The sequence below is a fragment of the Neoarius graeffei genome, chromosome 18 (assembly GCF_027579695.1).
Source record: "Neoarius graeffei isolate fNeoGra1 chromosome 18, fNeoGra1.pri, whole genome shotgun sequence".
Taxonomy (NCBI): Eukaryota; Metazoa; Chordata; class Actinopteri; order Siluriformes; family Ariidae; genus Neoarius; species Neoarius graeffei.
The window spans coordinates 33,878,571-33,950,659 of NC_083586.1; the positions used below are offsets into that span (position 1 = coordinate 33,878,571).

The 72,089-nt window shown below is 41.7% G+C and overlaps 1 protein-coding gene across 4 annotated transcripts; it reads right to left on the minus strand.

The window, feature by feature from the left end:
• Positions 1-550: 550 nt before the first annotated feature.
• On the minus strand, positions 551-32,402 carry LOC132866134 (ETS-related transcription factor Elf-1-like). Of its 4 annotated transcripts, none has more exons than XM_060898723.1 (8): positions 32,309-32,402; positions 25,610-25,898; positions 25,178-25,322; positions 12,555-12,668; positions 2,936-3,067; positions 2,776-2,850; positions 2,471-2,663; positions 551-2,321 (listed from the first exon to the last, which is right to left on the minus strand). In XM_060898723.1, the coding sequence occupies exons 2-8, from the start codon at positions 25,679-25,681 to the stop codon at positions 1,271-1,273; spliced, it is 1,782 nt and encodes a 593-aa protein (XP_060754706.1). In that variant the 5' UTR covers positions 25,682-25,898; positions 32,309-32,402; the 3' UTR covers positions 551-1,270. The 4 variants fall into 4 exon arrangements, with proteins under 4 accessions (XP_060754706.1, XP_060754708.1, XP_060754707.1 ...); XM_060898725.1 differs by lacking the exon at positions 32,309-32,402 and adding an exon at positions 26,794-27,015; XM_060898724.1 differs by lacking the exon at positions 32,309-32,402 and adding an exon at positions 26,092-26,215.
• Between the last annotated feature and the right edge of the window lie 39,687 nt (positions 32,403-72,089).

The window sequence follows — 72,089 nt, forward strand, 5'->3', positions numbered from 1 at the left end:
GGCATATACAGAGATATAGAGAGAGATGACCCAATATTATTAGGTAACGTTTAAATACGTCTTTTTAGACACTGGGTTCATTGATCGGCTTGCGAAATCTAAAATTCTTTAAATTACAGCATTACATGTCTTGAGTTTTGATCTTTTTTTTTTTTTTTTAAACATGCAGTCAATGCAATCAAATGCTTGGAAGGAACAAAAGACAAATGTTGAGTACCTCGTAAAACTTTTGACATGTGCATGGACAAACACGTCTGTACTTCCAGAGTGTTCCAGATCAAGTTCCTCGTTTTTGAAATCTAAATAGTGAACCCCAAATTTTCAAATTCCAAGTGGGTTTTTTTTTTCTTTCTACATTTAACCTAAAACTGAGTTAACATAAACTCGTGTCAAACTATACTGCAGCATCTTGTCTTAAGGAATGTTTGCGGATCAGTACTCCATCTTTCATCTCAAACCCGGCTGCATTAGCAACTTCTTCTAAACACAACATACATATTTAGGGAGTACAGTAACCTGAACCGATTGTCACGTTGATGCAACACCTGAATTTTAGATTCCTTGTGGTCACGTATATATTTATTTCTCAAACAACATTAACATCAATACAGTCAACAGCACAGGATCAGCTTTTAAAACAAACATATAGCTTTTTAGCAACAAAATTTATTTGGTCAATAAAAAATACAGCATCTTTTGTTAACATATAGCCAACTCACACATTTGATCCGGGTATGAATAAGGTTATTTATGAATGAAGGATGCTTGTAAAATACCGATTTAATGGTGGTCATAAGACCACCGTCATTTACTACATCTACCCTTGTGCATCTTGACCAAGGAGACAGGCATCACATACAGTATCACTAATTGATTTGACCATCACCATCCATGAGATATCACTAAGTCCTTCCTATCTCTCCTGTGAATGATAAAAAGTGGTTGCAGTTGGCTTTCCATTACATGGCGACATTATTGACACATGACCGGTTGTGTCCGAGAAGAACCCTGAGGAACAACATTGCAGTACGTGATTTAGGGCACTTAAGTAAGGAAAATAGTATTTAAGGTCAGAATAAGCTGCATAAGAATCATTGGTCCTCCTAAAAAATAATCTTTGCATAGCATAACATAGCAAGGCAAAGCTGGTGCAAACAAATAAGAGATAAAGAAAGAAGAAGGAGTGCTTGTAAATTCCAGTGCATGTGCAAGTCCCAAAGGAATGTGATGAGTAAGGCTTTAATGGCATTGGACAAAATAAGGTTTCAGTCTAGCCTGATAACTCTGTGGTTTCGTTGGAAGTGTAACCCACCCACGAGTCATTAAGGATGACCACGCTTAACGGCTCCACCTTTATTTCTGAGATGTTCTTCGTATCCATGTCTGGACTTTGTGGGACATCGTGGAAGCTTCCAGGAGCTTCACAGACCTCTCTGGGGTCTGGGTCACTTATTTGACCTGAGATCTTTGGTTCCGTTGCAGTGACTACAGAATGGATAACAGTACCAGAAGGTTGAGAAACCAACTGCTGCCCTCCAGCAAATGTCACTACTGAGGCACTACTTGATGCAGAACTAGAGATGGCGGTTTCTTCGCTTTCTTTCTTGACAACTTCTTGGCAAGGATCAGAAGCAGCCCTGTCCAAGGTGACATCCTGTACTACGAGGGTTACCTCGTCTGGCATGGTCTCTGGAATAGCTTGCATGATGAACTGAGAAGATACAGATCCATCCATTCCTTCTTCAGTGGAAGACACGGGTACCAGTTGGAGCGTGACGATATGAGGTGCCTGGCCCTCTGGATGAACCTCCAACTGCTCCTGCCTGACCTCGGTGGTCTCTTGCTGGTCACGAAGGCTTTCTAATAGCTGAGCCGTGCGGAAAACCGACCCGTGCTGGCCTGGCTGGATGGACTGGACATTCTGAAGCGTTTTAATCATCTCTGCAGAAACAATGGGTAGATGCTGTTGCTGGATCAGACCTAACGATCGAGATGGTTTGGTGGCTCCGGTAACCTCAACACTGGGGTTGTTAACTGGCTTACGCTGACCTCCATTGACAGCTCTACGGACTTTGGTGCTCATAGGAAGCGTTTTGGAAGGGAACGATTTGGATTGGGGGGGAGGGGTGAAGTTTAAGGATGTTAGTTCATTGATGGATGCCTCACTGGAGTGATCATCATCCTCGTTTGAAATGATATTATTGCCACCAGGGCCGTCATTATCGTCACCGATGTAGACAATGTTTTTTGGCATCTCTGCAAACTGATACACCAGTCTCTGACCCTCAACTTTATTCAGGATACCACGCTGATAGTAGTATCTGTTAGAAAGGACAATTAGGCAAGTCATGAACACATATTATATATATATATATATATAAAATTTTTTTACATAATCAGCAAGGTTTTAGACTAGTAAGCTGATGTTTTTTCACTCGAGAAGAGACCGAAGTATTGCAAGAAAACCTACCGAAGTGCTCTTCCCATTGTTTCATAGTTCATGTCCGGTTTGTTTTTGTGCTTGCCCCATAACTGTGACACAGCTTTGGAGTCTACAAGCTTGAATATGCCCTTTTCCCAATTGGTCCACTTGATGTATCTGGGACAAGCGTTCTTGTCCTGCAGCAAAGCAATCAAAAACTCCCAAAGGTACAATGTATTTCCTGCAGGCAAGTGAAACGTAACATCCACATAAGCGAGGATGATTACTGTCATGTGTTCAACCATTTACAAAAATGGGAAAAAAAAAAAGAAAAAGAAATCAAATCCTCTCACCTTTGCTGTCCTTGCTCTTCTTAATAGTTATGTCAGGCATTGGAGAATGTGCTCTTGGTCGTTTAGGCCTTCTACCTGAGAGGCATTTAAAAAAAAAAAATTTAATATCCAGTTCTGCACAAAAATTCATTCTGTATTAAACGTTAGCTGTTGTAGTCACCCTTTTTAGCCTTTGGTTTGTCTTCTGGTAGAGACCCTTTTTGAAGGTGGAGCCACTGTTGCTGTCCGACAACACCATCCGTTAAAAACTGGTTACCTTCTACCAGAGACGACGTCAAAAACAACATTTGAGCTATGTGATTGGAGGGAAAACAAAAACAAACAAAAATAAATAAATCAAAGATGACTTGGAAGCACTGACTTGTCATGCAAGCATTTAAAAATAAAAAAATAAAAAAAAGGTCACAGCTTTCAGAAAGAAGACAAGCTGAACATTGAGGGGAAATTAAAAATAAAAAAAAAGACTCAGCCTGTTATGGTTTCACAGTTAGTTAGTCATGGTGTGTGATTGGGCGTTCACGTCAACACTGAATTTTTCACAATACTGATTAACATGCGGGCGGCACGGTGGTGTAGTGGTTAGCGCTGTCGCCTCACAGCAAGAAGGTCCTGGGTTCGAGCCCCGTTGCCGGCGAGGGTCTTTCTGTGTGGAGTTTGCATGTTCTCCCCGTGTCCGCGTGGGTTTCCTCCGGGTGCTCCGGTTTCCCCCACAGTCCAAAGACATGCAGGTTAGGTTAACTGGTGACTCTAAATTGACCGTAGGTGTGAATGTGAGTGTGAATGGTTGTCTGTGTCTATGTGTCAGCCCTGTGATGACCTGGCGACTTGTCCAGGGTGTACCCCGCCTTTCGCCCATAGTCAGCTGGGATAGGCTCCAGCATGCCTGCGACCCTGTAGAAGGATAAAGCGGCTAGAGATAATGAGATGAGATGATTAACATGCATTTCTCACCATCTACACTTTTTTTTTTTTTACTACACTTCTGATTCTCATCCTTTTTGTGTCTGGCAGCAAGTTCCATAAATAAATATATATGAAAGAAGGATTTCATAACCTCCTCCATCCTGACTGTCTCCAAATTGCATTACAGCAACCTTCGTTTCTCAGCGCAGGGAGACAGATTGAACTGAAGACCCGTCGGCTGTCCGAGTCGCACTGTTTTTACAACATTACATCGCTACTTCTGCTGCCACTAATAGCACGCTCGCATGCAACTTTAGCAGACACACTGGCTATCAAACACGCAGGCGAACATGACATTGCTGACCAGAACTAAATGAAACGATCTATTTTTGGCTCGGCAGCGCTGCACACTGCCCCACCTGACACTCCCACTATACCGCATCTCTCTGTCAGCAGTGTGATAAAGCCTGACTGTGGAAGAGATTTTATAGGGGAAAAAAAAAAATCAAAAGAACAAAAAGCAAAGAAGGGTTTTAATTTTGTTTCCCATACGATAATGTCCAAAAGTTTGTGGACACCTGACCATCACACCCGTATGAGCTTTTTGAACACTTTACAGTTATAATAATCTCCACTCTTCTGGGAAGGCTTTGCACTAGATTTTGGAGCATGACGGACTGTGAGGATTTGCCCATTCAGCCACAAGAGCGTGACTGAGGTCAGGTACTGAGGAGACTGGGGTGCAGCCTAGGGCTGGGCAGAATATCAAAAAATATTGACATATTCGAGACGATTTGACAAGAAATGACCATATTAGCTCATTATCTCCAGCCGCTTCATCCTTCTACAGGGTCGCAGGCAAGCTGGAGCCTATCCCAGCTGACTATGGGCGAAAGGCAGGGTACACCCTGGACAAGTCGCCAGGTCATCACAGGGCTGACACATAGACACAGACAACCATTCACACCTACGGTCAATTTAGAGTCACCAGTTAACCTAACCTGCATGTCTTTGGACTGTGGGGGAAACCGGAGCACCCGGAGGAAACCCACGCGGACACGGGGAGAACATGCAAACTCTGCACAGAAAGGCCCTCGCCGGCCACGGGGCTCGAACCCAGGACCTTCTTGCTGTGAGGCGACAGCGCTAACCACTACACCACCGTGCCGCCATGACCATATTTGTAATATCAAATGTGCTGAATATTAGTTACGCATGTTACCATCGACATGCAGTTTAAACTGACCGCATTTTAACAAGAAAGGCCTCGTCACCCTTAAGGCCTCTGCATGCTCTTGCGACAAGGCTTTCGCAGATAGCTTTTCGCAGACAGTTGTAATTTATCGTTGAGCGGAGAGTAATAGGTGTGCGCGATGTTATTCACCGCCACAACGTAAGGGGGCGCAAAGTCGCGAAATCGCTAGGAGTAGTTGGTGGGTGTGGTTAGTGGAGTGTTTATCCTCCGGTTACTTATAATGACTAGAACTGGAGTTGTATAGATGTACGTGCTTCTTCGATCAACCGCTCTTCGTGCTGCTCCATCTTTGCTCGTGTTTTTAAAAATGGCGGTCGTGAAAACAAACCAAACCGGGAAAGTAGGGAAGTGGAAGTGCGTGTACGGCGGATGTAGAGTGGACCAATCAGAGCCCTCTTGTCTGCAAGGCTGTCTGCGGTGGTCACAATTTTTGGGAGGTGTGCGCAGACGCCGTCTGCGACGCCTTCTGCGAGGACTGGGTTGTCAGCATAAATTGGCCCTTACTCGGAATGAGCAGGAATCAAGCAGAACCAGACGGAATGAAAAATTTTTAAAAATTCGTGCCACGTTCAGGCGGGAATTTCAAACTGACCAACATTCTTACAGCTTTGTAAGAATGCCGTTCAAATGCTTAGAATGCGCTTCGAATGATTCTTGCACATTCCGGGGTCCGGTTTCATTAAAGTAGTTTAGACTGGTCTATGGGTTAAGATTGGTCTTAAGTTTCTTTATAGACCAGTCTAAATGCAAGTAAGACAGTTTCACAAAAGTTAAGACTAATTTTTTAAGTCTAATTTTAGGCTTAAAAAGTAAGACACCCTCCCCCCAGTCTAATATGGGTCTAAGGGCTATAAAATTTAATTTAAAAAAAAAAAAAAAAAAAACAGTCAAGCCATAAGTGCCATCAATGTCAATAACTACAAGAAAGCTTGAAATGTTAAGGCAGTGAAGTACATCGCAAGTATGTAATACACAAATTTAGGCTATTATAATCTAGCTATAAAGTATTCAATAAAGAACAAACAGTGTAATGCCAGCTTATTCATTTTATTACTTATAAATATACACTCACCGGCCACTTTATTAGGTACACCTGTCCAACTGCTCGTTAACACTTAATTTCTAATCAGCCAATCACATGGTGGCAACTCAGTGCATTTAGGCATGTAGACATGGTCAAGACAATCTCCTGCAGTTCAAACCGAGCATCAGTATGGGGAAGAAAGGTGATTTGAGTGACTTTGAACGTGGCATGGTTGTTGGTGCCAGAAGGGCTGGTCTGAGTATTTCAGAAACTGCTGATCTACTGGGATTTTCACGCACAACCATCGCTAGGGTTTACAGAGAATGGTCCGAAAAAGAAAAAATATCCAGTGAGCGGCAGTTCTGTGGGCGGAAATGCCTTGTTGATGCCAGAGGTCAGAGGAGAATGGCCAGACTGGTTCGAGCTGATAGAAAGGCAACAGTGACTCAAATAACCACCCGTTACAACCAAGGTAGGCAGAAGAGCATCTCTGAACGCACAGTACGTCGAACTTTGAGGCAGATGGGCTACAGCAGCAGAAGACCACGCCGGGTGCCACTCCTTTCAGCTAAGAACAGGAAACTGAGGCTACAATTTGCACAAGCTCATCGAAATTGGACAATAGAAGATTGGAAAAACATTGCCTGGTCTGATGAGTCTCGATTTCTGCTGCGACATTCGAATGGTAGGGTCAGAATTTGGCATCAACAACATGAAAGCATGGATCCATCCTGCCTTGTATCAACGGTTCAGGCTGGTGGTGGTGGTGTAATGGTGTGGGAAATATTTTCTTGGCACTCTTTGGGCCCCTTGGTACCAATTGAGCATCGTTGCAACGCCACAGCCTACCTGAGTATTGTTGCTGACCATGTCCATCCCTTTATGACCACAATGTACCCAACTTCTGATGGCTACTTTCAGCAGGATCATGCGCCATGTCATAAAGCTGGAATCATCTCAGACTGGTTTCTTGAACATGACAATGAGTTCACTGTACTCAAATGGCCTCCACAGTCACCAGATCTCAATCCAATAGAGCATCTTTGGGATGTGGTGGAACGGGAGATTCGCATCATGGATGTGCAACCGACAAATCTGCGCCAACTGTGTGATGCCATCATGTCAATATGGACCAAACTCTCTGAGGAATGCTTCCAGCACCTTGTTGAATCTATGCCACGAAGAATTGAGGCAGTTCTGAAGGCAAAAGGGGGTCCAACCCATTACTAGCATGGTGTACCTAATAAAGTGGCCGGTGAGTGTATATAAATATCAATTCATTTATGCATATAATTACATCACCACTCATCGCTTATCTCTCTCTCTCATACACTCTCACACACACATTACTACATCACTCCTCCATCTGCGCGAGTCTCTTCAATTTAAGTTGCAGTCTTTCCTTTTGGTAGGCTCTTCGTGTAGTGTCACATCCACGCAGGTACTGGGTGATGACAACTCCGAGGGTGAAGGAGCCTCAGCTTCAACGTTGCTAGCAATGTTGCTAAGGGAGTTGCTGCTGGGTCTGGCGAAGCCGGTTACTCCGCTCTCCTTTCACTCCCCAGAATAAGGGCGACTCGTCGCCATAAACGTTGATGACCATTTCGGTGGTTACTTTTAGTTTCTTCAAACCCCCTCCTCCAGTGGGGGTGTTTTTACGCACGGCAGCAACATCTCTTCAGGCAGATGGATTAACGCTATTCACAGACGACATTATTTTTGCCCACACTTCATGTTTTTTCTTATTGCTACATTCTTCGCTGAATTTGCCTAATAAAACGTTTTTGTAGGAATTAAATTCCTCTAATATAGCCAGATTTTCCGAGTGGCTAAACGGCACTGAATGACCACTGTCCGCCATTTTTTTTGTTTTGAAAAGAGTCTTAAAATACCCACAATCCTTTGCAGCATAGTACGACTTAAGATAGTCAGAGTCTTAACTGCTTTGTGCAACAGTATTTGTTAGATGTCTATGCTAAGCCCAACTATACCCGCTGTCTAATGCCGCTTTTCCACTACCAGCGCGGCTGAGTTGGGCTGAGCCGTGCCGTGCTGAGTTGGGCTGAGTTGGGCTGAGCGGGGCTGTTGGAGTTGCATTTTGACTACAACCGCGCTGAACCGTGCTGGCTGGAAGTGGGTGGACACATTGGGTGGAGTTAGCGAAAGTGGGTGGACGTCACGTGATGTCGTTAAGCAGCGCAAACAGTGACATCAGTGACCTTTTAAGCGGTAGTCTCACGACCCGGATAGTAAACAATAAACATGGAGGACATGGAGTCGTTAGTGTTGCTGGTCTTGGTGCTGTGGCTTGTTGTCACCGACAACACCAACAGATACTGGCAAGAGCGTATAGATGAGGCGAGGCGCATAAGGCTTCAGAAATTCTCGTAATTCATAATTCTTCTTCTTCCGGGTTTACGGTGTTTACAGATCCCAGCGTGCTCGCGGGGCGTGTGTGGGCATGTGAGGACACTCCTCCTCACCAATCAGTGCACAGGGGAGTGTCTGCTCACGCCCCTAGCCCCACTCGGCTCGCTTTGGCTCGCTTCAGCCCTACTCCAAAACCGTGCGAGTTTTGGGGGCTGAAGCGAGCTGAGTCGTGCTGCTCTAAGGTAGTCGAAACGCGAGCCGTGTCGGGCTGAAGTGAGCTGAAAAAGGGTAGTGGAAAAGGGCCATAAGTTAAAGTCATAGTGAAACTGGCTGCGGGTGTATTAGCTTTCGAATGCAGTTGGAACACAGTAGGAATACCGAGAATGCTGTTAGAATGCAGTAAGAATATTAAGAATGCACTTTGAATGCCGTACGAGTGCGGCTCGATTGCTGCCCGAATACCACCCGAAGTCTGGTCGGAAGGTGCCTCGAATGCTGTACGAATTCACCTCAAAAGCAGTCAGAATGCTCCCGGAATAGCCGCCGAATATGTTTCGAACATCTAAGAATTCAAAGAGAATGCAGCTCGGATACTTAGAATGTACTTAGAATATCCCGGAACACACAAAGAATTTTCATTCGAGGCACATTCTGGCAGGATTTGAAGTGGCTTGCCATTTCGATTTTTCCCCTCGAACACAATCAGAATGTTTCGAATGCAGTCAGAATATTTAGAATGCAGTCAGAATACACTTCGAATGCCGTTCGATATTTCTCCTCTTCGAATGTTTTGAGCATGAGCAAAACATTCGGGCCGGCCACAAGAATGGGTCCGAATGTTTGGAATGCACTCAGAATTTTTAAGAATGCACTTAGAATATCCCAGAATATACAAAGAATTTTCATTCCGATGGCATTCTGGTTCATTCAGCCTTTAGTGGGACTACCCTAGAAAGAATGGTGAGAATCTCTGTCTCTCTCACTAATTGATGTATACAAATGCACCACTTTCAACGAGCCTGCCTTTGTCGGCATGTATCGCTGTTGCAATTGCCCCCACTTTCCCCAGAGTCAGTCAACAACGGAGGGAAATAAAGCCACAGTTGTGTGGAAATGGTTCGGTTTCCAGATGCTGACACTCAGTCTTGTGCAAAGTACGCCATAGAAACATCACAACTAAATGTAGCAGCATGATGAATTTATTTCACCACCTCAAGCAACATCATCCAGTGTAGTCTGCTGAGTCAGTGAAATACTGCGACGAAACAGAGCCCTCTTCCACAACGGGTAAAATCTCTCGGTCTGTCAGAAAGCAAATAACTCTGGAAGCTTCGTTTTCAGGTGTTGCGCCAGATTACAAGAATATATATATACATTATATATATATATATATATATATATATATATATATATATATATATATATATATATATATATATATATATATATTTTTTTTTAAAGTATGCTCTGTGTGTGTATGAGAGAGAGAGAAATGTATTATTATTTTTTTAAACACTATAATACTACAAGGGAAGACATGACTTAATGGTTAAAGAACCATTAAGTTAGAGACCCTTTGGGAACAAAAGGTCGCCGGTTCAATTCCCTGGACCAACAAGAATGGCTGATTTTTCCTTGAGCAAGGCGCCTAGCTCCGAATATGAGCATCTGTGAAATGTCGTTAATGTAATAATATTCTGATAAATATACAGTTAGATTTTTACTATTTCGATATATAGTATAGGGTGGCACGGTGGTGTAGTGGTTAGCACTGTCGCCTTACAGCAAGAAGGTTCTGGGTTCGAGCCCAGGGGCCTTTCTGTGTGGGGTTTGCATGTTCTCCCCGTGTCCGCGTGGGTTTCCTCCGGGTGCTCCGGTTTCCCCTACAGTCCAAAGACATGCAGGTTAGGCTAATTGGCAGCTCTAAATTGACCGTAGGTGTGAACAGATGTTTGTCTCTGCGTGTCAGCCCTGCGATGGCCTGGCGACTTGTCCAGGGTGTACCCTGCCTCTCACCCATAGTCAGCTGGGATAGGCTCCAGCTTGCCTGTAGAACAGTTTAGTTTATTTAACAGGGGCCATGTACAGAACAAGTCCCATACCAGAGTTAGCGATACAGCTAATTTTCATCTGTGGTCCCTGGGCAGGGGGCTTAAAACAAACAAACAATATGGACAATACATACACTACTATTGCCATTACGACTAGATATACACTAAAAACAGCAACATCATACGAGGGCAACACAACATCACAACATGTAACGATGGCACAAGGACAACACACCTACACAGGACACTACCATCAATACACAAATGATAACACATAAGGCAGCACACATCACAAAATAATAAATTAGTGATCACATCTTTGATAAGCCTTCAGCCATATCTTCAAGGATTTTTTTTAAATTGGCTGAAACTTGTACAGTCTCTAATATGAGCTGGAATTGAGTTCCACTTTTCTACTGCACTGACAGAGAACGCTGATCGGCCAAACGAAGTCTTCCTGAAACTCCCATAACAATCACCTCTCACTGAAGACCTAGAGACCCTTAATTTATCTCTGCAAAGTGATATGTATTGCTTGAGAGGTGGCGGTGCAAGATCATGGATAAGTTTATACATCAAGCACATATCAGCAAAACAGATAAAACTCTCAACGGTTAGTAAGCTGTGTTTTGTTATGATGGCACAATGATGGTAATTTCTTCGTTTTTTTTTATCAAGAACTTTTACAGCCTGTTTGGATAAGCAGCTACAGATAATAGATGGATATACAGCATACTAATATTTTATACTTTGTTCATGTTTTCATTGCTGTTTCTCTTAAGCATACTGAAATGTGATTTTTTTTTTTTTAAGCCACATCGCCCAGCCCTGGCGCAGTCAGCGTTCCAGCTCATCCCGGGGTTGAGATCAGAGCTCTCTGCAGGCCATTCGAGTTCTTTCATGCCAACCATGTCATCATGGAGCTTATTTTATGCATCATGCTGGAACAGGTTTGATCCCTATAGCTCAAGTTAAGTGAAAAAGTAATGCTATAGCATGCAAGGACATCTTATCTTATCCAAAACGTGTGGTAACAGTTTGTGGAAGAAACCGCACATCAACAATGTTTTCTTGCCATCGCATCTCGAACAGTGTGTATAACTTGAACCGAAACAGGCATTCCATACCATACAATGCAAACGCTTACGGGCGGCACGGTGGTGTAGTGGTTAGCGCTGTCGCCTCACAGCAAGAGGGTCCGGGTTCGAGCCCCGTGGCCGGCGAGGGCCTTTCTGTGCGGAGTTTGCATGTTGTCCGCGTGCTCCGGTTTCCCCCACAGTCCAAAGACAATGTGAGTGTGAATGGTTGTTTGTGTCTATGTGTCAGCCCTGTGATGACCTGGCGACTTGTCCAGGGTGTACCCCGCCTTTCGCCCGTAGTCAGCTGGGATAGGCTCCAGCTTGCCTGCGACCCTGTAGAACAGGATAAAGCGGCTAGAGATGATGAGATGAGATATATATACGGTAGTGTAGTGGTTAGCGCTGTCGCCTCACAGCAAGGAGGTCCAGGTTCGAGCCCCGTGGCCGGCGAGGGCCTTTCTGTGTGGAGTTTGCATGTTCTCCCCGTGTCCGCGTGGGTTTCCTCCGGGTGCTCCGGTTTCCCCCACAGTCCAAAGACATGCAGGTTAGGTTAACTGGTGACTCTAAATTGAGCGTAGGTGTGAATGTGAGTGTGAATGGTTGTCTGTGTCTATGTGTCAGCCCTGTGATGACCTGGCGACTTGTCCAGGGTGTACCCCGCCTTTCGCCCGTAGTCAGCTGGGATAGGCTCCAGCTTGCCTGCGACCCTGTAGAACAGGATAAAGCGGCTAGAGATAATGAGATGAGATATATATACGGTAGTGTAGTGGTTAGCGCTGTCGCCTCACAGCAAGGAGGTCCAGGTTCGAGCCCCGTGCCCGGCAAAGGCCTTTCTGTGCGGAGTTTGCATGTTCTCCCCGTGTCCGCGTGGGTTTCCTCCGGGTGCTCCGGTTTCCCCCATAGTCCAATGTGAATGTGAGTGTGAATGGTTGTCTGTGTCTATGTGTCAGCCCTGTGATGACCTGGCGACTTGTCCAGGGTGTACCCCGCCTTTCGCCCGTAGTCAGCTGGGATAGGCTCCAGCTTGCCTGCGACCCTGTAGAACAGGATAAAGTGGCTAGAGATGATGAGATGAGATGACATGAGCAAACACTTACGGATCTGTTTCTCATCCAGTGAAAGAGTAGTGGAGGAATCAATGTTCATCAGGGCTTCAGCAGCTTCTGCACTCTCCATCATGGCATCTTCATGTCCACTCTGATAAGCTTCCACTGAAGGACAAACAGAAACAGGAGGTCACATCAGCTACCCGTCTGTCTGGTTTTTCTTCCCTTTTTGGCTGTACAGTTACAGGACTGGTTCCCTTCTGTCAAGCAGGCTCTGGGCTTTAATCTCACACACTACTTTACTAAACAGGACAGTGGGCAGAGTGAGATAAACGTCAGCTAAGAGGCTAACACAGTTCTCAACACGAAAAGTTGCCTGTCAGCGTCTTGGAGAGTTTGAAACAGTTACAGGACAAACAAACAAACAAACAAACAAACTCACAGCACTTTTTAAAGGCTAATGAGGCAGTACAGTACAGTACATTAAGAGCTGCGGGTGAGTTTGCTAGCAATTAAACAGAACACAGTTTCTCACCAAACTACTCACTCTGACATGTACTCACTTTTCTGAAAAAGTGCGCTTCAGGTAAATTCTGCTCCCAAACCTATAATTTAAATTAAACCCGTTTAAACTCTGACATGTTGCCACTCAGTTAGCTTTCTGCTCACAGCTAAGCACAACTACCGCTGACGTCACTGTTATGTTCCTGGACTGACTGCGTCTCTGTTGGCTGTGCACGTGAGGACTTGGCCCGGGGTGGGGCCTTAAGCTGTATCCGAAATACACTCTTCATTGTCTACGTAGGCTCACTATGTAGGGTACGACCTCGCGGCTTTAACGCTCTTAGAAGTGCACTAGGCTGCAAAGGCAGCCGTTTGGGATTGAGCGGCACAGACAACGCAGGAATAAAATCGACCTGTTGGCTGACTCGGATTGTTTACTATAGTATGTCGGAGTGATGGGGTTAAATGTTTCTCGGGGACACATCAAACAGCGAAAAGAAAAGAAAAAAGTTCTTTTTTTAATAAAAGGAAATTTTGTGGAAAGGACAGAGCGTTCAAAAGTTTGGGGTCACTTTGAAATGTGCTTATTTTTGAAAGAAAAGCACTGTTCTTTTCAATGAAGATCACTTTAAACTAATCAGAAATGCACTCTATACATTGCTAATGTGGTAAATGACTATTCTAGCTGCAAATGTCTGGTTTTTGGTGCAATAGGTGTATAGAGGCCCATTTCCAGCAACTCTCACTCCAGTGTTCTAATGGTACAATGTGTTTGCTCATTGCCTCAGAAGGCTAATGGATGATTAGAAAACCCTTGTACAATCATGTTAGCACAGCTGAAAACAGTTGAGCTCTTTAGAGAAGCTATAAAACTGACCTTCCTTTGAGCAGATTGAGTTTCTGGAGCATCACATTAGTTTGTGGGGTCGATTAAATGCTCAAAATGGGCAGAAAAATGGCTTGACTACATTTTGTATTCGTTTGACAACTTATGGTGGTAAATAAAAGTGTGACTTTTCATGGAAAACACAAAATTGTCTGGGTGACCCCAAACTTTTGAACGGTAGTGTAGTAATTGATCATAAAAAATGTAATTGTTGGCAAACTGATGTGGTGTAAGAGGAATAAAACACTCCTGGATGTGGTCTTATAAGAAAACAATCAACTTTGGGGTGGTAATGCGTCACACGTCCATGTCGTTGACTATTCTGCGACAACAGCACATTTATTCCTTTCATATGGTCGATGAGAAGGAGGAGGATTCGGAGGAGGATTACATAAAACCAATTCAGTGCCTGCTGTCTTTTTTCCAGAGCCCCGAAAGTCCCAGTCGGTGATTTTTATTAATCATGCATGTGCAAGTTATTGTCTTGTGTGAAAAAGATAATTATCTTGTAATCTGTAATTATCTTGCACAAGTTATTTAAAATAACTTTTAATAAATATTAAAATTAAATGACTCACAAATAAATAACAATACTCTTCTACATAGAAGAGCTACTGAAGCACAAACTGCTGAAAAAAGTTAATGTTGGCTAAAACAGAAAGGTGTCAGCATTAAAGCTAGACTGCCTTTCAGATTTTTCAAGTGTAGGTCATAAAAACAATTTTCCCTGACACACAGTTATTTTTGTTTAGTGGACTGAAAGCTACTGAATTCAAAACACAGACTTCCAATTTTGTTGTTTTTTTTAATAGAACAATTAATGAATTTAAGGCCACGTGGCCCTAAATTCTCCGCTATTTTTGCCTACTTCAGCATGACCTGATTCAAGATATTACACCATACTTCACGTGGTGGGCTTTCCCCCATTCATGCAAGGCATTGTGGGATACAAATTTGAAACAACTTATGGTGGTAAATAAAAGTGTGACTTTTCATGGAAAACACAAAATTGTCTGGGTGACCCCAAACTTTTGAACGGTAGTGTGTGTGTGTGTATATATATATATATATATATATATATATATATATATATATATATATATATATATATGGTGGTGTAGTGGTTAGCGCTCTCGCCTCACAGCAAGAAGGTTCTGGGTTCGAGCCCCGTGGCCGGCGAGGGCCTTGGAGTTTGCATGTTCTCCCCGTGGGTTTCCTCCAAAGACATGCAGGTTAGGTTAACTGGTGACTCTAAATTGACCGTAGGTGTGAATGTGAGTGTGAATGGTTGTCTGTGTCTATGTGTCAGCCCTGTGATGACCTGGCGACTTGTCCAGGGTGTACCCCGCCTTTCACCTGTAGTCAGCTGGGATAGCCTCCAGCTTGCCTGCGACCCTGTAGAATAGGATAAAGCGGCTAGAGATAATGAGATGAGATATATGGTGGTGTAGTGGTTAGCGCTGTTGCCTCACAGCAAGAAGGTCCGTGTTTGAGCCCCATGGCCGGCGAGGGCCTTTCTGTGCGGAGTTTGCATGTTCTCCCCGTGTCCGCATGGGTTTCCTCCAGGTGCTCCGGTTTCCCCCACAGTCCAAAGACATGCAGGTTAGGTTAACTGGTGACTCTAAATTGACCGTAGGTGTGAGTGTGAATGGTTGTCTGTGTCTATGTGTCAGCCCTGTGATGACCTGGTGACTTGTCCAGGGTGTACCCCGCCTTTCGCCCGTAGTCAGCTGGGATAGGCTCTGAATAGGATACTGTGAATAGTTAAGTGAGCAGAAGATGAACTGATCACCAAAAGGCGTAAAGGTAAAGACAAGATTTCTTTTCAGCGTTTTCTGCAAGATTTGTGTATTATTTTTGTTTTCTACAATTGGAGAGTGAAAAAAGAAAAGGAACACCATGCGAAAGTTTGGGCACCCCAATACATTTGAGTTCTCAGGTAACTTTTACCAAGGTTCCAGACCTTAATTAGCTTATTGAGCTGTGGCTTGTTCAAATTCTTCATTAGGAAAGGTCAGATGATGCAGATCAAACTTGTCCCTAAAATCAACAGCCATGGGCTCCTCTAAGCAACTCCCTCGCATTCTGAATAATAAAATAATTGACGCTCACGAAGCAGGAGAAGGCTACAAGAACGTAGCAAAGTGTTTTCAGGTAGCTGTTTCCTCAGATCGTAATGTTATTAAGAAATAGCAGTTAACAGAAACAGTGGAGATCAAGGTGAGGTCTGGAAGATGAAAACTTTTTGAAAGAACTGCTCGTTGGATTGCTAGAAAGGCAAATAAAACCCCCTGTTTGACTGCAAAAGACCTTCAGAAAGATTTCGCAGACCCTGGAGTGGTGGTGCACTGTTCTACTATGCAGCGACACCTGAACAAATATGACCTTCATGGAAGAGTCATCAGAAGAAAACCTTTCCTGCGTCCTAGCCACAAAATTCAGCATCTGAAGTTTGCAAATGAACATCTAAATAAGCCTGATGCATTTTGGAAACAAGTCCTGTGGACTGATGAAATCAAAATAGAACTTTTTGGCCACAATGTGCAAAGGTATGTTTGGAGAAAAAAGGGTGCCAAATTCCAGGAAAAGAACACCTCTCCAACTCTGAAGCATGGGTGTGGATCGATCATGCTTTGGGGTTGTGTTGCAGCCAGTGGCACAGGGCACATTTCATTGGTCGAGGGAAGCATGGATTCGAATAAATACCAGCAAATTCTGGAAGCAAACATCACACCATCTGTAAAAAAGTTGAAGTTAAAAAGAGGATGGGTCCTACAATAAGGCGATGATCCAAAACACACCTCAAAATCTACAATGGAATACCGCAAGAGGCCCAAGCCGAAGGTTTTGCCCTGGCCCTCACAGTCCCCTGACCTAAACATCATTGAAAATCTGTGGCTAGATCTCAAAAGAGCAGTGCATGCAAGACAGCCCAAGAAACTTGTCGAACTGGAAGCCTTTTGCAAGGACGAATGTGTGAAAATCCCCAGGTAAGAACTGAAAGATTATTAGCATACTACAAAAAGTGTTTACAAGCTGTGATACTTGCCAAAGGGGGTGTTACTAGGTACTAACCATGCAGGGTGCCCAAACTTTTGCTTTGGGCCCTTTTCTTTTTTTGTAATTTTGAAAATGTAAAAGATGAAAATTAAATTTTTTTTGCTTAAAATATAAAGGGAATGAGTCATCTTTAACTTTATGCCTTTTGGAGATCATTTCATCTTCAACTTGCTTAACTGTTCACTGGAACAGCAATTTTGACCAGGGGTGCCCAAACTTTTGCATACCACTGTATATATATATATGTGTGTGTGTGTGTGTGTATATATGAGGGTAAGTCAAAAAATTCTAAGACAAATTGAAAAAAATCTTTATTTATGAAAATAACAAAGCTATTTCTCTACATATCCTCCATTTAAGTCTAAACACTTCTGCAAGCGGTGTTTCCGTCGGAGAATTCCTTTTTTGTAGAATTCTGGGGCATGTCTTTCACACCTTTTGAAATTATAACATCTGTCTTAGAACTTTTTGACTTATCCTCGTGTGTGTGTGTGTGTATCAGCATGGTGGTGTAGTGGTTAGCGCTGTCACCTCACAGCAAGAAGGTTCTGGGTTCGAGGCCAGTGGCCGATGGGGGCCTTTCTGTGTGGAGTTTGCATGTTCTCCCCGTGTCCGCGTGGGTTTCCTCCGGGTGCTCCGGTTTCCCCCACAGTCCAAAGACATGCAGGTTAGGTTAACTGGTGACTCTAAATTGACCGTGAGTGTGAATGGTTGTCTGTGTCTATGTGTCAGCCCTGTGATGACCTGGCGACTTGTCCAGGGTGTACCCCGCCTTTCGCCCGTAGTCAGCTGGGATAGGCTCCAGCTTGCCTGCGACCCTACACAGGATAAGCGGTTACAGATAATGGATGGACAGATATATATATATATATATATATATATATATATATATATATATATATATATATATATATATATAAAATCTCATTCAGCCAGAACAATAAAACTACTGACAGGTGAAGTGAATATCTTTTAATTTTGAATAGCATTGATTATCTCATTACAATGGCACTTGTCAAGCAGTGGGATATATTAGGCAGTGAGAAGAACAGTCAGGTCTCGAAGTTGATGTGTTGGAAGCAGGAAAATGGGCAAGCGTAAGGATCTGAGTGACTTTGACAAGGACCAAATTGTGATGGCTAGATGACTGGGTATGAGCATCTCCAAAATGGCACATCTTGTAGGGTGTTCCTGGAATGCAGTAGTTAGTACCAACCAAAAGTGGTCTAAGGAAGGACAACCAGTTAACCGACGACAGGGTCATGGGTGTCGAAGGCACATTGATTCTCATGGGGCATGAAGGTTAGCCCATATGGTCCATTCTGACAGAAGAACTACTGTAGCACAAACTGCTGAAAAATTAAAGCTAGACAGCCTTTCGATTTAATAAAATCGGTGAAATTTAGTTCCCTTTAAAATTTGGTCATTGTGCTCTATGTTTATTTCTGTAATATCTCAAAAATATCAGGCTATTCTGTGGCTGGGAAGTTATTTAATTTGAGGGGATTCCCAAGCAAATAATGTGCATGAACTTGCTCGCTTCACACAGTCAAGCAGACAGTGTGCGCATGCACAGGTTTACCTTTGACCGTGCACTGACAGTTCCATCATTCTGTCGCTAAACGAACAGCTGATCACACCGAGGTGCTTGCTGACCACCGGTATTTATTAGTTTGGTCCTGCGTTTCCTTTCCTTCGCAACATAATGTCTTTTCTTCTCACTTTCCGTTACTGTAGTTGGTCTTTCACATTTCATTCGCACACTCACGTCCTCCATTTTTCTCTCCTGTTTCAAATTTGTATCCCACAATGCCTTGCATGATTGGGGGAAAGCCCACCACGTGAAGTATGGTGTAATATCTTGAATCCGGTCATGCTGAAGTAGGCAAAAATAGCGGAGAATTTAGGGCCACGTGGCCTTAAATTCATTAATTGTTCTATTAAAAAAACAACAAATAAAATTGGAAGTCTGCATTTCGAATTCAGTAGCTTTCAGTCCACTAAACAAAAATAACTGTGTCAGGGAAAATTGTTTTTATGACCTACACTTGAAAAATCTGAAAGGCAGTCTAGCTTTAATGCTGACACCTTTCTGTTTTAGCCAACATTAACTTTTTTCAGCAGTTTGTGCTTCAGTAGCTCTTCTATGTAGAAGAGTATTGTTATTTATTTGTGAGTCATTTAATTTTAATATTTATTAAAAGTTATTTTAAATAACTTGTGCAAGATAATTACAGATTACAAGATAATTATCTTTTTCACACAAGACAATAACTTGCACATGCATGATTAATAAAAATCACCGACTGGGACTTTCGGGGCTCTGGAAAAAAGACAGCAGGCACTGAATTGGTTTTATGTAATCCTCCTCCGAATCCTCCTCCTTCTCATCGACCATATGAAAGGAATAAATGTGCTGTTGTCGCAGAATAGTCAACGACATGGACGTGTGACGCATTACCACCCCAAAGTTGATTGTTTTCTTATAAGACCACATCCAGGAGTGTTTTATTCCTCTTACACCACATCAGTTTGCTAAAAATTACATTTTTTATGATCAATTACTATGTCATACTTTTTATCATTCATTCATAACATAAAGGGGAACAACCATTCACACTTCCGTTCACATCTATGGGCAATTTAGAGTCGCCAGTTGACCTCATCCACATGTCGTTGGACTGTGGGAGGAAACTGGAGTACCCCGAGAAAACCCACATAGGCACTGGGAGAACATGCAAACTCCACACTGAACCACTCCAAAGAAACTGGAAAGCAGAAACTTTTGACCTGAAGATTTTCCCATGTTGGAAAACTTCTGCTGACACCAGAGACTCCTTCTATAAATGTCAAATAATTATCGCTTTACAGACAGCTTCACCATATCAACAGTTATAAGGACTTAATTTTTTTTTTAAAGACCAACACATTTTTTAAAATCCATTTATTAATAGCCTTAGATTATGTGGAGCATCTGCCATACATAAGTCCCTGTGTGTGTTTTTATGATCAAAACAATAATGTATTAGAACGAGCATGTTAATATAAACCTGTGGTTTGTCTTGAAGCCAGAACTACTGTGAGAGCTGCTGTTATAAAAATTATTCAACAATTCCTTCCTGATCAGAATAGAGCATTCAACAGCACTGAGATACAGGTATATTTATATACTAAAATCCACTGATCACGTTTTTTTTTTTCCATTTAATGTACGTCCAGTGCATATATTCACTTCATGTTTGTGTGTGTGTGTGTGTGTGTGTGTGTGTAGGCACATGTAAAGAAATGCTGTTGACTAAAAATGGCTTAAAAAATAATGAAATGAAATGTTTCAACATTAAAAACATACTATAAACAGCAGTAAGCCATAATAAATGAAATAAAGTGAATATTCGGCATGAGGCGACCTTTTAAAAAAATAGTAGTCTCAGGTACAGTGAGTGGAGTTTTATGCGGAAATGAGCTGTAGGTTTTACTGAGCATCTTACAGAACCAGCCACAGTTCTTCTGGACACTTTGACTGTCACGCTCGCTTCTTCATTTTGCAGCAAAACCCAGCAGCCGAGGCGGCACGGTGGTGTAGCGGTTAGCGCTGTCGCCTCACAGCAAGAAGGTCCTGGGTTCGAGCCCCGGGGCCGGCGAGGGCCTTTCTGTGTGGAGTTTGCATGTTCTCCCCGTGTCCGCGTGGGTTTCCTCCGGGTGCTCCGGTTTCCCCCACAGTCCAAAGACATGCAGGTTAGGTTAACTGGTGACTCTAAATTGACCGTAGGTGTGAATGTGAGTGTGAATGGTTGTCTGTGTCTATGTGTCAGCCCTGTGATGACCTGGCGACTTGTCCAGGGTGTACCCCGCCTTTCGCCCGTAGTCAGCTGGGATAGGCTCCAGCTTGCCTGCGACCCTGTAGAAGGATAAAGCGGCTAGAGATAATGAGATGAGATGGGAACCCAGCAGCCTTCATTATGTTTTCTTTTTTAATTTGAAAAGTGCTCTCTTATGTCGTATCCTACTCAGATACAAACTCTTGTTTTTTCTATAACATTTAATTTTGTGCTGGAAAATGAACATTTGGACTCTAAAATGTTTTTGTACTGAATCGATCATGTGGAAGTCATAAAATATAAATCTATAACCAAGTTTGTGTGAAAAAAATAGGGTGCCTAAGATTTACTTTTGCACAGTAATATATATATATATATATATATATATATATATATATATATATATATATATATATACACATATATATATATATATATATATATATGAGATGTCTTTTGAGAAAAGTTATGTATTTATAAGCATAAACAAACATATGTTTAAAAAACCAAAATGATAGGGACAAAAGTATTTGGACACCAGAAATTTGCTGCAATCCTGCTGCTGATAATAACAGCTTTGGGGTATCTATGGGAAGAAATATGTATTTCTCATTATCCCATTCTCATTATCTCTCGCCGCTTTATCCTGTTCTACAGGGTCGCAGGCAAGCTGGAGCCTATCCCAGCTGACTACGGGCGAAAGCCGGGGTACACCCTGGACAAGTCGCCAGGTCATCACAGGGCTGACACATAGACACAGACAACCATTCACACTCACATTCACACCTACGGTCAATTTAGAGTCACCAGTTAACCTAACCTGCATGTCTTTGGACTGTGGGGGAAACCGGAGCACCCGGAGGAAACCCACGCAGACACGGGGAGAACATGCAAACTCCGCACAGAAAGGCCTTCGCCGGCCACAGGGCTCGAACCCGGACCTTCTTGCTGTGAGGCGACAGCGCTAACCACTACACCACCGTGCCGCCCGAAATATGTATTTATTTATATTTAGTTTTGTGTTTCAGTTTTGGCCTAATCATTTTCAATTATCCAGAGTTACGAGGCTCCATCCGACAATTTCAAAATCCTCCATAAACTTTCAGTGGGACTCAGTTTGGGAGATTGGTGAGGCCATGCAAGACCTTCCTGAATTGTTTGGCTCTACATTTGAGCTTGTTGTCTTGCTGCAATGTCTGTCTTCTCCTCAGATTCAATTTGTTGGCAGATAAGATTAGATTATTCTCTGATATGTCCCAGTACAAATATATATACATGTATTTATATTATATATTTTGGCTCATACATTAATTGCCAGTATTTTGATATACTGAAATTTGTAAAGCCTATATTTTCTTGATGTCTACAACCCCAAATCAGAAAAAGTTGGGACGGTATGTTGAACTTTAAATTAAAAGTGAAAACAATGACTTATAATCTCTGACCTGTATTGCACTCAAACCAATACAACCGCAAATTATTTGATGTTTCACCTCATTAATTTTATTGTTTTTTCCCCACAATAAACACTTATTTTAATTTTGATTCTTGCAATGCATTTCAAAAAAAGTTGAGACAGTAAAGTATTTACCACTTTTTAATGTCACCATTCCTTCTCACAACACTTAAAAGATGTTTAGAGACTGAGGACACCCAGTGATGAATCATTCCAGATGTTATTTTGTGTCATTCTTCCTGCAAACAGGTCTTAAGGTGTGCAATAGTACAGGATTGTCATTGTTATTTTTCATTTCAAAATTTGCCACATATTCTCTGTTGGGGACAGAGGGGACAGGCACCCTCTTCTTCCACAGCCATGCCTTTGTAATGTGTGCAGAATGTGGTTTTGAATTGTCTGGTTGAAATATCCCTGGAGAAGATGTCGTCTTGAATGCAGCATATGTTGCTCCAAAATCTCAATGTACTTTTCTGCATTAATGCTGCCATCACAGAAGTGCAAGTTACCTTTACAAAGGGCACTGACACAACCCCATACCATGACAGACCCTGATTCTTCGACTTGTTGCTGGTATCAGTCTGGATGGTTCTTTTCGTCTTCGGTCTGGAGCACACGGAGTCCATTTCTTACAAAAAGACGTGGAACACTGATTTGTCTGACCACAAAACACATTTCCACTGTGTGATGGTCCATCCCAGATGCTTCCAAGCCCAGAGAAGTCGACAGTACTTCTGGACACAGTTAACATAAGACCTTCTTTTTGCACAGTAATGTTTTAACTGGCATTTGTGGATGTAACGCCGTATTGCTGTGCTTGACAAAGGTTTCCCAAAGTAATCCCAAGCCCATGTGGTTATATCAGCTATAGATGAATGATGGTTCTTGATGCAGTGCTGTCTGTGGGATCAGAGATCTTGGGTGTTCAGATTAGGCTTGCGCCCTTGCCCTTTACGCACTGAAATTTCACCAGATTCTTTAAATTGTTTAATGATATTATGCTCCGTAGAAGGTGAAATATCTAAATATCTTTCTATCTTTCTTTGAGGAACATTGTTTGTAAACATTTCAATAATTTTCTCACGCATTTGTTGACAAACTGGAGCTCTTCGATCCATCTTTGCTCCTCAAAGACTACTGTAGGGCTTTCCTGGATACTGATTTTGTACCAAATCATGATTACAATCACCTTTTGGCATCACTTGTTTCAAATCACATCATTATTTCATTGTTTTAGCTCATTACTAACCCTAAACTGCCCCCATCTCAACATTTTTTTTTTTTGGAATGTGTTGCAGGACTGAAATGCAGGAACAGATGTATATTAACAAATGAAATGAAGTTGACCAGACAAAACATGAAATATCTTGGGTTCATACTGTGCAACGAAATACAAGTCAAAGTAAATTTAGAAAATTACTGCTTTCTTTTTTTTTTATTTGCATTTTCCATTTCCATCCCAGTTTTTTTTCTAATTTGGGATTGTATATCTGTTGTCATAACATATGATTTTCCCAAATGTTAATAGATTATAGAAATTATAAAAACAATTTCAACCAAAATGATGATGATGTTATTGTTTTCCTTCCCCATTCCTTTCAAGGTCAAAATACAATATTTTTATTTATCAATAAATGCATAAATTAAAATACAGAAAACGAACATAACTTTTTAACAAGTGTGAAAAAGTTTGCTGAAATGCAATATTTTTGGATTGCAAACATGTTTTAAGTTTTTACTTTGCGCAATAATATATTTCTTTGCCTTCTGTCTGTAATAGATTGATGAATTGATAATTAGTATTCATGGAACAGTCTGTCCACTGTGTTGGGGAATATTAAACAGCTACTACTTAAAGTAATTACCAGTTATAACTCTTGTTTCTGCTCTTTCAGGAACATTATTTCAATATGTTTTAAATGACTGTGGCAAGGCAATAATCTATGCCTTTTTTAAATATTTACCAACAAATAAATTCCACTCAATGTCCATTTTAATAAGTTAATGGGTTAGTGAACTTTGACCTCGCTGACAACTGACTAGGGGTAGGTTTCCCAAAAGCATCGTAGCACAAAGATCATCGTTAAATGGTACAGCGAGCATCACAATGAACATTCTCTCCTAGTTAAGATGCTCTTAGCGTTAATAAGCTTTTGGAAAACCCACCCCAGAGCACTATCAACCAATTGGAAAGTGCAAATATTTACGCATCCAGGCATCTACCGAACTGTCATAAAGCTGTTACAAAAAGGTCAAATAACAAACCGACAAACATGGCTGAATTTCATCTGTCCAAATGTTACGTGAGTTGGTACGTTACATGAATTCATTGTATTTTATGTCTAGCTGTCAGAAATGAGTGTTTATAGTTTATAAAATGTGATCATAACTTTGAAATATATTGAAGAATACTGTTGGTAAACGCAGTACAGTGCAATATTCACTGGATTCTCTTTGGATCTTCAAAATTTGGATAGACATTTGCCTAAATTAGACAGGTTTAAAATTTGGTTCATTTGTTTTACAACATGATGGATAAGTTGCCATTGCAGATCGCTGCTGTTTCCATCATGATTGTTATCCCATTGTTAAGTCCAAGCAGTTGAGTAAAATTAAGTCACAATAGGTGGTAATGTGTAAACTGTGGGTTACATGTAACCTGACAGATATATAGTCGGTCCATGTTATGGAGTAATAATAATAATAATAATAATAATAATAATCAGCAGCAGCAGCATCTAATATGTCCTATTTATATAATTAAAACAACATCAAAATAGCTTACAAGACATTATGCATGTACATTTGACGTGGATATGTGCACTGGAAGTATATTAATTAAAAGAGTCTTCATACTTATTTCCCCTCACTATTGACCAAAGTTGATCAAAAAGGGTATGAAAGACCCTTAACATTTTTGAAGAAACCTGAGTAGGATATGTGTTCCAACCTGTCAGCTGTGTCATATCATCCACAGGATCTCGCTCCAAACCCAGTCTTAATGGCTGATCGCAAGTCAGACCCGAATAATTGAGCAGGTGGCTATGTGGCATTTGCTCCACAATTACAGCTGGGAAAGTGGATGGATCTTCCAACTGGAGGAAAAAGGAGGGAAAAAATGAAGAAAATTTGTGAATAGTGTCAGACAGATCTTCATAAAGCATTGAGTGAAAACCCTCCCTGTCATCAGCATTAGCTTGTGGGTTGAGTGAATCATGGTCATGGTAGCTTTCATTACATTGCCCACTCTGAAGCAACACATGAATAATTGACAATAGAAATATGCTTTCAACCCCCTTTTACTGTGGAAGACAGCTAATTTAGTATCACTTTGAATTCGCATGTACAAACGCATTGTAAAACCTAGAAAATGAAATACTACCTGCAAAGAGTCGTCTTCTTGTTTGCTTGCGCCATCCCAGGCGCCTTCGGTCTGCTGAACCACAGCGGCCATGTTGAGCACCAGAAATCGGCCTAAGATGTCATCACAGTAGGCCTTTTCAGGCTTAAAGACGCTGGTTTCAGTTCCAAAAACTATTAGTTTGAATCAGAGAACACTTCAAATCGCGATGAAAAGGCAACATGCTTGAACATCCATGTTCGAATAGCACTGAAGAGGCACTGACAAGTTTCACTTCATCGCTGTTTCCAGTGGTTAAGCAGCTGGGAATCTGCAAAAGAGGAACCCTGAAAGTTAGTTCTTCTACCAACGATAACTTAAGTCTGATGTTTGCCATCACGCCAAGTTGTATTCTCGAAGACACTTAAGAGCAATAACACATTTCGTACGTGTAAACAGTCATACATCACTCGTTTCTCCATATCTATTCAATCAGCAGGCAAAAAATTCAAAGTAGACATTACATTACAACTTAGGTTTGCTTTTCGCTCCCTCCAACGCGTTGCATCAGCCGTGCCTCTGTAGCATTCTGTAAACAACTTTTTCTCTCGTCCTCCATGATTGCTCTAGCTGTGCTCCCTTATCTTTCTTTGTAGACACACCACACAAGAAACAGGAAGGAAATGTACTGTCGACGTCACAGCAAGCAAGAGCGGGTTAAAACAGCAGCTGCAGGCATGATGGTGAAAAAGCCCTAACCCATACAAACCAAAAGCCCTAGTTATACACTATATCTGTTCTCTTAAAACCTCTGAAAATATCTGGTTTATTGCTTGGTGTGCTGGTAACTATGTAATTACAGGTGTTAATGGACTAATAAGTAACTAATAAGCACTGTTTACTGATAAAAACATAAAAAGCTATAATGCTTAATGCATGAGTGATGCAAATCTAGATATTCCAACCTCACCTGACACTGTTCAATAGCCTCGTGCTGAATATTACACAGCTTTAACCAGCTGAACGACATACCTTGCTTATTATTAACCATGACATTCGCCATCAACGAATGAATCATCATCAAAATAAATACAGTTTACATTATAAGGTCAGACGGGAGTATCCTAAAAGTTCGGAAATAATTACCTCACACACAAAATTTGTGCAAATATATTTTCTAGACAGCAATAAAATAAATAATGGAGATTATTAGATGTCAGCATTACCTGACGTAGAATCAGTTGCTTCACTGGTGGGTTTGTCGCCTTTGACAGGAATGTAATTCTTTAACAGCAACTATATGATCACGACATAATGACCCTAATCTCTTGTTTGCACTTTATATGGTCTTAACAGTGTGAAAACACCAGACTGGTCTGTGTTTTACCTGAAAATCCTGTTTCGAGCTACTCCATAGCTGCTGTCCTATGAAAACCATTCTCTCTCTCTCTCTCTCTCTCTCTCTCACACACACATATTTTCTTCCTCCCCCTTACCTTACCGCTCCCTCGCTCGGTGTCATATTACAGTATGTAAGCATGGTGACAGCACCTTAACAACCGAGGCACACCTGGACTACCGAAGCTGCCTCCAGCTCCAAGTCATTTAACTCCCAGGGGTTATGTTTCTGTTCTCACATAGTTCTCCCACCTGTGTCTGTGCGTATCGTAGACTATCGTGTAAATATATACAGTATTATTTGACTTGTTCTCTGGCAGATCGACAGACAGAAAATATTTCGTTGGTGCTCGTTCTATAGCAGGAAATGAAACAAGCAGGAGTGCTCTGAGCAAGAGGCTTCATGGTGTTATCCTTCTTATCACTGTCAAAACCGTGTAGCTCTACCGTCTAATAAGCGGCTTTCATGGAGATTCTCGATTCTGCGTTCTCTAATTTCATAGACTTTGAACATATTCATTGCTATGCTTCAGGAAAGTTAAGGGGAAACAAAAAGGAAAAAAGAACACAGCAGCTAGACATCTAAACACTTACTAATGACCACCACCACTCCTACCACCACCACTGCTGTAAAACTATCTATCTATCTATCTATCTATCTATCTATCTATCTATCTATCTATCTATCTATCCTACCGTTCAAAAGTTTGGGGTCACCCAGACAATTTTGTGTTTTCCATGAAAAGTCACACTTTTATTTCCCACCATAAGCTGTAAAATGAATAGAAAATATAGTCAAGACATTTTTCTGGCCATTTTGAGCATTTAATCGACCCCACAAATGTGATGCTCCAGAAACTCAATCTGCTCAAAGGAAGGTCAGTTTTATAGCTTCTCTAAAGAGCTAAACTGTTTTCAACTGTGCTAACATGATTGTACAAGGGTTTTCTAATCATCCATTAGCCTTCTGAGGCAATGAGCAAACACATTGTACCATTAGAACACTGGAGTGAGAGTTGCTGGAAATGGGCCTCTATACACCTATGGAGATATTGCACCAAAAACCAGACATTTGCAGCTAGAATAGTCATTTACCACATTAGCAATGTATAGAGTGGATTTCTGATTAGTTTAAAGTGATCATTGAAAAGAACAGTGCTTTTCTTTCAAAAATAAGGACATTTCAAAGTGACCCCAAACTTTTGAACGGTAGTGTATCATCACTACTACCATTACTGACATGACTACTATCATCATCATCACCACCACCACCACTACGACTACTACTACTACTTTAACAACAACAACAACAACAACAACAACAATAATAATAGTAATAATAATAATAACAATGATTTAAGAATTTTATTCGTCCATCAAAACACTGCAATATTTTACAGTTAGAATTGATAATTACTCAAAATAGCAAGCAGAAGCAGTCTACATTTCTCAGAATGTTCAGAAGGCTGAACATTTTAATATAAAAATGTGCTCTCCAGTTGCGACTGCAGACCTTACACACCTTGGCACAGGATCAAATCCCTACATCTAATGTGGAACATTTTTTAAGCTTTCTGATTTGCTTTACATGCAGTATGCAGTGAAACTATTTTCTGATTATTCACCAGTTCACTTTAACAGTTTATCCTAAAACATAAACGGATGCACTGAAATCCTTCAATATTTTTGTGTCACTTGAACCTACATGCCAATAATGTCAGATGGCTGAGAGTCTGTCCAAAAATCCCCAAAAGCATCAAATAAAACCAAACCAACACAGCATCTATTGTCCACGCCACAATTTCACACTGTTAATAGAGTATAAGCGTTTTACTTTGCTGATATTCTTTCAGTATGATTATTAGAACTACAGAAACCCAAATGTACTTTTCTAACAGACAAAATAATGCTCTTGGTCATTCATTATCAAAACTAAAACCCCACATGCTGTCATCTGAGTGATTATGTTATGAAATGTGGGAATAGTGTGAAATGTACAATATTTGTTCATGTATGCAGCATTGAAAAACACAAGACAGTACATCGAGCTTTTAAATAACCTGTCCTTTGCTCGCATCATTGAATGAGTTCAGTAGATCTGCTCATAACTTGATCAGTGTGACTCAAAGACCCCCCACAGCTAAGTTTAACAGTTAGAGGAAGCAGAAAGGAAACTTTTGCACTGAAACCAACAGCCACAGACAGATTAGGTTTTTTTTTTTTTCAGCTCCTGCAACCAACTTCTAACAACCTACTGGTCAACTGTTAACAATTAACCCATCCTATTGTTTTGCACAGTACTGAGCACATTCTCATGTCCATAGCTGAGATATGTGTCTATAGAGAAAGAAATAGTTTCATGGTACAAATAAACACTTTATTCTAACCGACAAAACGGAAATGGTGGGTGGGAAATTTTTCACAAAGTTTAACCCCTATGTTTCAGCATGAAAACTGAGGTCCTTTCGTATGCACTGATTCTCAAAATGGAGGTCAGGGATCCATGAAGCGGATCTAGGGGGTCTATTTACAGTGGGAAAATGTTTAATTTATTATTGAGTTTGAGACCAGACCCTTGAATTTAATAAGTTTAATCCAAACCTTAACAACTCAAAAATCAAGTCAGCTTATAAATAATGTCAATTTGGACCTGTGTTCTGTTGGTAGAAAGGAATTGAAAAAGAATAACTATGGATAAATAGTCAAAATATTATCGTGCATATTTGAATAATAAGCCTGATATTTGAAGAGTTGGATTATGTTTATAGAATAAATTTGTGCTGATTTAAGAGTCAGTAGAATTTGTTGGGTACCTAGCTTTTATATATAGATATATATTTGAGAACCTCCTCCTCCTGTCATGAACATGAATAGTCTGAGATTAAATTCAGGTCATTTTGATAAAATTCGACTTGGCATTTCTATGTGAATTTTTCCCCCACATGTATTCCCATAACTGTTGTTTATACTGCAGATAACTGAGATGAAGAAAAAAAAATATTGAATATTTATAATCCATTTTACAACTGCAATGCGCTTTATCAAAAGACCCCAGCCATTGGGATATTCATGACTTTATGCAGCGCTGTAACAAATATCGAGTAGATCTTAAACAGACTTTGCCCCTGTGCTACTGAAGACCTCATCTTCCATAAATCCTGGTTTTAAATCTGCTCAGCCCTGCCTCTGACATAATGTTTATCAAGTTCGAAGTCGGTCAAACTCTTGGCAAGAGGCTGAACAACTTCTGCCTATCATCACGCATGTTGATATGCAGAGCAGCGACCCTCCACAAACACACACACCCCCCGTTGCCACTGTATTCCTCATGGAAAAGCGTAACAGACAAGCCAACGGCGCTGCAATACTCTACTATATATCAGCACTGGTTTCTGTCTTGTTAACAACCTTGGCCTATTTTTGCAGAGGCTTGTTGGATGTTTTGATTATGATGTTGAGCCTTTGCAATAAGTCAGTGTCCCCCAAGGTGCCTGTTTGATCGAGCCTCATGTCTGGTGATATACATATCAAACGCATTCAGCGAGGCATAGAGGCAAAGCCTAGTCACAAAAAATTAGCGCTGAAGTATGGCCAGGTGTGGATGATGCATTCTTTCCCTCACTCACACTGCCAGGCTCACTTTCCACCACCCCCACACAAATCGAGAGAGAAATTAAGCCAGTAAGAACTGCATTAGGCCTCTAATTGACTCGGTCTCTCTCTCTATTGATTTCGAATGGGAATCATTACACTTTCAAGGGTTCCCCCACACCCACACTTGTATGGAGTCTATGGTTTAATCTAAGGTAAATGCTACTTCATTCCTAGAACTTATAAGGACTCAAATGATCTATAGACAATGATTAAAAAAAAGAGCCATAGAGAAGCAAGCCTTTCATTCCGTTTGTAAACTAGCATAAGGAGACCTGTTTGTCCTTATTTCGGGCAACATGCAGAATAGCATACATCCTTTTAACCAAAGCAATTGTGTTCGGAGAATTCAATGAAAACATAGTGCACCAAGTCATTGTCCTGAACGTGGAACAACTAATAAGCAATACAGACATTTAAAAAATATATATATAATAATTTATATCATAGCCCTGTTTGGTGCTTAATTCTGATTGGTCAGAAGAAGATGTTGATTAATTTTCTATAACAGCAGTTCTAACAGTTGTTCAAGCAACAGGATTAAGTTCATTCTAATACTTTATCATTTCTATAGTAACAACACAGGGTAATTCACAGGGACTTGCAGTATCAGTGAATTGAATAAGTGTGTCCAAACATTTGACTGGTCCTGAAAATGGTGGACACAGCACATACATACATGGATGTAAATAATTTAAAAAAAAGTAATTGTTGATATGCTGCAGCTTTCCGTGAGGTGATGTTTATTCAGCATTTATAGGAGTCCCCATTCAAAGTACTTTATCATGGTAATCGGTAATTCGATGTAACTTTTAGTTTTCCAACACAGTACAGTCTACAAGGTGGTCGGCTTTGTGGGTCGCATGCCCATTGGGGTTCTTGGGAGCGTGACAAGCTGCGATTTTTTCTTCTTCAAAAATGAGGCTATAAATGACTACCGTAAGTACTAATAAGAACTTGTTTCATTGTCCTTCCACAATATTAAACTCAACTATACACAAATAAAATGGATGATGGGTTGCTCTTTTATGACTAAAAATGTTAGGGTTGGCAAGTTGCTGAGGTATAAGAGGGGAAAACACTTCAGAACGTATTGCTATTGGAAAAAAGTCGACAGTAGTTTTGTGCAGGGCCACCTCACGCCATCTCACATGCCCATTAGTGTTTTATTCCTTACAAAAATCTCATCAGATAATTTTTGCACTGTGGGCGTTTCAGTATGACACTGAATGATCAACAATTTTCGGTACATACACACTGTAATTACATGATAAAATTCTTCCAACTGAATATCTCGTACTTCTTATCTAAGACTAATATCAGTGTTCTTTGTTGTTTGAACAAAGAAACTTTACACTTTGCACAATGAATGGATATTCCCAGTCCGTTCAATGCTTAACTTATTGTTTTATTTCTACGTACCTTGCCCTGGCCTGTTTTGTAACATGAGAGAAAAGAGATTGTAGTCACTCATTAACCGTCAAGGTAAAGTTTCAGCAGTGGAAAAAAGGAACCCACTGAATAACTGACAGCCCAAAATGTCCCCTGTCAACCACAACCTTTGTAGCACTTTCACTTTCTCGATTACCTTCTTTTGGTGGTGCCATGAGACAAAACTGCACTTTTCAAGCTGCAGTTTTCATACTTCAGCTTACGGCTTACTCTTATCTAATTACTTAAGGTTAAACGTACCTCAAGATGCGTTTCCACAGAATTTTTCTCTCAACCCCCTGGTCTGTGGCATGCGGCCGACACTTGTAATGCTTGTTTGCATTGTAAGGTGAGTTCCTCCTTCTGTTGCAGTGAAAAGGAACGCCCACTTCTGCTTTTATGGCTGACGTCAAACAGTTGAGTGAAAACCACATCACCCATGGCAACTGTGAGCTCAGCCCTCATGGTGGAGGAACAGAGATAACATGTTGCCTGTTAACAGGCAGACGAGTGCAAAGAGCATGTTTAAGCAGAGGTGTGGAAGACGACCTGGGCTTGTCTTTGCTGACACCCAATGGCTGCTTTAGAGCTTTAGGTTAACTAGGTCAATGTAACTGGACTTAAAATTGATAAGAACATTAGACTGGACAAGATATTAGAATTTTGAAGGCATTTTTACTACACATTTTAGAGACTTTGTTGGTTCTAGCAACATACTGTTTTAGTCTGGGACATCTAAACACCAAGTATATACCATCTAATAAGTGCCAAATGATCATATACCAATATTATGCCTAATTCAATAAACCAAGGCTAGTACAGGAGCCACTGTTTCGGTTGTACGAACACCATACTGTGTACGTAATGAATAAATGAATTAAATGTGGTTATACATCTATACTGCATTATATGGATAAAAGTGTGTAGTCATTTGACTTTCCATTCATCGAGTCAAGTAAAATCAATTTTTATACGTGTCATTTATGAGTGCATATTATTGATGATATGTAATAAGTACTACATGAAATGAAACATTTTTCAAACAACAAGAGAGCAAAAACATACCTGGAGGTACGTTGTATCTTAAAAGCTATTTATCCGCAGTTAATAATACTGTATTTCCTTATGTCATCCAATAGATGACTTATTATGTTAAAGCTGTTGTGTCCGTCCAGCCAGGAGTCCCACTCAATCACATTCAGGACTTCTTTGAGCAGTTTTTTTCTAATCTTTCTTTCTTTCTTTCTTTGAAAACATCTCTGGTACAATTTAGAAGGAACGTCTGAATAACTCAAGGTTCATATGTCTGTGACTAAACATAATACACTGAGTTTCTTTGCCATAACAATTTAATGTATTATGCAGACTAAGCATTATGGACTATATTAACAATTTATAATGCATTATAAGGTCTCCTGTATAGTGCATTGTAATACACAGTACAGTGGCGGCTGGTAGTCTTTCAAACAGGGGAGGCTGGTCGGTTACGATATTTCCAGATTTTAAAAGAAAAAACACATCAATTTTGCCCATACTCTTGCCTCTGATCTGGCTGATTGTTGGCAGCGTCACAAACTGTGAAATAACAGGTTCTTTTGGCCCATTAGCCTACTGTCCAATATACATGATGGTGGTGTTGGGGGGGGTATTTTAACATTTTATATTTTAAAATTGTGGCATGTTGTTTAAAAATTGATCATTATTGAAAGCAGCTCTTTGTCAGGAACCTCGGCAGTAGAGCTGGGTGCCACACATTTCATTCAATGACACTTTCCCTATATTTTACTTATTTTGGCTGAGAAATGTTTTATTGACAATTTTGATAACCCTTCACTTTTAATCCAGGTCTGTAGTGTGAAATGTTCTCGGCTGTGTTTTTGTTTAAAAATGTTTTCCAGATTGTAGCTGTGTTTAATTCATATCCAGAAAAATATATATTCCAATATAATATACTCAGCATAAACATTTTAAATAGATTCTATATTTTTGGTCCATCCATGACATATTACTAAAGTAGCCTATTTACTGTTGTTGATGTGGGTCACTTGCTGTTAGCCAATTCACTTTCTCGTACCAGGAGAGCTGAAAGGAACGAGTATTATTCCCTACCTTTTTCACCAAGTCAATATGAGGCGTTGGTCTACCCTGCTCTTTAATTTTAATTTTTTCCTTGAAAGGAAGACTGGCAAATGGCTTCACCAAAATTAAATCAGCAATGCTTGGCATCCGTGCGCAGCTTTCTTGCTAGCTGACTAGCCCCCTCAAGTTCAAGTTCAGTCACTCAAATAAACGAAATTTCTGGAACTAAGACAGCAAACTTGACAACACTATATTTACAATGAAAATATATACAAACTAAAAAAGCTGGTAGAAACCGTATGTAATGAATGAAATCGAAATGTAAGCTGAGCTCTTACAATACACCACAGCACTTGCGAATCCACATGGGACTGAACTGAAATTCACCGCTGCCTGTTTATAGTTGAAACGAGCTGTCAATCAAAGAAAATATCCAGCCGCTTTCACCAATCACCAGTCTCCTCGCGGAAACTGCCATGTCCCTCCCATGTGAGGCTGGGAGTCCGTAGGCGGGCATTTTCACAGTATTTGTCCAATAACCGTCTTGCATTTTGATATTGAAAGCGCATAGCTCCCAAATGCCATTGAAGTCCACTGAGGCTGCGCTGCATCGCGCTGTCACGAGGGGGAAAAACTCACACACACATTAAAGTTATAAGGGAATGATTTCGCACTGTAGTTGGGTTGAGCACATATATTTCTATGATTCTGGATCTGAAATAGCAATGTTATAAGGTCGGCTATAACATAAGCCTAGCGCAATTCACCCTACACGATGTTCGTCATTTTTAGAGGAGGCTGAGCCTCCCTCGTTGTCTTAGAGCAATCGCCCGTGATACAGTACCAGTTAAATGTTTGGACACATTTACTCATTCATGTTAATGGGTAAGTATGTCCAAACTTTTGACTGGAAATGTATTTCTTAAATTATAATAATAACATGTGCGGTCCTTTATAAATGAATTATAACATGTTATAAACTAAAGGCCATTATAGTTAAGGCCTTCATAGAAGGTGTTATTACCACAACAGTATGTTCAGTATTACATCATTTGGTTAGCTGGCAACCTTATATCTAAAGGAAGCACTCATGAAATATGATTATTATCCACAAAGGTATAGGATGTGTTGCTATTTATCTCATCTCATCTCATTATCTGTAGCCGCTTTATCCTGTTCTACAGGGTCGCAGGCAAGCTGGAGCCTATCCCAGCTGACTACGGGCGAAAGGCAGGGTGTACCCCGCCTTTCACCCATGTTGCTATTTATAGCTGGGAAAATGGTAAATTAGTGGTGAAGGTTCTGTGAAAGGTAGATTGTGAATTGTAAAAATAGCTCGGTCAGACTGCCATTATTAGGCCCTTAAACAAGGCACTTAACCCTCACCATTTCTGGATCTCCATATAATGACTGACCTGTTCTGATTATAGCTTTCTTTTTATGATCCACATTTTATTGGGTTTAACAAACCAGGCAAAATATAAGGATCAGTACAGTGGGGTCCAAAAGTCTGAGACTACATTGAAATATGATCTGGGATTTTCTTTGTTCATTTAACTTGGATGTGATTGGAAGATTTTAGTTTTATGAGTCAAGATTCTGCACCATTTCTCGGTCCCTATTTAAATACAAGCAAATGTGTGATGTCGATAACGTTAATTGTTTTACACAAAAGGTCAGATTTTCTTCATGTCTAATCTCGTCTATTGAAGCATGTGTTCAGACCACACTCTGATGGATTTGATCTAAAATGGATCATATAACAACTTGTGGAGTCCATGTCAGCTCAAATGTACACTGATATTAAACCAAAAAAAAAGGGGGGGGGGCCATACCAAGTCCTAAGAAACTCTGAAATTTATGTAAATATTTAAAAGATTCTACATTTGACTCAAGTTGGTGACGATCATGGAATCCATGGACACATGTTGGCCGAAACGAATCCGAGAAAATCACAAAAGAAGCATTAAAAAAAAAAAAAAAATGCTTCTTTTGCAATTTTCTCGGATTCTTTTCGGCCGGCATGTGCCTGTGGATTCCATGACTTGTCACAAATAATTTGCAATGAAAAATGTAGGGCGGCACGGTGGTGTAGTGGTTAGCGCTGTCGCCTCACAGCAAGAAGGTCCGGGTTCGAGCCCCGTGGCCGGCGAGGGCCTTTCTGTGCGGAGTTTGCATGTTCTCCCCGTGTCCGCGTGGGTTTCCTCCGGGTGCTCCGGTTTCCCCCACAGTCCAAAGATATGCAGGTTAGGTTAACTGGTGGCTCTAAATTGACCGTAGGTGTGAATGTGAGTGTGAATGGTTGTCTGTGTCTATGTGTCAGCCCTGTGATGACCTGGCGACTTGTCCAGGGTGTACCCCGCCTTTCACCCGTAGTCAGCTGGGATAGGCTCCAGCTTGCCTGCGACCCTGTAGAACAGGATAAAGCGGCTAGAGATAATGAGATTAGATGAGATGAAAAATGTATTAAATTAGAAAAGAATGCAAAATACCAGAAGCATTTCACTAGTGCACTCAGACTTTTGGACCCCACTTTGTGTCTTGATCGATGAACTTCCTCGGAATGACCGTGGGTCTAAAGGCTATGAGCACTTTGAGATGAGATTGGTGAGACCACTCAGAGATCCATTGAGAAGCTGAACAGCATGCTGTTGAATGACTGCAAAGAGTAAGCCATGTGAAAATTGCTACAATTTATCCGCCTGATTAAGGTTCTGAAATGAAATCCATTTCCTGTTTATTGCAGTCCTTATCTTGTTGATACAAATGTTCTGTTTCTAATCTGAGGGTATATCAGCCAACACCAAGTTGTAGATTTGGTGGCTATGCAATGCGCATTGTAATAAATTAAACATCATTCTGATATATGATAAATGATACACTGAAAAAAAAAAGATTTTAAGCTGTGCATGGCTGAGTTTGAGTGCCTGTCTCAAGTGTAAACAGTCTGATCCAAAACAGCACTGAAGGCATCACCATCATTATGCCTGACCATTATGTTATATCATTGTGGAATATCATTTACAACAAGAAACTGACATCAGTTTGAATGATCTTTATCTATCAGTCACATTCTCTCATTTAAAATGGATTGCATGACTACTGTGGGTGGTAGAAAAGGGCAACTGGGTGCAAGACTCAGGCTACATCCACACGACAACGGCAACAAGATGTTATTTAAAAATATATCGCATCCAAATGGGCAACGATCAGTAAAATATCAGGTCCATATGGCAACGCAACGCTTGCTGAAAACGATGCAATACACATGCCACACCTCTAGGGGCGCTGTAAGACGGTCCCTTCGGAGACACCAGAACAATAGAAGAAGTAAGGACGCATGTGCATAAACTATTATGCGCGAGACTTCATATTAGCCACAAAGTCAGGAAAATCTGTTCGTAAAATTACATTATAATGACCAAATACAATGAAAAGTATTTTTCCAGTCTCACCTGTGAAAGGTAATCCCATGTGATCTCGTTTGGATGGCAAACCTGTTGGTACAGTTAAACGCAGCTAATCTTTATTCCCCGCTTTGACCTATCCAATATGGCGGCGAGGATGACGTATGATTCTACGCGGAAAGCGGCGTCTTTAATGGTCCGGAATAAATTGAATACTACACGTTGATGGATTAATTTGTTGTTTCTCACCTGTGAAAGGTAATCCCATGTGATCTCGTTTGGACGGTAAACCTGTTGGTACAGTTAAACGCAGCACATGAATCTTTATTCTCCACTTTGACCTATCCAATATGGCGGCGAGGATGACGTATGATTCTACGCGGAAGGCGGCGTCTTTAATGGTCCGGAATAAATTGAATGCTACACATTGATGGATTAATTTGCTCCTCTACGCCCTTTTTGAGGAATGTACTGTAGGACTAAAACCAACATCTGAAGAGGTGAGATCGCTCCTTTTTTCCCCTATTTTTGCTGGTGGGATTGACTCTGCTCTCTCTCTCTCTCTCTCTCTCTCACTTTGCACCATTACACAATAAATATTCACAGTGAAAATATTTTGTAAGCGCGTTTCATGAACCAAGTTATAGGATTTGTTGACAGCTCGCATCGCATCGCAATGAGAAGATCATTGGCACTACTGGTGTTAAGAATCAGACCATTTCATAAATTAATATTTTGCTGTAGAGCTGCAGTGTTTGTACAATTGCCTGTTTTTGCTTCACTATTACTGTCACTATTCTGCTTCTTGCATTACTACTGTGAACTAACACTGAACATAATAATAATAATAATAATAATATCCAAGCTCGTGTTTCACTCTCACTAGTGCTCTGAAAGGCTTTTTCCTGGTGATATCCTGGTGATATTCGTTACACTTCTACCCGGCGTGAAGCACTGACAGTCATGTGGTTGTGACGTCATCGTAAACAAATCTGTTCTACTCATCCAGACGACTTCACAACGGCAACGTTGCCAGATCTTTCCACTCTGGAACCCGTTCTCAAAAAGATTGCGTTTTGGGCACCCAAAACGCCGGTGCCGTGTGGACACCAGGCCTAAACGATAAGCAATTGTATCGGAGTCACCTGAATCCGTTGCCGTGTGGACAGGGCCTCAGCTGTTTTCGGTGACTCACAGGAGGACAGAGAGAGTCAGCTTTCCATTGATCACCCTAACGGGCAATCCTTTGATCACCCTAATGACTCGCCGTTCACACCCAGCCTTCAGTGACCCACACCAACATGATGCCTCAATGACACCTTAGATGAGCTTGTCATCAGAATTCTGATTCTGATCCATGAGAGGATAAATACCTGATACTCCCTTTTGGATGAGAGGCGAAACGTTTTCAAGAATCTTCAAGCAAGTCCAGTTGCCCTTTTCTTCCACCCACAGTTTACTATGACCTGGATGACTGAGAATCTTCACAGACATATTGCGTGACTACATTTGAGCGGTTTATTCTGAGTGGTTGAATAGAGTTCATGATGCGTCATGCAGTAAATAAAGGGAGGGAAAATGGCCTGCAACTATTTGTTTAACACGTTAGTTCAGTAGCTCAGTCTGTGTTATTGAGTGTTTTATAAACAATGTTAGTGTGTATTCCAGTGGACGTTGTCATATGGTCTGCCATAGCCACAGTGCATGGAAAATGAGAATGGGCTAATAGGAGCTCCTCTGAGAGCCTGAATCTGCACCATGAATTTACACAAGCTGACTACAAGTGCAGCCAGTTTGTCAGCTTCTTCTCAACTGGAACTTAATCACTAGCATGTCTCTCTTACCTCCACCTATGACACTCCTGTGACAAACATCCTTTTAATAAGCCGAGTTAGTCTGCTAGGGTTTACAGTGACTGAACCCTCTCTGTGGCTACAACCTTAACTGCATACTAGCATACAAAACGGATAGGGTACTGTCTTTATTAAATACCCTTCAGCAATCAGTGTCAGCCTACTACTTAGATAAGTGTTTATATGACATCTTTTGGCTGTGTTAGAAACCACATGACTCTGTACTTAATATGGTGTATGCCACCAATTTGTAAACTATGGTGCTATACTATAGAGTACTAGTGTACCATTTAAGATGCCACATGTAAGCATCTGGCTAGCATCCTTTGCATCTGGTTGCATCTTCTGTGTGTAGAGCTCCAGGATATGTGGCATGTGATTCATCCTACAATAGCACAGATGTTCAGTGGCCAGTGACCAATCAGGTCCCTCATACAGTGATCTCCATGATTATTGGCACCCCTTGTGAAGATTAGTAAAACAGGTTAGAAAAAAATCCACCTTTTGGTGAAGTCGCTTCATCTAGCACTGAAAAAATGAAAAAAATCCAACCTTTAATTCAAACAAATTTGTTCAGAGAACAAGAAATAATTATTTTCAACAAAAACACATGCCACTATTATTGGCACCCCTGCATTTAATACTTCGTGCAACCTCCCTTTGCCAGTAAAACAGCACAGAGTCTCCTCCTATAACATTTTATAAAGGTGGAGATATAGAGCAGGGCATCTGAGACCATTCCTCTTGCCACAATCTCTCCAGATCACCCAGGGTCTGAGGCCCTCTCTTGTGCTCTCTTCTCTTCAGCTCACTCCACAGGTTTTCACTGGGGTTTAGGTCAGGGGACTGAGATGGCCATGGCAGAAGCTTGATTCTGTGGTCAGCGAAACAATTTTGGGTTGATTTGGACATGTACCGTCGAAGATCCAATGATGACCCTGACTCAGTTTCCTGGTATTGATTGATTTAAACTGTCCTCGTATTTCATGGAGTCCATGATGCAATGTACCCTAACAAGGTTTCCAGGGCCTTTGGAGGAGAAACAGCTCCAAAACATCACAGAACCTCCTACACCAGTTGGGAAAGGGTTCTTTTCATTATAGCCATCCTTATTTTTACACCAAACCCACCTTGAGTGTTTATTGCCAAAAAGCTTCATATTTGTTTCACTAGACCAGAGAACACGGTTCTTTCAAAGTTGTAGTGGCATTTCACAAACTTCAAGTGCTTATATTTGTGGTTAACTGACAAAAAAAGGCTTTTTTTCTGGCATAGATTCCAAATAATCTGTTGGCATGGAGGTGCACGCTGATGGTGGTTTTGGAGACTTGGATACTCTAGGATTTGACATTTTCTTGTAATTCACCAACAGTGAGCCTTGGGGATTTTTTTTTTGCCTCTCTTACCATCCTCCTCACTGTACATGGAGGCAAAATAAACTTGGGTCCTCTTCCAGGCAAGTTTATAACAGGTCCAGTTGGTGTTCACTTTTTTATTATTGCCCGAACAGGAGAAATGGACATTTTCAGGTGAGTAGCCTTTATTATTATTATTATTATTCATCTCTAGCCGCTTTATCCTTCTACAGGGTCGCAGGCAAGCTGGAGCCTATCCCAGCTGACTACAGGTGAAAGGCGGGGTACACCCTGGACAAGTCACCAGGTCATCACAGGGCCGACACATAGACACAGACAACCATTCACACTCACATTCACACCTACGGTCAATTTAGAGTCACCAGTTAACCTAACCTGCATGTCTTTGGACTGTGGGGGAAACCGGAGCCAGAGGAAACCCACGCGGACACGGGGAGAACATGCAAACTCCACACAGAAAGGCCCTCGCCGGCCCCGGGGCTCGAACCCAGGACCTTCTCGCTGTGAGGCGACAGCGCTAACCACTACACCACCGTGCCGCCCTATTATTATTATTATTATTATTATTATTATAGAACAATTCTCTGACTTATGGAGGTAAATACACTTCTCCCTCATTTAGTTTGTGTGTTCTCTTAGCTTTCTCATGTTCATGGATGACTAAGGGAATTTGGCTTCTGTATCACCTCACATTTGTACCCTAGTTAATCAGGAAGTCATGCATTCCAGCTTGAAAGTTCCTACACACTCCAATCAACTAAAAAATGTGCAATTTAAATGGGAAACATGCTTCAGTTACATTGTGTTCACTATCATTTCCAGGGGTGCCAATAATAGTGGCACATTTGTTTTTGTTGAAAATAACTATCTTGATGAGGGATTTGTTTTTCTCTGAATAAATTTGTTTCAATTAAAGGTTGGATTTTTCTTATTTTTTTTCAGTGTGAGATGAAGTGACTTCACCAAAAGGTGGATTTTTTCCTAACCCTTTTTACTAATCTTTATAAGGGGTGCCAATAATTATGGATGGCACTGTAGCTACAGATACAAATAGAGCTACAACTGTAGATGCAGTTGCAACTATAATTACAGCGACAGATAAAGTTAGATCTACAACTGTAGATATAGCTACAGTTATAGCTTCAGAAACAAACAGAACTTCAACTGTAGAGACAGTTACAGCTACAAATCTCATCTCATTATCTCTAGCTGCTTTATCCTTCTACAGGGTCGCAGGCAAGCTGGAGCCTATCCCAGCTGACTACAGGCGAAAGGCGGGGTACACCCTGGACAAGTCGCCAGGTCATCACAGGGCTGACACATAGACACAGACAACCATTCACACTCACATTCACACCTACGGTCAATTTAGAGTCACCAGTTAACCTAACCTGCATGTCTTTGGACTGTGGGGGAAACCGGAGCACCCGGAGGAAACCCATGCGGACACGGGGAGAACATGCAAACTCCACACAGAAAGGCCCTCGCCGGCCCCGGGGCTCGAACCCAGGACCTTCTTGCTGTGAGGCGACAGCGCTAACCACTACACCACCGTGTATATAGGTGGCACGGTGGTGTAGTGGTTAGCGCTGTCGCCTCACAGCAAGAAGGTCCGGGTTCGAGCCCCATGGCCGGCGAGGGCCTTTCTGTGTGGAGTTTGCATGTTCTCCCCGTGTCCACGTGGGTTTCCTCCGGGTGCTCCGGTTTCCCCCACAGTCCAAAGACATGCAGGTTAGGTTAACTGGTGACTCTAAATTGACCGTAGGTGTGAATGTGAGTGTGAATGGTTGTCTGTGTCTATGTGTCAGCCCTGTGATGACCTGGCGACTTGTCCAGGGTGTACCCCGCCTTTCGCCTGTAGTCAGCTGGGATAGGCTCCAGCTTGCCTGCGACCCTGTAGAAGGATAAAGCGGCTAGAGATAATGAGATGAGACTTGTAGCTGTAACTGTCTCTACAGTTGAATTTCTGTTTGTTTCTGAAGCTATAACTGTAGCTATATCTACAGTTGTAGATCTAACAAATGTAGATACAATTAGAGCTACAGAATACAGCTACAGTTCCAACTATAGGTACAGCTACAACTGTATACAGTTCCAACTACAGATACAACTACAACTTTAGATACAGTTATAGTTACAGCTACAGCTACAACTAGAAGGGCCACATATTATCAAAATCAAATTCAACATCAAATCACTTGAACCTAGGGTAATACTCAAGCTGTACCCCAAATTTCATCAAAATCTATTCACTACTTTTTGAGTTATGTTGGGAACAGACAAAAAAAAAATCCTGGATCCTCATACATATTTGGATCCTGGATCCAAAAACATACCTGGTTTTGCATCAAAATGTAATCAATTGTTCCTTGGCCCATGGCCCACCTTTCCTCAAAATTTCATCAAAATCCGTTTATTACTTTTTGAGTTATGTTGGGAACAATCAAGCAAACAAACAAACCAAAACAAAAACATAACCTCCTTGAACAAAGTTGGCATAAGTAATTACAGTTACAACTACAAATACAGCTACATTTGTAGATTTAGCTACAATTTCAACTATAAATACAGTTGCAGCTACACATACAGCTAGAACTATATACAGTTATAGTCACAGATGTTGCAACAACTGGAGATTGGCCAGTTGTGATCATCATAGCTATCCACAGGGGCCTCCCACCCCCTCCCCATCTCTTCCCCCTTGTTCTCTTCTTTTTCCCCTCTTTTCACTTCTGATGTTTCTCAGCTCCTGCTCTCTCACCGTCTTACCACCTGTGCCCTTGAACCTGTCCCCTCATCTCTCCTCCATACTATCACTCCTGACTTCCTCCCATTTATCACCTCCCTTGTCCACTCCTCCTTGTCCTCCGAATACTTTCGCTCCAGCTTCAAACAGGCCCACATCACTCCTCTGCTGAAAAAGCCCACCCTAGTCCCCTTTGTCATCCAGAACTACCACCCCATTTCTCTTTTCCCTTTCCTATCAAAGACACTTGAACGTGCTGTTGCTAACCAAATCTCCTCTTTTCTCTCATGGAACAACCTCCTGGACCCTCACCAGTCTAGCTTCTGACCTGGACACTCAACCGAGACTACACTTCTTTCCATCAGTAAGGCACTTCATGTAGCATGTGCTTCCCCTTTTCTCTGTCCTGATTCTCCTTGACCTTTCTGCTGCATTTGACACTGTTGATTACCCCATCCTCCTGTCATCCTTATCAGGTCTGGGGATCTGCGGGACAGCCCTAGACTGGTTTAAGTCCTACCTCTCAGGGTCGTTCCTTCCAGTTTACCTGGTCTGGTATTGTATCAGTACCATGCCCACTTACCACAGGCGTCCCTCAAGGTTCAGTCCTTGGTCCACTTCTCTTCTCTCTCTAAACCCATTCTCTTGGCCCAGTTATCTCTGCTCATGGTCTATCCTACCAGGGTGGCATGGTGGTGTAGTGGTTAGCACTGTCGCCTCACAGCAAGAAGATTCCAGATTCAAACCCCATGGCCAACAGAGGCCTTTCTGTATGGAGCTTTGCATATTCTCCCTGTATCTGCATGGGTTTCCTCCAGGTGCTGCAGTTTCCCCCACAGTTCAAAGACATGCAGATTAGGTAAAATACCCAGCCACTGGGGTTGTACAAGACAGTGTGTACTCAGTGCTGGTCCCAGGCCTGGACAGATTGCAGATGGTTACATCAGGAAGGCCATCTGGTGTAAAACCTATGTGGAACAGATCAGCTGTGGTGACCCCTCTCGGGAGCAACCAGAAGAAGAAAAAGAAGATGGTCTATCCTACCATTACTATGATGATGACACCCAACTGTTTTTCTCTTTTCCTCCTTCTAACAGACAGGTCTCCACTTGCCTCTCTGCTTGCCTGCATGACATCCAGAGCTGGATGGACAACCATCACCTGACGCTCAACCAAGGCAAGATGGAGGTAATTTACATTCCTGCTGTATATACAGATATGGTTACAGATACTGTTACGAATGTAGATACAGATACACGTACAGCTACAACTGTAGATATGGTTACAGCCCCAGATACAGTTGCAGGTACAGGTTCATATATGACCACAGCTACAGCGACAACAAATACTGCTACAATAGCTAGATTTGCAGCTAAAGCTAAAACTGTAGATATAGTTCCAGTTCCAGATACAGTTCCAGCTAGAGGTACAGATCCAGATCCAGCTACAGTGTCTGTGAGAGAAGCACAGTAGTACAAGAAAGACAATTGAAGAACACACATAACAGTCCATTGTTACACAGGCATTACTGCAGCAGAAGCACACACACACACACACACACACACACACACACACACACACACACACACACACACACCAATAACAATATTCTGTGTGCTTAATATTGTAATATAACATATAACCAAGGCTTGACATCGGAGTATACTGACACTAATATTGTATGATTATCACAGCATGAATTTAACCCACCATAGTAACTGCTCTTCTGATAGTGAGCCATTATCAGTGAAATTGACTGTTTGACTCCATGTTGATAGTGGCACCAGTGGGATTAAACCCACCCCCAATCACCCCCCATCCCCTCTACCTCATGCCAGGATGCGTTCATTGATACAGACTTCAAAGCTTTTTCTGTAAGTCACTCTGGATAAAGGCATCTGCCAAATGCCAGAAACGGAAATGGAAACGGGAAATCTTATCTGTAGACTATAGATTTGTACACTGTAAGAACTGTTACTGTAATCAAAATGACTATCTTGTACTAATTGTACTCATCCCAGGTCTCTTTTTCACAATCTGTTCATACTAAGCATCCTTTCAACACACTTAATACCTTAGTACTGTTTGCATCTCAGTACTGTCTGCCACTAGTCTTCTATAGCTGTATACTGTACCCTTGAAAGTTTTTTCTTCATGTCATCTCAGCGAGTTTTTCCTTTCCACTGTCGTCTCTGACTTGCTCACTATGTTAGTGTGTGTGTGTATACAGTACTATGCAAAAGTCACTCTCCATCCAGCATCCAGTCACTAAAAGAAGTCATTGCTGAAGAATGGAAAAAGATTGATGTTGTAAAATGTCGCCAACTTGTTCATTCCATGCCTAGAAGACTTGGTGCTGTCATTAAAAACCATGGAGGTCATACAAAGTACTAGATGTAGTAGTTTTTGTTGTGGGGTGTACTCATTTTTGCACCACCCTAATTTGAGTAAAACTGAAAAATGTGTAATCTAAGTTATATTATTAACCTTACTTTAACGTTATAAGTTAAACAGATGTTATATTAAACTTTGTCTTGTCAACATTTTGGAAATTGTTTGTGTTCATTGAGATATTGTTTAAAATGTTACTTTTCAAAGGGGATGTACTCATTTACACTGAGCACTATATATATATATATATATATATATATATATATATAATCTCATCTCATTATCTCTAGCCGCTTTATCCTGTTCTACAGGGTCACAGGCAAGCTGGAGCCTATCCCAGCTGACTACGGGCGAAAGGCGGGGTACACCCTGGACAAGTCGCCAGGTCATCACAGGGCTGACACATAGACACAGACAACCATTCACACTCACATTCACACCTACGGTCAATTTAGAGTCACCAGTTAACCTAACCTGCATGTCTTTGGACTGTGGGGGAAACCGGAGCACCCGGAGGAAACCCACGCGGACACAGGGAGAACATGCAAACTCCGCACAGAAAGGCCCTCGCCGGCCACGGGGCTCGAACCCGGACCTTCTTGCTGTGAGGCGACAGCGCTAACCACTACACCACCGTGTATATAGGTGGCACGGTGGTGTAGTGGTTAGCGCTGTCGCCTCACAGCAAGAAGGTCCGGGTTCGAGCCCCATGGCCGGCGAAGGCCTTTCTGTGCGGAGTTTGCATGTCTGCATGGGTTTCCTCTGGGTGCTCCGGTTTCCCCCAAAGACATGCAGGTTAGGTTAACTGATGACTCTAAATTGAGCGTAGGTGTGAATAATTGTCTGTGTCTATGTGTCAGCCCTGTGATGACCTGGCAGCTTGTCCAGGGTGTACCCTGCCTTTCGCCCATAGTCAGCTGGGATAGGCTCCAGCTTGCCTGTGACCCTGTAGAACAGGATAAAGCGGCTAGAGATGATGAGATTATATATATATATATATATATATATATATATATATATATATATATATATATATATATGTGTGTGTGTGTGTGTGTGTGTGTGTGTGTGTGTGTGTACACAAGCAGCTCACTTTACCCTCACTACAACTTCAAATGTCCATATGTCTTGGCATACAGTGCAAATTATAAATAAACATGGCTTGACTTGACTTGATTAAGGTTCTAAAGCTCAGTCCTGATTTCTCTAAAGCTGCTTTGTGACCATAACTATGATTAAAAGTGCTATAAAGCTGAATTGATCTACCAAAATATGTTCATTTTGCCAGCATGAAGGACTGATTGCATCATGTATCTTTATCAGAAATATTTTGACACTAAATCTGACAAATGAGGAACAATGAAAGTTTGAGGTCCGATCACCCAGTTTAGTTCATTCCTGTTTAACTCCTGCTTGTGACTAGCAGGCAGTAATTTATACTGTCAGAGTGGGAGATAAGCCTTGCAGACAAATACTGACAAGCTCTCTGCATAAGTGGGAATTACTTATGTTACAGTAACTTATACAGACCACCCACAAGTAGAATGTAGGTATAGCTGTAGTAGTTAGCCGAATGAAAAAGCCAATCATAGTTTACATTTTTTGAAAATTAATAACTAATCTGTGGGCGGCACGGTGGTGTAGTGGTTAGCACTGTCACCTCACAGCAAGAAGGTCCTGGGTTCGAGCCCAGTGGCCAACGAGGGCCTTTCTGTGTAGAGTTTGCATGTTCTCCCCATGTCTGCATGCGTTTGCTCCAGTTTCCTCTAAAGACCTGCAGATTAGGTTAATTGGTGGCTCTAAATTGACTGTGAGTGTGAATTGTTGTGTGTCTCTATGTGTCAGCCCTGCGATGATCTGGCGACTTGTCCAGGGTGTACCCTGCCTCTTGCCCATAGTCAGCTGGGATAGGCTCCAGCTTGCCTGTGACCCTGCACAGGATAAGTGGTTATGGAGCATGGATGGATAACTAATCTGTGGCTTAATAAATTTGTAGTCATTTGAAAGAAAATTAATTAATCACAATGCCTTCTGATTAAAGTTTAGCCTGGAAGTTTACAATTATATTGACTCATCTAACAAGTTGAGCTTGTTAGGTGTGTAATACCTGGAGCTACTATGTAATAACCTGAGCTAATTAAGTTATCCAACAGCTCTAGGGTAAATAACAGGAGCAAGGCAAGAAGAAGTTCAAAAATAGTAACGATACGCAGACTTTATGATTGGTCATCCTATGAGGTAAACCTGTTGATTGCCCAGTAGGGGTCACTATGAGATTTGTTCATGTCCTCGGACCCTCGGGGTTCCAAAGGAGACCATATACTACCACTTAAAAGGTTTTGAACAACTTGTAGTAACATTTTTGATGAACTTTCAAAAGTTTAAAACTCTAGACTTATGTAAGAAATAGGTGTAAGTGAACTGTGAAATGTTAATGGTAGAGTGGGGGGAAAAGCCCCCCTTAAGGAAAATTCAGTTTTTCTCCAAGTTGAAATGAACCATGTGTTTAGTTTTAGACATAGTTTTTGACAACAGTGACATGAACAATAATGCCACCTAAAGTTTGCCTAAAGTTAATACTTTTTTTTTAACAAAAACAAACATTGTGCCAAGGGGGCCTTTTACCCCCCCAGTGGGGCAAAAGGCCCCCTGAGGTGGGGCAATAGGCCCCCTCACTCAAAAAAAGCTGTTTGGATAGCAAAAGTGTTTACTTAAGCCTATATTGTGAAAGAAACAAGAAAATATCCCTGAATTAATGAATAGATGCATTATTTTATTATATTTCGCATTTTAATTTCAATTTTTTTATTTCAATTATTTTTAATATTAAGTTCAAATTACTTGCTTTACTCAACCAGGTAAGCGAGATGTTATTAAAAACTATGTATCTGCTATTCAGAAATGTATGAAATACAGTAATTATGATAAAAGGAAACGATGCCCCCTGGGGGCCATTTACCCTGCCATTAAGGGGGCGTTTTACCCCACAGACTACACTTTTACAAAAAAGGGTCTTACTTTCAAAATGTGATTCAACTTTTTATACCTAATGTATTTTTTTAACGTACTGACTTGTCTACTCATACCACATACACAGCTGTGATATCTGACGAAATAGCAGCTATCTAAATACAGTTTTACTGATATCTGAAAATTATATCACTTACCATGAAATTTGATTTCTCTCTGCTGCATTGCTGATATGCGATCCACAGTGGATATTTGTATATCCCCGTTGTCAAGCCAGCCCATAGCAACAATAGAAATGTAACTTTGCGCCATCTGGTGGTTATTTTGGGTAAAACAGGCCAGGGGCGTATTACCCCACGGGGGCGTATTACCCCACGCTACTCTATTATTTTATTGAAAAACAATCTAGATGACTCTAATTAGGCACTTGTCTTACAGTAACTAACTCGTCAAGCAAGTGCACTTGCCTTGAAAATAACAGTTACAGTCCCATCCCTGAGTACTTACTGTATATACACAGATTTTGGTATTTGATGTAACACATGCTTATTTATTTCCTTAGTTAATAGCTGATAGTAAATAAACTCAGATAAAAAATAAAAACCTAGCAGTGCATGCGTGATCACACAACCAAAGGTGATGAAAATGTTTCTTGTTATACCAGCCTTGACTTTACACCTGATCAACTTTTTTTCTGAAACCTCTTCCACTTGTTACCGTGTCGCTTGTTCTGAAAAAATGTGTATTAGCGTGGTAACGATGGCGTAGGTGGAAAGAACCTGATAAACTCTTTCCTTCTTGGCCTCTGTCTTGAAACCATAACTCAGAATGATCTCACATCTGCGTCAGTATCACCTGAACCAAGACCAGAAGCCAAGAGACATTAAAACACTCATTTTATCAGCTTTGTGTATCATGACATCATTAAGACGAAAGTCCTTTTCTGAAATAATTTCATTTTTAATTTACTGTAGTCCTGGGTGAATGGGGAAAGTGGATGAATAGATCTTGTGCTGTTTCAAGCATATGGTGCCATGTGTTTAAATCAAGCCAATATATGAAAAAAGAAAATTCCAGAGGCCTGTTTTGATTTGATCCTTTTCCATCCATCTGTAAATGGTTTGAGTCTGTCTTGCACAATCTGTCATCTCACACTTTTTTCCCTGACAGAAGGAAAAAAAATGCTAAGACCTGTATCAGTGGAGAACTCGCATTATTTATGCAGAAATAATATATTTATTTGTTGAATATTATGCATGAGAGCTGTCACAAGAAAAGCAGGGCCTCTTTATCATTTGTAGTTTTCCTAGATTCCAATTATCCTGGGTAACCCATAGCTTCTCATAATTCTTTTAAAATAGTGTTGTTGTTGTTTTCTTGTGAAACATCCCCTAACACAACCTTCTTAATCAGAAAATATTATTGTTTATGTGGACGCAGTTGGGATTGATTTTGGTGGTTAAAACATTTATCTGAGAAATCTTACAAATGATGCTAAACTAACTTCGTAATTTCAATCTAATAGTATGGTAATAAAGTGCAGTGTATACCGAGAGTTGTTCTTCAGAGAATGACCATTCATTCATTCATCTCATTATCTCTAGCCGCTTTATCCCTCTACAGGGTTGCAGGCAAGCTGGAGCCCATCCCAGCTGACCACGGGCGAAAGGCGGGGTACACCCTGGACAAGTCGCCAGGTCATCACAGGGCTGACACATAGACACAGACAACCATTCGCACTCACATTCACACCTACGGTCAATTTAGAGCCACCAATTAGCCTAACCTGCATGTCTTTGGACTGTGGGGGAAACCGGAGCACCCGGAGGAAACCCACGCGGACACGGGGAGAACATGCAAACTCCGCACAGAAAGGCCCTCGCCGGCCACGGGGCTCGAACCCGGACCTTCTTGCTGTGAGGCGACAGCGCTAACCACTACACCACCGTGCCGCCCAGAGAATGACCAATTAAGGGTTAAAAGTAATACAGTATGTCACGAGTTGAAAGTTCGGTATTTATATGTATCTGGGTTCTACAAAATAATCTACTTATAAAAATACATAAATAACACATATTTTAAATAAAAACCCTCCAATATCTAAAAGCATTTTCCCCCTTTTTTTAAGCCGATTAAGACCAGCTACATGGCAGACATACTTATTGCTTCAGTCTTCAGAGAGATAGTGTTTTTTCACCTTCAAAGATATTTTAATAAAATGAAACTGATCTCTAAGTTCTTTCTTTGCCCTGAGCCCTTTGCAGTCTATATGTCTAGAAACACAACTGAAAATGAATTTAAATGAAAATGCAACACAGGATGCAACTCTGTATTCAAATAAGAATAATAATCTGATCCTTTCTGCCAAACTAGACTTGCTTATTTTCAAAGCTGAATTGAAAAACCAACAACCTGGCTTATCTATGTATTTGACAAAAAAAAAAGGAATGACAAATGAGAAAGAATGCCATTTCTCCTCTTCCTTTTCGCAAACAGAGATAGGGAGTGCACACAAAATTCCTCAGGTTCCTCAAATCTTTCCTTGGCTCTCTTTCTCCTTCCCACCACTGAGCTTTTCAGTATTTCAACATTTTTTCTCCGAAACGTTTGACCAGCTAACCCTGAGGTATGTGCAAACCTATTTTCGCTCCCCTCTGCAAATATTAGTGCAAGCTGAACCACTCGCTGATCTTTCTTAAGCAGAGTTAAAAAGTGTGTAAAAGCATAAAAAAATCATTTTGATAAGATAAACCATGTTACATAATGGTGGTTATGTGTATTCCCACAGGCAATTACTGGTTCTTTCTTCTTTTCAAATATTTTCGATTTTAAAAGCAGTTTACAAAAATGAAATGAATTACATAACAATTACATTTACCATTTATAGAATTTAAACTAGAAGGGCACTCGGTAGAGTGCATACCTCTGCTAAGCCACATATTAGAATATCCAGATGTTTACTATGTTAACATACGGACATATCCAGATTTGCATCAAAATCTAATCAGTTGTTCCTTGGCCCATGGCTCACCTTTCCTCCAAATTTCATCAAAATCTGTTCACTACTTTTTGAGTTACATCGGGAACAAACAAACAAACAAACAAACAAACAAACAAAGGGTGGCGAAAATGGATTTTAAACTCAAAAAATGGATTTTAATTCGAAAATATGTAAACATCAATGTAACAAGCTGCACCAAACTATTATTATTATTATTATTATTATTATTATTATTATCTCATCCAGCCAACAGGTGATGAGCATATGTCATCATGTTTTGTTCGTTGGCCGTCTGGCGCTGTCCATATTTCACAAAAATCACTTCTTTCTCAATTCTTCACCAATTTTGATTCTTTTTGGCAGGAAGGTAGGTCTGCCTGGAGTGCATATAGCTTCTACCCTAATTTGCATAATTGCAATTAATAATGAAGATACAGAGTAATTAAGCCCTAATGAGCAGTTTCCACACAAATTGCTTCTTCTTCCTCAATCCTTCACCGATTTTGATTCTTTCTGGCATGAAAGTAGGTGTACCTAGGGTGCATATAGCTTCTACTCAGATTTACTTAATTACAATTATTAAAGAAGTTATGGACTGATTAAGCCTTAATGAGCAGTTCAACAAAAATTGCTTCTTCTTGGTCAATTCCTCGACGTTTTGGATTCTTTCTGGCAAATAGGTAGGTATTCCTAAGGTGTATATAACTTCTATATACAGTGTCTTGCAAAAGTATTCATCCTCCTTAGTGTTTGCCCTTTTTTGTCGCATGACAAGCTGGAATTAAAATGGATTTTTTTGGGGTTAGCACTATTTGATTTACACAACATGCCTACCACTTTAAAGGTGAAAATTGTTGTTTTATTGTGGCACAAACAATGATTAAGATGAAAAAAAAACAGAAATCTGGAGTGTGCATAGGTATTCACCCCCAGAGTCAATACTTTGTAGAGCCACGTTTTGCTGCAATTACAGCTGCAATTACAGTTCGTACCATTTGATTTACACAACATGCCTCCCACGTTAAAGGTGCAAATTGTTGTTTTCTTGTGATATAAAGAATAATTAAGATGAAAAAACAGAAATCTGGAGTGGGCATAGGTATTCACCCCCCAAAGTAAATACTTTGTAGAGCCACCTTTTGCTGCACTTACAGCTGCAAGTCTCTTGGGGTATGTCTCTATTCAGTTAGCACATCTAGCTACTGGGATTTTTGCCCATTCCTCAAGGCAAAACTGCTCCAACTCTTTCAAGTTAGATGGGTTGCGCTGATGTACAGCAATCTTCAAGTTATGCCACAGATTGAGGTCTGGGCTTTGATTAGGCCATTCCAAGACATTTAAATATTTCTCTTTTAAACCCTCCAGTGTAGCTTTAGCAGTATGTTTAGGGTCATTGTCCTGCTGGAATGTGAACCTTCATCCCAATCTCAAACCTCTGGCTGACTCAAACAGGTTTTCCTCCAGAATTGCCCTGTATTTAGTGTCATCCATCTTTCCTTCAGTTCTGACCAGCTTTCCTGTCCCTGCAGATGAAAAATATCCCCACAGCATGATGCTGCCACCACCATGCTTCACTGTAGGAATGGCGTTCTCAGGGTGTTGGGTTTGCTCCACACATGACATTTCCCATGATGGCCAAAAAGAGACATTTTATTCTCATTTGACCAGAGAATCTTCTTCCATGTGTTTGGGGAGTCTGCCATATGCTGTTGGGCAAACTCCAAATGTGCTTTCTGAAGCAATGACTTTTTTTCTGGCCACTCTTCCGTAAAGCCCCACTCTGTGGAGTGTTCGGCTTAAAGTGGTCCTATGGACAGATACTCCCATCTCTGCTGTGGATCATTGCAGCTCCTTTAGTGTTACCTTTGGGGTCTTTGTTGTTTCTCTAATTAATGCCCTCCTTGCCTGGTCTGTGAGTTTTGGTGGGCAGCCTTCTCTTGTCAGGTTTGTAGTGGTGCTGTATTCTTTTCATTTTGCTATAATGGATTTAATGGTGGGGCGGCATGGTGGTGTAGTGGTTCGCACTGTCACCTCACAGCAAGAAGGTCCTGGGTTCAAGCCCAGTGGCCGACGAGGGCCTTTCTGTGTGGAGTTTGCATGTTCTCCCCATGTCTGCATGGGTTTCCTCCAGGTGCTCTGGTTTCCCCCACCATCCAAAGACATGCAGGTTAGGCTAATTGGTGGCTCTAAATTGACCTTTTTTAGAGCCACGGATTGTCCAGGGTGTACCCTGCCTCTCGCCCATAGTCAGCTGGGATAGGCTCCAGCTTGCCTGCGACTCTATACAGGATAAGCAGCTACAGATAATGGATGGATGGATTTAATGGTGCTCTGTGGGATAAAGTTTGGGATTTTTTTTATAACCCAACCCTGATCCATATTTCTTCACAACTTTGTCTCTGACCTGTTTGGAGGCTCCTTGGTTCTCATGTTGCTTGCTTAGTAGTGTTGCAGAGTCAGGGTCCTTCCAGAACAGTTTGATTTATATAAACATCATGTGACAGATCATGTGACACTTTGATTGCACACAGGTAGATCTTAATCAACTAATTATGTGACTAATTAAGTGAATTGATTGGACCAGCTCTTATTTAGGGGTTTCATACAAAAGTGGGTGAATACCTATGCACACTCCAGATTTCTGTTTTTTCATCTTAATTATTGTTTGTGTCACAATAAAACAACAATTTGCACCTTTAAAGTTGTAGGCATGTTGTGTAAATCAAATGGTGCTAACCCTCCAAAAATCCATTTTAATTCCAGCTTATAATGTGACAAAACAGGACAAACACCAAGAGGGATGAATATTTTTGCAAGACACTGTATAGCTTGTATATAGTGTATACAGCTTGCAACATTTATTGCACAAGGTGGCCCACTTTCGATTGTTCCTTTTGGACTAGACAGGGCTGGCATGAGCTACGCCGTGATTGATGGTCTCGTTATTATTATTATTATTATTATTATTATGTGTCTTTGAAGATTCTCAGTCATCCAGGGCTCAGAACATTCCTACAATGGTAGAGGGAAAAGAGAAGGAGCAAAATCTCATCTCATCATCTCTAGCCGCTTTATCCTGTTCTACAGGGTCGCAGGCAAGCTGGAGCCTATCCCAGCTGACTATGGGCGAAAGGCGGGGTACACCCTGGACAAGTCGCCAGGTCATCACAGGGCTGACACATAGACACAGACAACCATTCACACTCACATTCACACCTACGGTCAATTTAGAGTCACCAGTTAACCTAACCTGCATGTCTTTGGACTGTGGGGGAAACCGGAGCACCCGGAGGAAACCCACACGGACACGGGGAGAACATGCAAACTCCACACAGAAAGGCCCTCGCCGGCCCTGGGGCTCGAACCCAGGACCTTCTTGCTGTGAGGTGACAGTGCTAACCACTACACCACCGTGCCGCCCCAGGAGCAAAATCACATCAAGAAAGCACTTCAGAACTGCGGGTATCCCAACTGGGCTTTCTTCAAGAGCAGAAAAAGGAACATAACGGACAAGGAAGATAACAGGAGCAAACGCAAGAACATTGTCATTCCCTACATTTCTGGTCTATCTGAGAAACTCAGGAGGATCTTCTACAAACACAACATTCCGTTACATTTCAGACCCAGTAACACCCTGAAGCAGAAACTGGTCCACCCTAAGGACAGAATACCCAAACACAAACAGGACAACATAGTGTATGCAATTTAGTGCAGTGAGGAACGCACGGACTCATATATTGGGGATACAAAACAACCGCTTCACAGGTGCATGGCTCAACACAGGAGAGCCAGTTCCTCAGGCCAGGACTCTGCTCTCTATCTTCATCTTAACAACAAGGGACACTCATTTCAGGATTGCAACATATGCATTTTAGCCAGAGAGGATCGTTGGTATGAGCAAGGAGTTAAAGAAGCCATTTTTGTCAACCTGGAACGGCCATCACTGAACAGAGGTGGTGGTCTAAGACATCATTTATCAGCCACCTACAATGCAGTCCTTGGCACACTTCCTAGACAACTGAATGCACACCAAAACCCAGCTGTTTTCAGTGACTCACAGGAGGACAGAGAGAACCAACAACCCATTGATCACCCCAACGACTCTCTAGGCCGTTCACACCCAGCCCCCAGTGACCCACACCAACAGGGTGACTCAACGACACCTTAGGATTGCTTTTCATCCATGAGAGGATAAATACCTGATACTCCCTATTAGGCAGACAGAACTGAAGAAGCCTTTCAGATGATTAGATTAGATTAGATTAGATTAGATTAGATAAAACTTTATTGATCCCTTTGGGAGGGTTCCCTCAGGGAAATTAAGATTCCAGCAGCATCATTACAGATAAACAGAGAAAAGAAATAGAGGAAAACTTCTAGATAAATTAGAATAAATTAAGTATTTACATATACAAATATAAAAATAATAAGATATGGGGAAGAGAGGAAGGGGGAGGAGGAAAAAAAGAGGGGGAGGCAGGAGAGATATTGCACTTTATATTGCACATTATATTGCACATTGTCCGGTATTGCTTATTGTTAGGCCAGGCTACTGCTCCTTCCCATCCTCTGTCCTCCTGTTACCCCTCCTCCCCCCCAGAGAGGAGTTGTACAGTCTGATGGCATGAGGGACAAAAGAGTTTTTGAGTCTGTTCGTCCTGCACTTGGGAAGGAGCATTCTCTCACTGAACAGGCTCCTCTGGTTGCTGATGACGGTGTGCAGAGGGTGACTGGCATCGTCCATGATGTTTAATAGTTTGGCCATAGACCTCTTCTCTGCCACCGTCACCAGAGAGTCCAGCTTCATGCCGACCACAGAGCCGGCCTGTCTTATCAGTTTGTCCAGCCTGGATGTGTCCTTCTTGGATGTGCTGCCCCCCCAGCATACCACGGTGTAAAACAGGACACTGGCAACCACAGACTGATAGAACATCCACAGGAGTTTCCTGCAGATGTTAAAGGACCGCATCCTCCTAAGGAAGTATAGCCTGCTCTGTCCCTTCCTGTATAAGTGTTTGGTGTTGCAAGTCCAGTCCAGCTTGCTGTCCAGCCACAGTCCGAGGTACTTGTAGGAATCCACAGCCTCCACCTCAACTCCCTCGATCAGTACTGGTCGTGACCTTGGTCTGGACCTCCCAAAGTCAATGACCAGCTCCTTGGTCTTCGAGGTGTTGAGCTGCAGATGGTTCCTGTTGCACCACACAGCAAAGTCCCTCACCAGGCTCCTATACTCCTCCTCTCTGTCATCACTGATACACCCAATGATGGCTGTGTCATCGGCAAACTTCTGAATGTGACACAGCTCCGAGTTATAACAGAAATCCGTGGTGTACAGGGTGAAGAGAAGAGGGGCCAGCATCATGCCCTGGGGTGCTCCAGTGCTGCTAATCACAATGTCAGACGTGATGTCCTTCAGCCTGACGTACTGCGGCCTGTCAGTGAGGTAGCTGGAGATCCAGGTGACCAGGCAGCAGGGGTGAAAGCAACTTTTATTTCTTCCCATTACTATTATTTTGAGTCATAGTGCGCGTGCCAAAAAATGCACCTAATTATTTATTATTGTCTACTTATCAAGCATTCACTAGGACTTCTTATCACTCAGTAGTACTAGTATAGTACTTTTTTTTATCACACTATCACTCTTTCATCCACCTGTATCAGTTTTTGATTATAAATAAATTGCAAACATCATTCAACAACACAATCGTTTTAATAACATTTTTTTTAGCTGAACAGTTGAAAACTAACTTTTCATTTTGGACACTGGACACAGAACAGTGTAACAGAACAGAAAAGTGAAAGTTTTTAGGTAAAAGTTGTCCTCTCTTCCTTATCAAATATATCGTTGTGGTTTTCTGTTGGTGTTTTCTGGATTCTTTATATTTTCCCACGGGTGTGTCGGAACGTTTGAGAAAGTGCGTGTGTTCTCAGTGCGTGTGGCATGCATTGGTAGCCTAGTTACTCTGCTCGCTCCAACCAGACAGTAATCTAGAATCTTTGCCCCAACTTCCATTTGATTTACGAATTCTGATCAAAGTAATTTTTAAATAGCCTATCATGAAACATTAACATGTTTCTTTATATGCCTTTTTATTTGGGAGACTTTGCAACTAACATCTGTCTGCTAAAACACTTTGATTACCAGCTGCGTACGTTATAGCACAAGATCTGGTTAAGCCGTACGCACGCTGTAGCTTGCTTGTTGTTTGTCCAGCGAAACACTGCACACAGAATATTGAAACATCAACATATGTTTCTGCATATATTGTTTTTATTTGGGAGACTTTGCAACAAACGTCTGTCTACTAAAACACTTTGGATACCAGCTGCGCACGTTGGCGCAAGATGGTTAAGCAGTGGGCTACGCGCACTATCTTGCACGTTGTCTGTCGAGTGAAAAACGGAAGGAATTCACTTCAGACATAATTCAGAGACAGGTCAGAACGAGTTATATGCAATGTATATTGAGGAAAACGTGTTGCTTTTGGTAAATTGACGTTAGCAGGTGTGTTGTTATGCTGAAAGTGCATTTTTTTTTCAGAGACAGTATATTTTTCTTTCCGGTACGGCCAAATCTTTTAGTGGTACGCCGGACTGGCCAGGACCGGCTTACTTTCACCCCTGCCAGGCAGGGGTCCAGTCGCATCCTGTTTAGTTTGTCCTGAAGCAATAGGGGCTGGATGGTGTTGAAGGCACTCGAGAAGTCTAAGAGGAGGATCCTCACTGTGCCATTTCCCTTATCCAGATGCAAGTGGGCTCAATGTAGCAGGTAGAGGATGGCGTCTTCCACACCAACACCTGCCCGGTACGCAAACTGCAGACAGTCCTGGGCATGTTGTACCTGGGATCTGAGGAGGCTGAGGAACAGCCGCTCCAATGTCTTCATCAGATGTGAAGTGAGTGCCACCGGTCGGAAGTCGTTCAGCTCGCTTGGCCGATTCTTTTTGGGAACTGGAACAATACATGATGTCTTCCAGAGGGTGGGCACTCTCCCCAGCTGCAGGCTGAGGTTGAAGATGCATTGGAGTGGTTCACCCAGTTCAGCAGCGCAGGTCTTCAGTAGTCGGGGACACACCTTGTCTGGGCCTGCTGCTTTCCTGGGGTGAAGCTTCCTCAGTTGACCTCTGACCTGGTCTGCAGTAATGCATAGAGGAGTCTGTGTTGAGGTGGGGGAGGAGGGGGCTGCTGTGATGACTGGGGGGAGGTGTGTTGAGGGAAGAAGGAGAGATGGCTGCAGTGAGGGAGAGGGTGGGGGGGACGTGGGCTGGTTGAACCGATTGAAGAAGTCATTCAACTCATTCGCCCTCTCCACTGTCCCCTCAATGACTCTAGTCTTTGTATTGTGGCCTGTGATGGTTTTCACACCTTTCCAGACCTCCCTCATGCTGTTCTCTTTCAGCTTCTGCTCCACCTTTCTCCTGTAACTGTCCTTAGCTTCCCTCTGAAGTTAAGAGGTGAAACGTCTTCAAGAATCTTCAAGCAAGTCCAGTTGCTCTCTTTTACCACCCACAGTTTATTAGTGATGCAGTGCAAAGCACTCTATATTCTGTTTTTGTTCTTCACTGGGCCAAGTCATAGTATCATACAAGTACAGCAGTCTTCAATCTTAACCACAAAGGGTTACTATGGCTGTAGGTTTTTTACGGTATTTGTTTTTTTCTCTCCAGCCAAATATATGGGTAAGATTGGATAACATCCCTGACTTACACTGTTAAAAAAATGCAGTAAATTTACATTTATTTTATATCAAAATACTGTTTAATTATCATACAGGATTAAACTGTAAACAATTTGGCAATCATTGTGTTGGTTTACAGCAAAATACCACAAAATGCAATGCATAGTGGGATGTCTAACATTTTTGGCAAAAGTGAGAATGATAAAAATTGTTGACCTTAAGTTTAACTTTATATGCTAGAAAAATTTGAATCAGTGCACACTAGTTGGGTTAGTTGTGGTGGCTCAGTAGTTAAGGCTTTGAGTTACAGATCAGAACATCACACACGTTCACTCATGTTTGTTGACAGTGGAGTAGCTGGATGCTTTCCCAGGGTGCCCTCATATTTGTGTTACCTTCTGGCACTCCCTTTTTAGTTATGCTGTCATTGTTATGGGTGGCAAGTAGGATCCAAGAGCAGATCACAGACCAGTAAATCCCATAATAAAAAGATGTAATAGCAGTAAAAAATAAACCAAAAGTAATCCAGAAAAAACTAGGGACAAAAACAAAAACGAGGCAGGCAAGGACAAAAAACGCTAGCATAAAAAAATAGTCTAGACAAAAAACTTGAGACAAAATCATAGCACAACAAACATGAAAAAAGACAAAAACGTAGTGCAAAAAACTGTGACAAGAAGCAGGCAAACCGGAGAGCAAAATCCAAGAAGCAATAATAGCACAGAGACGACGTGAAAAACCAACAAGACGTTCTGGCAAAGTCCCTGTCTGAGAACGGCCTTTTTATACACAGCAGAGCAAACCAGGAAGTGAATGCCAGCAAGATGGAAGTCCCGTCCCGGATCCGGATTAGCGATAAACTGGGAGATAATAAATATCCAGAGTGGAAGTCCGGGGCGGAGCATGACAGTCATTGCTAATCTTGCCAGTGTCCCTGCTTGCACTACATTGTATATTTACTTTAACCATTATGTGGCAAGAGCATACCTAATAATCCATGTTTTCTCTCTCTCTCTCTGTCTCTCTCTCTCTCTCTCTCTCATGCTACACATGCTACACCTGAGTGATCCATGCCTACCAGTGATCTGGACCCCTTTTGCTCTCTGGACCTGCCTGATCCACTTTGGTACCCTACTTCTGGTTGGAGTTTTCATCACCTGAAAATCACTCGCTGCTGCTCAGTATAGCCTCACATTAACAGCCTAATGATCAACATCAGATTACTGTAAATGGTACATTATAGCAGTGTTTCCCAACCTTTCTTGAGCCACGGCACATATTTTATATTTGAAAAATCCAACGGCACACCACCAAACAAAAATGTCACAAAAAGTACATATAATGAAATATAATGATCATCTCATCTCAATTTACTCACAATTTACTTACTCGGTGTGAAACCTGGGCCTGTTTAGTTGAACACAAAGCTGATATACTCGCAGGAATTGAAGAAAGACACACACGAAGATCTTCCTCAACAGCTCTGAGTCACTCTCCTTTTTTAGTTTTTATAGCAGTCATGCTTGAAAAGTGGGGGCGGCACGGTGGTGTAGTGGTTAGCGCTGTCGCCTCACAGCAAGAAGGTCCGGGTTCGAGCCCCGTGGCCAGCGAGGGCCTTTCTGTGTGGAGTTTGCATGTTCTCCCCGTGTCCGCGTGGGTTTCCTCCGGGTGCTCCGGTTTTCCCCACAGTCCAAAGACATGCAGGTTAGGTTAACTGGTGACTCTAAATTGACCGTAGGTGTGAATGTGAGTGTGGATGATTGTCTCTGCGATGACCTGGCGACTTGTCCAGGGTGTACCCTGCTTTTCGCCCGTAGTCAGCTGGGATAGGCTCCAGCTTGCCTGCGACCCTGTAGAACAGGATAAAGCGGCTACAGATAATGAGATGAGAGATGCTTGAAAAGCCCAGCTCGCATAGATAGGTTGTGGAAAATCACCTTTTTCGCTTTCTTCTGACCTCTACTCATACTAGGGCCTTCATCTGGGTCAGAATTTTCTCCAGGACCCAGTTTGGATTGTGTACTTTTTCTTTTCAAATATTTATCCATCGCCATCACTGCTGTCACGCCCAAAGCATTACTAATTCTATTGTTTGAATGGCAACAGGTAAATACACAGGTTAATTAGCTACCTGCTGCCATCTAATGAAAGAATATTTAATTGTTCTGCCTGTCACTATACGTCACTGGCATAGACGAACAAAGACAAATTATTTGCAGTAAATAAATAATAATTTTCGGAACAATTAAGTGAAATCGGATAATTTCCCATGGTACACCTGATGATCTCTCATGGCACACTTATGTGCCGCGGCACAGTGGTTGGGAATCACTGCATTGTAGAAACCATAAGGATGGCTGTGGGTGTTCTAACTTGGATAGACTTAGGACTGGAATTGCTATGAACAATTTGCACTCAAGTCTCCATCATTGAATGGTAAACAACTTCAGTTTGATACATCCATCCATTATGTGTAACTGCTTATCCTGTGCAGGGTCACGGGCAAGCTGGAGCCTATCCCAGCTGACTATGGGTGAGAGGCGGGGTACACCCTGGACAAATCATTGCAGGGCTGACACACAGAGACAAACAATTCACACTCACATTCACAGCTATGGTCAATTTAGAGCCACCAATTAGCCTAACCTGCATGTCTTTGGACTGTGGGGGAAACCGGAGCACCCGGAGGAAACCCACACAGACACGGGGAGAACATGCAAACTCCACACAAAAAGGCCCCTATTGGCAGGTTCAAACCCAGAACCTTCTTGCTGTGAGGTGACAGTGCTAACCACTACACGACCATGCCACCCCAGTTTGATACAATAGACTTTAAATTAAAACTATTGAATTCAGAAAGAAATCTGATTCTCATACTCACAAGTTGCTCATCAGCTCATAATTTCCTATTAATACAATTGCACTTTTTGATGATATGGTATTACAGTTATATCAGAGAAATTATTTACAATCACATTATCTGATGGCAGCCATATGAGGATGGGTTCTGTTTTGAATCTGGTTCCTCTGAAAGTTTCTTCCTCGTGTCATCTCAGGGAGTTTTTCCTTGCCAACGTCACTTCTAGCTTGGTCAAATTTAGAAATTTAAACTTTATATCTGGAATTTATATATTTCTGTAAAGCTGTTTAGTGACAATATGCATTAAAATTAAACCTGAACTGAAACTGAAGGTTGAGTGTTCAAATCCCAGTACTGACAAACTGCTGTGGTTGGGTCCTTGAGCAAGACCCTGAGCTCAGCTGTATCCTGCATCAGCCAAAGTTACTGGATTATGTCTTATTTTATACTCTAGTTATATTTACAATTATTTGTCTTGTAGAATGCATTATATTACTGGAAGTATAGTCATACACTGTAAAAATAACAGGATTTACCTGTAAAAATATTACAGTACTTTCATATAAATATGTTTTACAGTTACTTTAAGTTTAATGTTTACTGGTAACTAAACTTGTCAGTATATTACTGTACATTTTACAGTAAATATTTTATAGTGTAGGATATAACATTAGAGGACTTGAGTCTGCAGAGTGAGAGAGAATGTGGGTGAAAATTTGTAGGTTATTGTTTTGTCTTAAATGTGTGTTGCATTGAGAAAGCCTGCAAGGAATTGTGGCTACTCTTCTGAACATCCAAGCCAACTATTTTCACTATTTTATGTTCTCCAACAAGAGGGCAAAGCAGGGAATGCAACACTGAACCCTCTTCCAAGAATCTCCTTTGAAGTTGAACTGCTGCATAGTATTTGAATTTTTGGGCTTATTTTCTCATCTCATCTCATTATCTCTAGCCGCTTTATCCTGTTCTACAGGGTCACAGGCAAGCTGGAGCCTATCCCAGCTGACTAGGGCCAAAGGCGGGGTACACCCTGGACAAGTTGCCAGGTCGTCACAGGGCTGACACTTATGGCCCTTTTCCACTACCCTTTTTCAGCTCACTTCAGCTCGCTTCAGCTCACTTCAGCCCGACACGGCTCGCGTTTCGACTACCAAAAACCAGCACGACTCAGCTCGCTTCAGCCCTGCTTAGCCCCTAAAACTCGCACCGTTTTGGAGTGGGGCTGAAGCGAGCCAAGCCGTGCCGAGTGAGGTTGGGGGCGTGAGCAGACACTCCCCTGTGCACTGATTGGTGAGGAGGAGTGTCCTCACATGCCCACACACGCCCCGCGAGCGCGCTGGGATCTGTAAACACCGCAAACCCGGAAGGAGAATAATTACGAATTACGAGAATTTCTGAAACCTTATGCGCCTCGCCTCATCTATACGCTCTTGCCAGTATCTGTCCGCATTGTCGGTGACAACAAGCCACAGCACCAAGACCAGCCACACTAACGACTCCATGTCCTCCATGTTTATTGTTTACCCTCCGGGTCGTGAGACTACCGCTTAAAAGCTCACTGATGTCACTGTTTGCGCTGCTTAACGACATCACCTGACGTCCACCCACTTTCGCTAACTCCACCCAATGTGTCCACCCACTTCCAGCCAGCACGGTTCAGCGCGGTTGTAGTCGAAATGCAACTCCAACAGCCCCACTCAGCTCGACTCAGCATGGCACGGCTCAGCCCGACTCAGCCGCGTTTGTAGTGGAAAAGCGGCAATAGACACAGACAACCATTCACACTCACATTCACACCTACGGTCAATTTAGAGTCACCAGTTAACCTAACCTGCATGTCTTTGGACTGTGGGGGAAACCGGAGCACCCGGAGGAAACCCACGCGGACACGGGGAGAACATGCAAACTCCACACAGAAAGGCCCTCGCGGGCCACAGGGCTCGAACCCAGACCTTCTTGCTGTGAGGCGACAGCGTTAACCACTACACCACCGTGCCACCCCTGGGCTTATTTTATGACATAAAAATATGAGAAAAGAAAAAAAAATGCTGCAAATTAATAATGTAATCAAAACTGACATGCACAACACACAGCAACAGCATTGATACTTGGTGTGTAACCCAGTGCCATTATCTGCATTTGTATACAGTATGTGTCTGTTTTCAGTGCTTAAAATAGGCAGCATGGTGGTGTCGTGATTATCACTGTTGCCTCACAGCAAGAAGGTTCTGGGTTTGAGCCCAACGGCTGGCGAGGGCCTTTCTGTGTGGAGTTTGCATGTTGTTCCCGTGTCCACATGGGTTTCCCCCACAGTCCAAAGACATGCAGGTTAGGTTAATTGGTGGCTCTAAATTGACCGTAGGTGTGAATGTGAGTGTGAATGGTTGTCTGTGTCTAAGGTGGGGTTTACATTAGACCGTATCAGCGGATCATCAGATTAACGTTTTTAAAACGATTAGTGTGCACACAGCAACACCAATACACGATTCGCGTGCACACAGCAACACCAATACACGGATACGCTCGGCTCCGCAGGCATCCTGCGCTCCAAATCACTCCGTCCTGAACAGCGAGTGCCCTCTGGAGGGTGCGCACTCCGGCCCTGCGCAGCTCACAGAGCGCGCGAGTGAAGTGCACAAGCAGTGATTTGGGACTGAGCCTCTGTGTGTGTGATCTCAGTGCATGTCGGGCATGCGCGTCACTTACCACTTGCAAGTGGAAGGATGGCAAGCCTAAAGACAATCATAACTACACAATGGGCAGTATTTGCATCAGTATTTGCAGTATTTTCATACTTTTATACTCTTTAATGAAAGGTGATACAAGGCGGAAGTCCGAGCTGTTTTTCAGCAGTCGCGTCACATGACCAATGCCAGCGAATCAGGAAGGTGGATGTCACAGTAACGTTGTCCAATGACGACGCCAGCTAGAGCTCAGCACAGCGTATCTGCGTATCCGCGTATTCTCAATGTTTACACAGCACCGGACCAGACACGATCTGGATTGAATACGTGGACCCTGGCGGATTCCCGTTTCCCGGCGTTTCCAGGCGTTTTAATGTAAACGGACAGTGCATCCGCGAAGAAAACGAGACAGATACGGTCTAATGTAAACTTGGCCTATGTGTCAGCCCTGTGATGGCCTGGCGACTTGTCCAGGGTGTACCCCGCCTTTCGCCTATAGTCAGCTGGGATAGGCTCCAGCTGGCCTGCGACCCTGTAGAACAGGATAAGTGGCTATGGATGGATGGAGTGCTTAAAATATTTATTTCTGTTTTTTTATCCAAACCGGAAGCTGGAACTGGGTTTGATCTCTACGATACTTTTTTTTTTTTGGTTAACTCGAACACCATTTCATAGAAACACTGAAAAGCAAACAAACAAAAAAACCCCTCCAGGGCTGCTGGAAAAACTCACACATTTTAACAATACAGTTTTCAGTCTGTTATCTGTGACTGAATAAGCAAACTAAACATCAAAATAGTGATGGGTTTCTGAAATACATTTATTTATATTACTTATATTAGAGTTGACAGTAGCCTTCTAAGAAAATTGCATCAGATTTAATTTGGAGTTGGTATGTTCCAGAAAGATAAGAAAAGTTTGTTGTACATGCTGTCAGATTCTAAACCAAACTACTTTAGACCTTGGAGTGCTGCAGGTTCTGCGTATTTCAGATATGTACTGCAAATCAGAAATGCACACCAATATTCACTTGTTTCCCTGGAAAAAAAAGACTGATAAAAGAGGAGTAATTCATCTACCATTTTCTGTACCTGAACATTTTAGGCTAGTTTCAAGGTTTTTTTTTTAAATGAATGAATGAATGAATGAATTTTGTGTGTGTGTGTGTTGAGTTGGAGTTCTGGTGGGAATTTTGTTGCAAGTTACGATGCATTAAGTTTTAAAATGAAGTCTGAAGATATCAGAGGAACAAGACAACATCTCATCTCATTATCTTTAGCCGCTTTATCCTTCTACAGGGTCGCAGGCAAGCTGGAGCCTATCCCAGCTGACTACGGGCGAAAGGCGGGGTACACCCTGGACAAGTCGCCAGGTCATCACAGGGCCGACACATAGACACAGACAACCATTCACACCTACGGTCAATTTAGAGTCACCAGTTAACCTAACCTGCATGTCTTTGGACTGTGGGGGAAACCGGAGCACCCGGAGGAAACCCACGCGGACACGGGGAGAACATGCAAACTCCACACAGAAAGGCCCTTGCCGGCCCTGGGGCTCGAACCCAGGACCTTCTTGCTGTGAGGCGACAGCGCTAACCACTACACCACCGTGCCGCCCAACAAGACAACATGAAAAAGAATAATTCAAATCGTAACATCCATGCTTCTTACTTTACATGTACTGTAGCGTCGTGTCACGCTCCTGGGCTCACCTAACACTCAGGACTCCACTTCCCACAATCCCCCCCACACACCTGTCACTACCACGTGCACTCCATCAGCGAACCCAGAGCCACTTCCTAGGAGTGGCTCCCCCGAGTTCTAATTATCATCACCTGTACCTCTTTGTTTATATCTGTATTTATACCCCGCTGTTTGTTTTACCCTTTGCACAGTATTGCCTCCACATTTTTGTGAGCATATGGAGAGGTTCTATTTCTGATTACATTTTTGTGTATGACCCTTTTTGCCCTTGTGTTTGTTTGCTCCTCTCTCTCGCTTCCCGGTTTCTCGATCCCCACCTGTTTTTCTGATTCCCGGTTCTTGGACTATTGCCCGTTTCCCAACCACGATTTGTCTAGCCCTCATTACTGTGTTAGATTTCTCGGTATTGACCTGGCCTGGCTTTTGTTCATTGTCTTCTTTCACTGTGTTCATTAAAGCATCGGGTTTATTTTTAATCCGCGAGCGTCTGGTTTGTCACAGCTGCGTTACACGTAGTACAAATTGTTATTGTGTCTTAATGGCTAACACCTGACATTGACTTAATAAAAATATTAGTAAAGCAAAACTGCAGCTAAAATAATATATAGCAGACAAAATATTGGCATGTTTTGACTTTTTCTTTTTTTGTGTGTGTTAGGGTGGTCCCGAAATGTATGGGAAATTTTTTTTTTTACCAAAACATTCCGACCACCCTACCATTTTTTTACATAGGCTAAAAGAAAGCGTCAAGCAAAATTTCAGAAAAATTGGTTAATATTTAGAGGTGCCACACGAGGTTGCAAATCGGGTTAAGCCATTAACATTAGTTGGTGCGTAGACTGTTGCAGAGAAGATCTCAAACCCCCAAAAAGTCACAGTTCTAGAGGGAATATGCCACTTCTATGAAAAAGAAGAGGCAGGAAGAGTTTATAGACTGATAGAAGGTTAACTTTCATGCACTAAGGGGTTCTTAAACAATGAGCACTGATCGTAATATGCTGATGAAGTTGTGAATGTTTTCTTTCTATGTTTTTCAGGCTACATCCTCACGACAACGGCAACGAGATTTTTTTTTTTTTAAATATCGCGTCCACATGGGCAACGGATCAGTAAAATTTCAGGTACATATGGCAACGCAACGCTTGCTGAAAACGATGCAATACACATGCCACACCTCTACGTGCGCTGTAAGACGGTCCCATCGGAGACACCAGAACAATAGAAGAAGCAGGACGCATGCGCATAAACCCCTTCTTCTGTAGCATCAGCCACATAAAGTTTTGATTATTAATCAGTAGCGTAAAATAGTATCTATTGTCTAAGACACTTATTTATATTTCATATTAAAACGTCTATGTAAATTAATACATAGAAAGCCTGGCCAGGCGCTGAACGTTCTTCTGCCTTCACTTTAAGAGAAATTCAGGGCGAGCATGAGCCTAGGTTCTTCCCTGTCACTCACCCTGTCACTGTCACACGCGCACACCTTCTCACTCCCTATCCTATGGATATAGTCCCTTTAAATCACGTGCTCGTTTTTTGAATGGAGACGCGGAAAGAGGAATGAATGGGGGTAGATGGAAGCCAGTACACCAACATTCTGATATCTTCCAGAATTCTTTAATGGTCCGGAATAAATTGAATGCTACACATTGATGGATTACTTTGTTCTTCTACGCCCTTTTTGAGGAATGTATTGTCGGACTTAAACCAACATCTGAAGAGGTGAGATCGCTCCTTTTTTTCCCCTATTTTTGCTGACGGGATTGACTCTGCCCTAAGGGCTACTCTCTCTCTCTCTCTCTCTCTCTCTCTCACTTTGCACCATTACACAATAAATATTCACAGTGAAAATATTTTGTAAGCGCGTTTCATGAACCAAGTTATAGGATTTGTTGACAACTCGCATCGAGTTCGTTACACTTCTACCCGGCATGAAGCACTCACAGTCATGTGGTTGTGACATCATCGTAAACAAATCCGTTCTACTCATCCAGACGACTTCGCAATGGCACCATTGCCAGATTTTTTCACTCTGGAACCCGTTCTCAAAAGATTTCGTTTTGGGGCACCCAAAACGCCGGTGCCATGTGGACGCCAGGCCGAAACGATAAACAATTTTATCAGATTCACCTGAATCCGTTGCCGTGTGGACAGGGCCTCAGATGGCTAGCAACAGTAATACAAGTAGTACCGGTGGTGCAAAGCACAGAACCAGAAAGGACAATTATGTTTGGTTAATTGGTCCCACTTCCAAGGAACTGTCTGGGAGAAAGCTTCCTTCTGCTAGGGAAGTCCTTAGTGTGTTCTTTTATCTCCACAAGATACCATAATACCGAAGGGTTTAGAAAATCACAGACAAGTAATAGCTATTGTTATTTTGAACACAGGAAGTTATATTACTGTATTGTTTGTATTAATATGAAACAGTTAATAAGCCACATTATTTTATATTGTGTCTTGAGTGAAAACTTTAATGGCTTTGTGGCACCTCTAAACATTGTTCAATCTTAACCATATTTCGCACAATAACTTCTTTTAGGCAATGTAAAAAAAAAGGTAAGGTGGTTGTAACAAAATCCTAAAAAAAAAAAAAATTTGGGGACCACCCTATTGTGTGTGTGTATGACATTTTGTAATTTGACAGGTTTTGTAATGAAATATAATTTCACAACACCTTTCTTGTGTAACAAGATAAATGTTTGTTTAATAGTAAACAGCCTTTTGGACCCCACTTCAAATGCATTACACCATTTTAGATGATTAGATAGATAGATAGTTTATTAATCCCAGGGGGAAATTCAAAGTATCCATTTTACTCTGTGTTCCTTGCTATTTCCTTGGTGAAATGTCCCTGGAAGGTAATCATCTTGGTCATTTAAGAGGCTGTGGCCATTCTGATTTGACAAGGACCATGAAAGGAGACTGCTGCTGATCAGTAGCACCACTATTGCGAATTTTACAGCCCCTGAGGGAGGACAAAAGTACCCAAGAGAGATTTCACAGCTTTAATGTGTTGTGTGTGACCAGCGAGTAAAATGAGGGAGTCATAAGAGGTGGCAGTGTGTTCTCTCTCTCATATACTGTAATGTGAGCACTTCTGTGAACTGTATGACCTCTGCATAGACAAAAGCAATAAAAATGTGATAAAGATAACTTCATTTTGGTAAACTGATATTGCAGAATCCCAAACTGGCTGCATCAGTGCATATTCTAGTCACAATCCAACTGTAGATCAGACTCTTCACTTCAAATTCTCTCTATTCAAATAAACAAAGACAGGAGGTTGAAACCGTTTCAAAGTTTACTTTGAAAGCCTGACAAAAATAGTCACTATTCTATTCTCTCTGAAGCAGCTTTGAAAAGTTGGAAAACTAAATTACAAAAGTTTATTTCGGTCCAGAAGTAAACATGTAAATCAAGCTGAATGAGTTCAGTCTTGGTTTTCATCAACAGACATGAATTGAAATTTGCCAACTTTGAACCACCTGCTGATGTTTTTGTCTCTGACCCAGTTCTGTCTTTACTTAAATGCAGTGCCAGCTGCATGTTAAAAGTAATCCACAATAATCATTGATCAGACTAAGAAGCTGGGATCACAAACACAGATTTAATGAACACTAGTCAAAATTTGTCTCCATGCTAACACAACTATGACATTTTTATATCAAAACAAAAATAACATCTGTGGCATATGGCTGTTACAAATAGCCTTTTTAATCTAATATTTAACAGATATAATAGAAATATATGCAACATTTCAGTAGATGGACAGTTAGAATTGGGGAGTAACACTAATATCCGATGTAATATCATAGAAAAGCAAATTGTATGGCTAAGACTTTTCAAGCAACTTCAAAATACATAAAAGTTCTGGGGGAAAAATGTACTAATGAAAAGAAAATCACAGTGGCTGATAATAAAGTAACACAGAGCAACAGAGTTAGATTAAATAATAATACAGCAAAGTTTTTAATAGTTTTGTACAAAAGTAAACTATATAATACTATAAAGTCATACCAAGATAATAGAGGACACATGCAAGTATGTTTGCTCTTGTCAGTGTGGAAAAACATGCCTGCAGCTTTGAGTATGCAATGTAATATAGAAACGATATATTATATTCAACCTATTATAGAAACCTTTTCTTTTGCCTTCTACCGCAATGTTGTTGAATTCTCAAATCTGTTTGGTCAGAAGATATGAAATAATATTCCATAACAGCAGCTTTGACAATAATTTCAGCTGCAGGTTTTAGATTACAACCCCGTTTCCAAAAAAAAAAAGGTTATGATGCTGTGTAAATTGTAAAGAGAAACAGAATGTGATGATTTTCAAATCATGGAAATATACAGTGGTGCTTGAAAGTTTGTGAACCCTTTAGAATTTTCTATATTTCTGCATAAATATGACCTAAAACATCATCAGATTTTCACACAAGTCCTAAAAGTAGATAAAGAGAACCCAGTTAAACAAATGAGACAAAAATATTATACTTGGTAATTTATTTATTGAGGAAAATGATCCAGTATTACATATCTGTGAGTGGCAAAAGTATGTGAACCTTTTCTTTCAGTATCTGGTGTGACCCCCTTGTGCAGCATTTTTCCAATAGCCTTCTGGCTTGTCCACGTGATCTTCAGCAAACTGCAGACGAGCAGCAATGTTCTTTTTGGAGAGCAGTGGCTTTCTCCTTGCAACCCTGCCATGCACACCCTTATTGTTCAGTGTTCTCCTGATGGTGGACTCATGAACATTAACATTAGCCAATGTGAGAGAGGCCTTCAGTTGCTTAGAAGTTACCCTGGGGTCATTTGTGATCTCGCCAACTATTACACGCCTTGCTCTTGGAGTGATCTTTGTTGGTCGACAACTCCTGGGGAGGGTAACAACAGTCTTGAATTTCCTCCATTTGTACACAATCTGTCTGACTGTGGATTGGTGGAGTCCAAACTCTTTAGAGATGGTTTTGTAACCTTTGCCAGCTTGATGAGTATCAACAACGCTTTTTCTGAGGTCCTCAGAAATCTCCTTTGTTCGTGCCATGATACACTTCCACAAACATGTGTTGTGAAGATCAGACTTTGATAGATCCCTGTTCTTTAAATAAAACAGGGTGCCCACTCACACCTGATTGTCATCCCATTGATTGAAAACACCTGACTCTAATTTCACCTTCAAATTAACTGCTAATCCTAGAGGTTCACATACTTTTGCCACTCACAGATATGTAATATTGGATCATTTTCCTCAATAAATAAACGAGCAAGTATAATATTTTTGTCTCATTT

What these genes read in the sequence shown, in the direction of transcription:
- LOC132866134 (XM_060898723.1), bottom strand. Translation starts at nt 25,681, where the DNA reads ATGGCCGCTGTGGTTCAGCAGACCGAAGGCGCCTGGGATGGCGCAAGC. An exon ending in GAAGAGCAAGGACAGCAAAG is followed by an intron (nt 2,664 to 2,775) that starts GTGAGAGGATTT and finishes ACTTGCCTGCAG; the next exon opens with GAAATACATTGTACCTTTGG. An exon ending in ACAATGGGAAGAGCACTTCG is followed by an intron (nt 2,322 to 2,470) that starts GTAGGTTTTCTT and finishes CCTTTCTAACAG; the next exon opens with ATACTACTATCAGCGTGGTA.